Here is a 72,089-nt window from a genome sequence, read left to right on the forward strand (position 1 = left end):
AAAACAAGCAAACAAAATCCTCAGCAATGTTTAAAAGATTTTTTCCATTGAAAAATATAAATTGGTGAAAAGTTTATATGAAGGAGAGCCTTGTCTCCTCTGGTGCTTGCAGAAAATATTCCTTCCACTTTTACGCCACCACCTGGTTAAACACTGAACAGGAGCACAACTAAATTGCTTCTGTGCTACGATGATGCAGCGATAGAAACACTTAACAAGTTGTACACAACACACTCGGGAAGAACATGTAGTTGCGGTTTTTATCCAGAAAAAATGAAACTTGCAAGGAATACAAGAAAAACTTCCATCAAAAAACCACAAGCCTGAGGAAGCATTCTGGGCTTAGAAAGATATTTGAAGGCGATCCTTGAGATTAAGGACAACATGCACTCACAAAGGCAGCTGCAAGCTCAGCTGTTTATAAAAAATAAATTTCAGCATGAACAAAGATGAGACTGCTAAAAACCCTTGGAAACAAAAGCATGTAATTGAATAAACAAAACCAAGTAATTGAATAAATGAAACCAAACAATTGAATATGAAAGAGCAAAAATACTTGCAGGAATAAAGAAATATGCTAAAGCTTCTGTTGGAAACTTTAGAGTGTTTGACAAAACAAAAACTAATTTGAAAGTTTGCTTGCCAGGGGCTTTCTTTTCAGAAATCACAGAGGTTTGTTCTGCCTGCCTTTCAATGGACCTTCACTGTGAGATCTCTGCTTTCCTTTGACCCAAAATTTTTTGTTGAGTTAGCACATTTCTTAAATACATTCAACACAAGAAGGAGATGCTTTCCCATTCAGTAATTGAGAGTATCCATTTTTCCCCCTTTAACCTGGTACCAAGAGGCAAAAGAGGCAAGAAAGGGCAGATGCACATGGTCACTTCCAAAATCCAAGAATTTTGATCTTATTTATACCATACCTCCAGCCAGTGCTATAAATCACTAGACCACAGTTTCAGTGGGATGGATGTGACTCTACTTACGGTATATCGCTCCATCTTCAGTGAAAAAATATGCAATATCCTGTGGGAAGCTTTGTTTACATATTTTCTTATGAAAAAAATTGTACCAGTGGAAAGTTCCCAGCTGGCTGTATGTGAGGCTTCATACAATAAACCACTGGGAGGGTTTGCTGACACTGCCAGCACTCTGAGCAGTGAGTGCTCCCAGCCAGTGCCATCGCATCCCATGCCCTGACCCCCGCAGCAGGCAGGACTTCTGCATGTCTCCTCTCAGGTGCACCAGCCTCTCTCCAGCTCTCTGCCAAAATTCCTCCCTTTCACCTGCACCAATTTCATCTCCTACATCCAAATTAAATCCCTATCACTCAGCTAGCCCTCACATAAACTCATCTCTGAAGCCCACACAAGGCATAATGGTACAGAGGAAGCTGCTGCTTCAAATAAACATGTTCCTCCTTTGCTTTTAATGGAGAGTTCCCAGCAGCACCAACCTCTCAACACGCTTTGAAGGACCAGCACCTAATGGCAAATTTACATCTGGCCATTAAAGATGAGGAAAGATGGCACATGGCACTGCAGGCCGGAAGCAGCAGGAGGGGCACAGGAAGATTTCTGAACAGAGAAGTGAGGCTGAGGAGGCAGTGGCATCTCACTCTGACCGCCATTTTCAAACCAAGCAAGGAAAATTGATATATACGTAACATTGCAAGCGCTAAACCCAAAAGATTATCTAAGAAGCTGCATCTCCACACTCTCCTGTCCCGAACTTATAATTCCCAAAGCATCACGGCCCTCCACATTTTCAGGCATTAGTGATTGCCCATCCTCCACACTGCAAACTGCCCCCACTGGCCTCCCGACCCTGAGCAGGTCAGCCCACACCCCAGTACACACAGGGGCACAGCCTGGCCTGCCCTGGGGGCAGCCCTGGGGCCAGGCTGTTGTACTGAGCACTCGCCCCTGGACCTACCACTTGCATCCAGCCTCAGCCTTCTCTCTCTTGCTCCTATGTTAGAGACACATTCACTGCCTGCTACTGCACAGGGGACCCACGCATCTGGCCACTAAAAAAAGCTCTCATGCGTTGGGAGCTTCTACGGCACAACCTGTGTGTTTGCAGCATCACCTGCACCCCCGCGGACTCATCCAGCACCCACAGACACCCACACCACCCCACTGCGCTGACCAGGCAGAGCCTTGTGGGCCTCAAATAATCTTGCTAATATGATTACACTTCATTACCCAAAAAACCCAAAGAGGGGAAGAAAGGAAAGCCGTGCGATTCTTACCATGGGCTCCAGATGATCTGTGTAACATCTGCTTCAACAGAATTCCAGCAGGATCCACTTCTGCAGTGATTTCTCATGGAGGACAAGGTCACAGTAAAAGAGGCTTGTTTTTTTTTTTTTTTTCCCCTCATTGCTTTAAAAAGCAAGGATACAACCATGTACGTGGTTCAGAAGCACTGACAACATAGCATTGGAACAGAGCTCCTTCACACCATAGGATGGTTTGGAGCATGGATGGGGAATGACATATTTGGTAGCTGGGTTCCCACACACATCCAAACATTTGGCTTGTGGGAATTTTGAAGTGACTTAAGCCCACAGCTGTGCCACCTTGTTTGCCCAAGATGATGCCCAAAGAGAAGGCCGTGCATCAGCCTATAATCTGGGTTAATGCACAAACTCATCCCCATTCCATCAGCAGACAAACTTCAACATGCCTCTTGCACAAAACACACCTACCTGTTTTCACCACTGAAAACAAAACAAAAAACCAAATCATTGCAGACAGGTCAGGAGGGGGACAACCCAGACCAGGTTTAGAGTTAAGGTCACAGAAGCTTGTTTATATGACACCAGTCTCACACAAGTTGTTCTTGACTTCTGTGCTGTCAGGCCAACTGTTTTGGCAAAGCTCACCAGACACCCGGGCTCTCACCCATGGGTTACATGAGTGAAGGAATTGGTGCGTTGGGATCACCACGTCCCTCCAGCACCCACAGCCCTGTTCCAACCTTGCTGGACACAGCAAGTAGGCAAATCTCCCCTGCAACAGCCAGGGGCTGCTGGGCATCCCCTCTCCCCACCATGGCACCCCAAGACTCAAACCACACCAGACTTGTGTCAGCTGCCACTACGCCCCCAAACCTGGGGTTTCTGGAAATGATCCCAGATGGCATGTCCCTGCCACAGAGAACAACTGTTCTTCCCCCTTCTGGGTTTTGCCCTAACGGGGCTCTTCCCCTATACTCACAGACACCATCTCTGGACATACAGTAAGACTTCAATAGCAAGGTTTTACAGAAGCCACCATAAAGGCAAAGCTTCACCAAAACACAGGTTAAGAATAACTGCACTGCCAGTGCCCATTTTGAAAAACAAGAGCTCCTCAAGCACACCCCAATTCTAGGGTATCTTACAGATCAGTGAACCTCGTGCAAAAAAAGATCAACCAAAGCAAAGCTAAAAGCTGACAACAGGCTGCCATGCTGGGTCATTGTAAATAAGGAGAGAAGCACGTATTTAAATGTTTTTATTTCAACTAATGCTTTGCCACCATATTACATCACTTTGAATAGCTTGGAATAGCAATATGATCTCAAAATATAGCAAACAGCTTGCCAAAGCAAGATAATATTAAATCCTATGGATACAGCGTCTTCCTTCTTTGGCGACAACGCTTCCTTTTATCTGTAAAAATAGTTTTATGTTCCAGCACATTTGCTGTTCAGTTTATTGAACCCTGCTGCTTTTAACATTTGCCTCTTCCCTGCACAAAACCTCCCCACAATGTAGTATGGTTTTATATCCAACAGCATTTTAAATAAAAAAGTTATATTTTTCATGCAGATTTTTGTAAAAATTATTTTCTAGGTGCACAGAACTGAACCAAGATGCATACAAAAATGCATTCACTTCCATTCTCAGGTGTAAACCCGTGCCATCAGCAACATGATATCATGTTATTGCGAGAGGTCCAAGGATGGTGGTATTCTCATATATAGTATAACTTTAAAAAAAATAACCAAAACAAAATAACCAAAAAACCCCTTTTTATAAGCAGCAAGGGAAAAACCTGCCATGCTTTATCTGTAATCAAAATAGTTAGATGTATAAAAAAAGCACCATGTACAGAGAATACCAGAGGAAGATCCATCTTCCTAATTACACATTTCCCATTTAGCATTGCGAGCTGGCCTGCAGGTCCCAACTTGTACTGTAGCTTTATTTGCAAAGTAAAGGAAGTGGTCAAACCTAGAATATGCTTGGACCATATGACAGAAATTAAACTGGATTGCAGAGAGAAGTTAGATTTGTTTCCATTACAACTCATACCAACCATCTTGTAGCCCTCAGGAGTAAAAAAAACCACGCACCAAGTATCTGAGAAATAATGGAATGAAAACAGCTCCAGAGCAGTATTGCAAGATGCAGGTCTGTTATGAATGCATTTCTGTGAGCTCTTGGCAAGTTAAAACTTTCCTTTGGGAAAAGAGCATGTCTGTTGGTTAAAACTCCTCTCCCTGAGAATTTTGGTAAGAGTTTGTCTTGCAAAGCAAAACAAAGTCCTTTAAACTTCAACAGTTCCTAGGTCAACAGCATTTCAACGTGGTCACAGCTGTTCTGCTACTCATGCACCCAGGGTGGCAGGTTGGGTTTTTGTTGCATTTCGGGTTTTTTTCTTTACATGGATCAACCCTTTTATACTCGCTTCATTCCTCTGCCCATCAAGCAGGCAAACACGGTCATGACCATCTTCGGTTTCACCTCCACAAGATCTTCTGGAAGAGCATAAACTCTGGCACCAATTCTTCTTGCCATGGACACAGCATACCTGTTCACCACCAAAAGATGAGTGGGTCAGCACCGAGACTGCTACCAATAAGTGACAAGTCAGTTCCTGCCCTATACAGCACAATTTCAGCTATTATCCTCTTTATTAAGATTCAAGATGTGCAGAAGTATAATCACACCACATTTGTTTGATTTATAAATGCTTTTTTGAACTTTTGTTGTATTCCTTTTCCACAGTAAAGTGTCTTTAGTGTAAATTGACCTTTGAGTGTCAATTCCCCTTTAGCCAACAGTTAAAAAAAATTGTATTTGTTAGGGCTAATAGCCAGCATGTACAACCAAGGATTAATCAGCTAACAGTTACATTTCCTCTTCTGTTTGCTCTTTAAGAATAATCAAGCAAGACTATTATCTGCGAGAAACTTTGCTGTCATTCTGCCACTGCAGAACAGTCACAGAACACGCATTTCAAAGGCATGTTTTAATAGGCATACTTTAAACTTGACAACCTATTGCAATTCAGCGAGACATGAGACATACAAGGGTTCAATTTCAAAACCCTGAGCCACCAGCTGAGCACTTCATATGCCTGAACAAACATAAGAAACAGAATATCATTGCTAAGAAATGCTTGGGCTGTTCTGCATTTCTCTCAACAAGCAAGAGTCCAGCCAACTACTCCCTCCAGCGTTACGGGTAAGGACAGCAATTAGATTTCAAGAAGTGCTGCCTGTCTAAAAGGTATGGTGTCAAGAGATTGAAAACCACAGTAATAAACTGTGGTAAAAACACTTGTACCATGAGGCCCGTGCTTAGAAAGTGCACTCTTTCCATGCAAAACAGCTTCTGAGATAGCAAACTTACTTAGCATTATTTTGTTTGTCATCTTCCGATAGATGACCAGTCTTTACAAGGTCATAGTTGATACAACCAGGCTGTATAGCATCAATTAAATCCACAACTGCCAAACTCGTGCTGATAGTCTTGTCCTAGAGATACAAGAACAGACAAGTCAAGATGAATGTCTAATCCTTAAAGCATACTTCTCACCTCAATTCAGCTGCTCTGCAACATGCAACACAACAAGCTTTAAACAAGCTATTTCAAAGCAGCAGTGTTGGTGATTATTCCCAGCTGGACCACAGGGAAAACCAAACTGCCGCTTCTCCTCTGGTAATAGTACAAGATTATCACTCCAATTTACTGCAATTGCTCTGAAAATACTAAGCAGTAACCAATGTGGAGGCAGCAGGTCTGCCCTGCTGACCAGACCCCAAGGGACAACGCTCACCTACAAATGCTCGCCAGCTCCAGCCCCTATGCTTGCCAGCATCTCAGCCCCGACCTCTGCCCCAGAGCCCAACCACCCTCCCATTTTCTGTCACCCCATCAGCTCTCACGTCCCACCACTACACACCACCACAGGCAGTCCTAAGAAGTCTCCTCTCTGCTAGTTTGAAACAACTTTGTTCCCAGCACAGACTGAATCCTGTCCTGTTTAAACCCCTAAGATGCCTCTGCTGTTTCTCCAGCCAAGGAAATACTTTTTGGGCACCCATCTCCTTTGAGATGCAAGAGGGGAACCTGCACCTTGAAGTTCTGGATGGAGGTGGACTTGCCAGCTTCTTTCAGGGTCTGGTTCACCCAGCTGACTATAATGTCATCATTAGCTTTCTGACCATCACCCAGGTCCTCGAGGACATTCAGCGTGTACCTGAGAACCGGCAGAGAGAAGATGATTAGGCACGGAGTCTGGGCAAAGCCCTGGTGAGCGTGAAGTCAGGATGAAATGTGAGCCCACTGCAGCTTGGAAAGTCTTTACATAAGCAGAGCTCAGACTTTTTTTTTTTTTAAAAACTCCTTTAGCAAAAAGGAAGAATCATCTATCTTACCTGAAGTGTGATTTCTGTTAAAGCATTAAGTCTTTCTTGCCTTTCAAGTCCTTTAATATGAGCTCATAAAATTGCCTGGGCTCAGGACTCTTGTTAAACTATTTCACCACTGACTGTTTGCTCCACAGGGGTAACACATTACACACACAAAAGTGTGAATCAACTCACAAGTTAGCATTCTGAACTCTAATGCCAAAGAAGGAGCTACCATAGAGCTATTTTGCAGATATCTATTTGCATCATCTTAGAACTCTTCAGAAATAAGTAAGAAAAAGGACGGTCAACTTTATCTGTTACTGAGTTTCTTCTTTCCCCCATTCCAATGCAGAAGGGGGTTATAAAGCAGCCCTGGAATGTTACTCTCTCAATTTCCAATTAAAAATTAGAACATGAAAGTTGTGTAAATGTTCCTGACTAGGGTTTCTGCACGTAGACCTGACTTAAGCAGGCGAGAGGTGATCCTGGTCAGCAGGATGTTCACAGATCCACCAGCGCATTCTTTGGAGGTCTCTGCTCCAGCCTCCCACGTACAGCAGGAAGAGCTCTGACACAGTTTTGTCCAGCTGTGTCTCAGAAACCCCCAAGGACAGAGCATTTACAGTCTTTCTGGGTGACCTCTTCCAGCACTGCAGTGCTCTTGTAGCAAAAAACTTTCCAAACTCTGTACTCCATTCACAAGTTTTACACGTTTGAGACAGGTCCTACCTTCTCATCAACTGCCAGACTAAGGCTAGTGTCAGCGTTGGGTTTCCATCATTCAGATCCTGTCCTCCAATGCCAACCAGCGAGAATTTAGCTGGATGCTTTCCCAAGTCTACAGCATAGTTACAGTTTTCTAGCTGCACAGGAAAAAGAGTTTAAACAGAAAATCATTCACAAATACACTCACTTGACTGGAAGCCTCAAACAGGAATTTTTGGTGTCCATGGCTCCTTTTAAAGTCTTCTGAAATACTTACCTTTTTCATATTTGCTCCAAGCTTAGGGTATGGAGGCTTGTTAACCTTATTCCAGTCAACAGGAACTTTGATCTTTTCATATAATTGTAGTATTACCAGTGCATCTTGGAGATCGCTGAAATGGAAGACATTGATTAAACATTGTTTCAAGGTTTAAATGCACTCTGACTTTGTCACACCATGAATAATTACTACTCTTTACAGGTTGTTGCAATTTCAACAACCCTAAAAAGAAAAAAATTCAAAACATTTTGTAGTTTTCAAGGCAGGAGAAATGCTCCAAGCTTAATATCAGCTAGCTACTGAGCTAAAGCAGGTTTTAGCATGGTAATCAGCAACAGATCCATGGACAAATTTTGCTACATAAAATCCAAAGATAGACAAATCTCTCCACTGACTACCAGGACCCAGAGTATCTTGCTTCCTAACTACCATGTCTTGGTTAAGCCCTAAAATTAGGTGACAGGGAATTTAGATCCAGTTGCTCTAATGCAGTCGCTCAAGCAGATCTAAATGTATTGGGATCTCAGGGTACCAATTTACACAAGATAGGGGAAAATAAACAGTCTTCAGCCCTTAAAGCCAACTGCTGGTGTGCCAAGCGCTGGCTCAGAAATCCCTAAACTACAGAGTGCAGGAAGGGTACAGTAGCATCTCCCACTCCCTACCATCATCGTTTCTCGAGCTCTTTGCTCAGCACTGTGGGCAACAGGACACTGGTGTGGGCACATCTCTAGTCTGCTCTAGTCAGGTCTCTCCCAAGAGCCTAATGCTTACCCGTAGAGGTGATTTACATGGGGGTTCACGCCAAGGGAGTTCATCCAGTTGCGGAAGGTCCGTTCCTCACGTGTCTCTCCTAGATGAGAGAAAACAGGTTCATGCAAGCTCAAAGCTACACAGGGTTTTCCACCTTGCAAGGTAGGGAGCTTTGAGCAGCATAGCTCATTGATTAGGTTTTCTAGCAGAAAAAGGATATTTTTTCTACTATAATTTTTTCAAAGGAAGAGGGTTGCCTTGATATCTAGTTTTGGATATCAGTTTGATTTCTCCAGGTCTCAGAAGAGCATGCCTTTTGCACTTTCTGCAAGAAAAAGTAGCAGGAAGGTCTTTCACACAGGTGTTGGCTATCTGGAAACCAAGCAGCCAAAGCCCTAATCCCAGTTCTGCCAACAATTAGTGCTGCGATGAACATCTTGCTGCATTAATGAGGTGCTCCTGCCCATGGCAGGAAATAGCAAAACTGGCATGGGGACTGACAGGCTGCTGGCAGTGCTCTTACAGGTTCAGGCTCCACATTAGGGTCAGAGCAGCTGAACAGGCTGGCAAGTAGCCTTCTCATCTGCCCCAAACCACTGCAGCACTGAAGCCTCAAATCACAGGTGTTAATTCAATGGAGATACCTCCACTGGGCACAGCCTCTTTGACACAAGTGTTTACTTTAGATATTTCTCTCCTGCTCATTTTGTGACTGATACTGCCATCACCTTCCAGTAGGGTCCAGTCGATGTCCTGGTTTTCCGGCTTGGTAAGTGCTGGGTACTTGTTGAACAGGTTGGCAACGAAGGCCAGGTTCAGTTTGGGATTGCCACTGACCACATCGGCCGGCGTGACGAACTGCCGGCAGCCAAGCCGATCTGCCTGCTGAAGCATGTACTCCGCTCTCCGCAAGTCATCCTTTTCCTACCAGGAATGCAATGGACAAGGGCTGTCAGGGAAGAGACAGGGCTACAAAGCAGATAGGAAGCTCCTGACTGGGACCTGGGGCAATGTCACAACTCCACCCACCTTCATTAGGCATCAGTTGTTAATCAAACAAAGGGATGAAGCACGCAGGTTAATCCCTGCTGCTGTGGATAATTGTCCCGGTTTGTCTTGATATTTTTCCTAGCACGGTACTTTCCAAGTTTATATACTTTCCAACTTCTATGCTTTTTGAACTTAGTGGTTCAAAAGCAGAAGTCAGCATGCTCCCAAATGGACCAAAACCACAAAAGATTTCTCAATCATATGTGTTACTTGGTGGGTAGTGATCAGGCCTGCAACGGCCCCTTATTTAGCACATACCCAAGGTGCACACATGCCCACTGACACTTTACATGCTCTAGAAATAAAGATACCAGGTTACCTAGATGTCATGGGGCTATTATAGGGTACAGGTAGTTCGTGACTGTACAGCATGAGGACATGACAGCCTGAATACTTACATTGAAACCTGACATGTTAATATCGATTTGAGGCTCTCCTTCTTTCTGCCCTTTAGGTGCAATTTGATTGAGGAGGTGGAAATAAGCTCTGGAATCCTGAAATGGATGAAAAAGATAATTCAGGTCTCCCATAACAGTGGATACACCATAACAATTCATTTCAAGATCATCTTTAACAAGTCACTGTGCATAATTGGTTTATGTACCTTTACTGAATTACCAAAATCTGTAAGCTTAAAAGAGAGCATAATGGCAGAAATCCAGGCAGCAGAAAAGAAAACAGAAAGGAAAAAGGTTAGAAACATTTAAGATTAAAACTATGGGTTTTAACTGTTCGAAAGCTGCCTTTGCTGCAGGCTCTGGTGTCGCAGCCTTCTCTCCAATGGCTGGAGGAGGCAGTGACTCCATGCTGCTCACTCTTATAGCCCCCACACCCAGATGCCCCAAGACAGCTCTAATCCCTTAACAAGGCAGTCATTCCTACTACAGCAATGATGAAAATGGCTTAGCAGAGACAAAGTCCAGGCAAAAAGCTGATTACAAGAAGTCTGAACGTTTTCTCCTGTGCTTGCCCATTAGTTAGGACAGCTTAAAGAAGGGAGGCCAGGGATGGTCACAAACTAGGAGGAGCAAATAGCCACAGTAATTATTTATCAACTACAAGTCCTTTTAGTCCTCAGCACTAAGAAGGACCTCAGCATATGGGTTGCACCAGACAAGCCAACAGCTATCAGCAAAGCTGTAAGTAATTTTGAAGTTGGAAATAAGACTGACCATGTGTGTGTGTGCTGGGCTCCTCCATGCACCTCAAATATTATTTTTTTTTTCCACCTCAACAGTGCTTTAACCTGGAATCCACTTCAATCCCCTTTCTCCTCCTCAAAACTGCTGGCCATGTGAATAAGCTCCAGAAACCTGCTGAGACCAGTGCCCCAAAATCCCACATTGACCAGGAGTTACCACCCTCCATTTCTCACTAGTTCTGAGAGAAGAGAGCCACCCCCTCAGATCTGAAAAATAGCTGTAAGACTACCTGCTCCCATTTCTACTCAGCCAAGTGTAGAGAGTAAGAGGTCTTGTTTCCCTTCCTCTCTCCAACCCATGACGTTTTGGATGAAATACTATCACCTGCCAAGAGTGTGTGGAAGTATACACTCTTCCAGGGATGCAGTTAAGCATTTTACCCTGCCTGACCAAGCTGCATGCCCTTGAAAAATTATTTCCATCAAAAAAGATGGATTAAGAACATTTGAAAACACATGAGTAATACCAGTTTCCTACTTGATTGAAACATGCATTAGCTTTGCAGCAGGATCTCACTAGCACTGGAGGAAACAGACAGTTCAACACTGGGCTCAACCTCATGGCAAGAGAGAACAGCACTGCAGTACCTTAAATATACCGTCCATAAAGACCCTGTTAAGCCCACTCAGTGTTTTAAGGTTAAGTAAGGTCCTCTCTACAGATGAAGGGCCTCATTTACACATGCAAACACAGCCCTGGCCTGCTCCCAGCCTTTTCCCAGGCACGTGCAGGCCAGGAGAGCTCTCAGTACCTTGATATCTGAGCTGAAGTTATTGATTTTGTGCCAGCCTGCGTTTTCCAAATGGAAGTTGGCCCATCTTAGGAGCAGCTCTTCTGGGGATAGTTTCATAAGGTCCTCCAGATTTTCACCATCACGAAGTAAGGCAGCCAGTGCTAGAACAAAAATGCTTGTGAGGGGAAGGATGGAGTTTTCAAGAGGCAAACCTGCATGCCAGAACTAGAGCTGCAGCAACATTTCAGGGGGAGAAGGGAGGGGACAATACCAACTACTGATTAAATCAAAATACACTGGTTATTAGTGGAGTTTTTCGGAATTGGTTGTTACATAGAGAAGAGTATGAATGATGTAGAAAACTGTGTGTAAAAAATACTTTCAAATTTCTTGTATAACAAAATTCTCTGGATTTTACATGCAGTCTTTTAAGCTGATGACAGTAAGCTAAACGTAAACATACTTCTATCTCAGTGAAAAAGTGTTTCCAAGCATTTTCGTAGGCACTGTTATAAAAAGCCAGAGAAACCAAGATAAGCACCCTTTCAGCTGGTCAGTGCTTCCTTTGCCATGAATTTTCAATCTAAGCCAATCTTACCACTTCATGATTGGGAAGTTTAAAAACACTGAAGCCCCTCCATCCATCTGGGTGCTCTGACAGCCCATGCAGGAATAACAGAGCTCTTTGAATAATTTGAAAAGTTTAAATTTTGGAGGCTGTCGTGCAGGACCAAGCAAGCACAGAGGGAGACTTGCAGCACCACTCTCCCACTGCCAAAAATGAAGCAAGAGCTCAGCCGCATCACTGACAGTAGCGAGGAGGATTTCAGGAGAACCAAGTCATTGCAAACACATTCCTAAAGGGCTGAAGCCCTCTTTTTTTTTTTTTTTTTTTTTTTTTTTTTTTTTTTGAGGAAGATGTGCAGTTGTCTACAATCCTAAAAGGATGCAAGCAGCTTTTGCCCCCTCCCAGCACCGTTATGCACCTATGGCCAAAGCACACTGGGAAAGCCTGCCCAGCCCAAGGCATCTCAAAGCAACACGCTCATTCACACCGCAAGGCTTGAGCCAAGATACATCTCGACTTACAGACCTGTGCTCAGCCAGTTCTCCAAGGCTGACACATGTTACCAGGATGGCACAACCCACCTGCCTGAACCTGCTTCAGAGCTATACACAGGCTGGAGAGCACTCAGCTTGGCACATGCCCTGATGAACCCGAAGGCAAGCACCCCCCTTTCAGAGAGGAGGGGAGGCAAGAGGCAGCAATGGGGCTGGAGGTGACAGCGCAAGCAATACAGTGTTCATGCTTTAGAAGTACTCATTTATAGTTTCATTTACCTTCATTTCTGCTGAGCTCGATGTCAGCGAACAAGCCGATCTTAATGATCTGCCAGAGAAGCCCAAGGACCAGGTGGGGTTTCCCTTCCCTCAAGTCCTCTGCACCAATATTGACAACATGACACCCGATGGCAGATGCAGAATTCAACGCCAGGTTCAAGTTCTCCTGCAAACAGCACAGCCGAGTGAGACGCAGCCAGGGGAGATGTTGCTTTGCCTTTCATCCAGCACCAGCAAGGGTATTTCCCCGCCTCGTCCTTGCTCCAGCAGCAGCAGCTCAGAGGAAACACTCCTGGCTGCTCTCTGTCTGAAGTTTTTAACAGAGCTGTGGTGGCAGCAGGCTGAATCAATAAGAACTGAACTAGGCACCAGGGTTTAATTTCAGCCTCTGCTATCCAGTTTCAGCCTCTAAGTGAGTCACATCTAGTGGTGTCAACAAGAATAAGGCTAGAGAAGTGTTAAGTTATACACACAGGCATTCTTGCAAAAACAACCTGTCGTACTATGAAATGACGCATAGATAGCCAACGCCAATAACCATATTGTTTAAAAAAGACAGTGCTGTATATAATCACTGCATCAATATCAGGTGCGTGTAGCATTTCAGCCATTTTACCCATTTTGTTAGCATTTTTATCTTTTGAACTCTACCTACAGCACTGCCAATTATGCGCAGTACAAAACTGCCTTTAATAATTAAACGCAATTTATAAAACTTGCTCCTTTCCAGAGTTCCACAATAACCCTCAAGCCACCATGCCGTTTTCATTAATTCTATCTGAATTTCTGCAAAAATACAGAAATCTATCATACCTGAATTATGAACGGTGTGAGTTTCTTCTTGTTAATTGCTCTTTCATCAATTGTGTCCGGAACAGAAAGATTGATCATTTTGCTGGTAGGAAGAAAAACAATAATATTTGAACAACATTTAGTATTTAATCTCAACAAAACTCAATGCATTGTTACAATACTCACCACAGTACCTTTCCTTTCCTCTGTTTGGTTTTGTGTATTTTTTTTTTTAAATCAAGGTTGTATAAATCAGAAATTAATATTTATGTTATCAAGAATGTATTTGTAACTAATAGCTAAAACTGAAACCTTAAACATGTTACTGGCCACTACTGATCTCAGCTGCTGAAGCAAAAAGAGCACATGAATTATTCACAGCACAGTCACTGAACTAGTGAAGACTCATTGCTCTGTTGACATCCACTGCAGATTCTAGTAAGACAATGCGCTTCCTCCTATCGTAAAAGTGTACTACGGCTGGCAAGAAAAAACTGCCCCAAAAAAGCGCAAACACTTTGAGAGCTCAGTGGGGAGCATGTGAGCACAACGAATTTTTAGTCAACAGAAAACATGGCAAGTTTTTGCTTTATATTATGAACTACTTCCTACTCAGTTCAGACTTTGCCTGTTAAAGAAAACAAAAAAAGAAAAGAAATTAAAGACAATGGGCAGCCCACTAAATATCTTCTGTGTATTAATACAGAGTTACTGAAATTCCAGGCTGAACCAGTTCTCCACTATATTAATTCACTTACATTTAAAAAACAAACCAAAACCACAAAACCAAAAGAAACCCCATACTTAGAGGATGGCTGGCATTTAGAAGCCTGGGATGCTTTCAGTTTTCAGCATGCAGCAAAATAAGTTACTTTACTAACTCTGTGCAGCCATTATCAAAAGCAACAAGAGGATTCCTGGAAAATCCATTTTTGGGTTAATTCATAAGGTCACTAACATTCCCAGAGAAGTTATCATCTGTCTAAACATCCGAGAAAATGGGCTATTTAACACATCTGCCCTCCTCCAAGCTACCTAGCATCAGGCTGAGTTTGCACCAAGACAACTTCTGCTCCCGCAAGGCACCTTCTCCCCCTTCAGCAAATTCACGTCTCAAAAACACCAGCTTGTGAAGCTGGCATCAAAGCTGAAACAATATGCAACAACAATGAAAGCCTGGCTGACTGAGCCCCTTTTTATACATGCAAAACATTATGCACACACACTAGTCACAAAAACAGTCTAGAATAGAATAAAAATTCCCCAAGTACAGTTTTGGGAAGTGATTTTGGTGATTTTTTTTTTTTTTATTTCAGGAGCCATCATGACTTACCATAGCACAATCCCATCTCCCACAGCTTTGAACAGGTCATCTGTATTTGGGTTCATTGGAATAACGTGCCTACAGTCGGGATCATTTTCCAGGGCTTTGTTTATCCAGTTTACAAAGGCATATTTTTCTTCCTCTAAGATAACCAATTGTAAATTTAATACAGGCTTTTTCATAACATAGCAAAGATTTTCCCAAAAGAATCAGTGTACAATAGCCCAGGGAAATAAAAGCCCCACTATCATTGCCACACTTTTTTATTAGTCACACAAAGTTTAAAGAGATATCACATTCACTTCCAACTACCAGAATAATCCTGTTATTTACTCATTTCTCAACAACTTTATCATATTTAAGTGTAACACAAGGACTTCTTCAGCAAGCAGTTAACAAAACAAATAAGCATACATTTAATTTACACACTGCTAATCTTGCATTACCCTCTAATTCTGTCCTGCTCACACAGCACACGGCAGGGCAGTAGAAGTCTACTACGTTTGGCACATGGCCTCCACTCACCCAAGAGAGGAGCTGAAAGGCAGAGCAATACCTGAGTAGGAGTGCTGCGTCCCCTCGCTGGAGAGCTCCGAGGTCCCCCCGATCGCACAGATTCCTTCCTTCCTGTTAATTGCTTTTCTGAATGTTTTAGCGATATCACTGCTTTTCACCTCTTGGAAAATCTACAATTGAAAGTGCTCTGTTAGACAAGAAAAACTTGTCTTCATAAAATGAAAGGACCACAGAAGAAGCTATTTCTTCTTGGCTTTAAAGCAAACTTTGTAGTAAAATCACCAAACATAAAGGGCCCAGCAAGGATGTAGTGGTATTAAATCTAACATGGATAGTGGGTAGAGAGTCATTCCACTCTCAAACACATATTGCAAATGCCTCTTGAAACAGAAGCAGTAGGCATGAAGTACCTCACATACATTTACCTTTTGAAGTAGATTTCAAGAGATCACAAGAAAAAAACCGTGAAATCTTCACAGCCTGTGAGCAGGTACACATGCAGCAGTTTCCACAGGACCAAAGTTGAGAAAGCCATTGTGCAATTTTAACCTTTCTGCATAAGCCAGATGCTCAGGTGACTGTGACTTCAGTTCACACAAAAGACTGTCCACAACCCAAGAAACAATTCTCTTTAAGTGTATAACATTGAAATCTGCAATAATATGTAACAACGAGCGCTCCAGGTAAGGATTCCTCCTCCCCCAACAGCAGGCTCGGGCTGACAAAATGCCCTCACGTTTGAGGGCGGAAGAGATGCTTTAGCACAGAAAGATGACACATGTCATTTGTGCAGGCTGTATGTTACTATTAGTGGCCCCGAGGTCCTACAGAACTGAGCAACTATTAGAAAAAAAAAAATATATTCAACAGCTTGAAAGCCTACTGTAACTCCCTCAAAACTTAACCAGATTAGTTTCAACCACACTGAAAACACAAATGAAACGTATGCAGGTTCTCTAAACATTACCCAGAAAAAAGCAATGAAACGGCCCTGTAAAGCAGAACAACAAAGTGCTTCTGTTAAAAAGAGGGGGGGGGGACTTGTCCACTTGGCTGCAGAGGTGTCACCACAGGGCCAGCCTGCTGGCTGTCACACCTTACCTTCCCCATCACTTAAATACAGGGAAGGTGGCAAGTCAAGATGATGATGCAGTGCGGTTAAACCATCTCCTGATGGCATGCAGAGGTTTTGCTCACCCCAGTGATCAGGTAGAGCTGAGTGAAGACTCAAGAGCCCAAAAGTTTTGGGTTTTCTGGTTGGTGGTTTTAAACAAAGATTTTGATACAGATTTATTTATTTTAAAATTTGCTGGACTAATTACTTCTTTGAAAACATGTGCTTTAAGGCTGAGGTACCACTAAGTCACTTGGCCCCAACCTCAAGTGAGTTCATGTCATCCTTTGTACCATAAACCCCAGCACAAGTGCTCAGAGTTAGAGAACAGCAACGGTTCTGTTTGTAAAAGTCCTAAAACTAACCATTGCTTCTACTGTATAGCTTAGTTGCCTGTAAGACGTTTCATGTTTACTTGATCATTGGTACCATTCAAATGTGACAGAAGAGATTTATTTCTTTCCTCCTAGTGCAAAGTTAGAGTTATGGACCAGCTCAAACCAACAGCTGAAACATGCACCCAGCATGCAAGTGTTCACAAACTGCAAACAAACTCCAACTTACTAGCTGACTCCGAACTCAAAAAGTTCAGAGGGTCTGAAAACAATTAAGGAACAGAAGGGGAAGATAAGGTGAAACATCAAGAAAAATAGTTGACATGAAAACAGCTCCCTCAATGTACTGTACTTACTTTTATTACTCTTTCAGCATTCCATCCGAGTATAAAAAGGATGAAGGAATGGATACTGAATCAGTACCTCAGAAGTGTGCTTTTGTAAAAATAAAAAAACCCACCTTCAAATTCTGACCTATTTCTACCAAAAAAAGGCTGAAGGTTAGACCCATCCTCTAGCTTCTCCTATCTCCTTACTCCTGTTCTTCCCTTTTAAGGCAACAAACAGATCTGAGTTTTCCTAGATCAGCATCTAGGACTAATCTCCAAGTGTGTCTTGAAATGCTCTCTCAGGTCTTTAGCAAATACTTGTAGTCCCATTAAATTGAGAAAGGAAATTATACTGCTTCACTGGGAAAACAAGCATTCGTCTATGTGCCTGGAAAAAGTGAGTAGCTTCCAGTCAATACTGTAAGCTTGGAGAACTGGAAGTCTTTTTTTCCAGTTGTCACCTCATGTGGAAATGGTCTTTTGGCCTCTAACAATGTTTTCAAATAGGAAAAGCATGTGGCTTCTTTTTGGTTTCTGTTTAAAAAACCAACATATTTCCCCTCTGTCTAAATCTAAAGGCTGGCAGTGACAGCACAAAAGACTGATCATATGCAGAGATCTGTACAAAGAACTGATTTTTACGTGGCAAGTCCTCAGCAGTGATCAGTTTGTAGAAAGAAAACTAGGATGAGGGTAAGCAGCTGAGAAGCCAGGTTCAACCTCTTCTACCCGCTTCCTTGGCTTCATCTAAAGGGGGTCCCCCCAGGCTGCTGGAAATTCAGAAATATCACTTACATAGACAAACTCTTCAAAACTAATCTTCCCATCTTTATTCTTGTCGCTGTCGATCATGAGCTTCTGGATGATCTCTCTCACTTTGTACCCAGGGAGAGGCAAGTTGGCTTCCTTGAAGAGCTCATGCAACTCGTAGTCACAGATAAACCCATTGCTGTTGAGGTCTGAGGAAGAGAAGGAGCAGGAGAAAATTTTAGAAACATGCCAGTACCTTGCCAGGACCAGCCCCAGACAACAGCAGAAACACAGCCCCCATACTCAGAAGTGCTTTATGGAGAGCAACCTACGCACTAGGGACATCCACAAGACACGGAGGTAAGGAGAAATCTCCTAGCATGGCCCATCACTGCATACTTGTTCTGGGGCCACAATGCACAGCAGGACACACAGCAGGACACCCACACCAAAAATACCAAGCCCAAGTAGTACACAATTCAATAGACACCACCGAGAATACGCCAGGAATCAAAAGCATGTGCTAAATAGGCACAGTGCATCCTCAGAGAGGGTCCCAGCACAAGCCATGAGATCTCCCCAGCTTTGGGCAACGGCAGCTTTGAAGCAGAGCTGACCAGGATGGCTCTCAGCACACAGGACAGTCTGGTGTAAGAGCTTCACAACAGACCATCTGTGTTTTCATAAGTGATCTCCAGAACATTTCTTTTTACATCTAAATGCAGCTGGCTTTTGCATGCTAAAAATAGACAGTAATGAAACACAGCACTTCTTACTTTCTGAACTGAAAACACTAAGCCAGCTCTGCATTTACATTTTTTTTATCATGTTGATAACGATGTTATCCGTTTATTGCTGACAGAAAATTGCAGTCAGATATTTTAATGCTGGCCAAGAATGCTCTGTGAGGACATTTGCTTTGACAGTCAACCACCAAGCCACAGCAGCACTGCAGCTTAGTGAGACATTATCGCCTACTAGATTTGGGAAGAAAGAAAACCAGAATCTAGTGTGAATCTGGAGCTTTTCACATCAACAGATCCCAACCCCTTTGGGGACATCATCATATCTATTAACTGCACAGGAGGAATCCATCAGCCCCAGTCTTTCTTTAGGCATGTGAGGTTCTGCTGCCACCATGGACAGGCACAGGCTGGGTGCTTCCTTCCTCAGGCTAACCAGGATGAGCAGACAGTTCACAGCACAGCTGGTACCTGGCTTTCAGCACAGCTGGGTCCATGAGCACCCAGAGCATTTAAAGCAGTCGGATAGCCCAGATTCACATCCCAAGACATAAGCATGACCCTCCAGCATGTTCGGAGAGACAGGGATTCAGGGCACGTTGTGCTGTTACAGGCTCAGTAGTGATGTTAATCCCTTTGCTGCAGGCAAGTGGTACAGACAGCCCAGGGAAGTTATTTCAGTGCCTGAGCTGCCATCTCCTCCCCAGGGCTGGGGCTGTGGGGAGATACCAACCATGGATTGCTGCTGGTGAGGAATACACCTGGATGGGCTGAGGAATTGGGGGTTTGGCAGTCTCCTACAATCATCCTTCAACCACAGGCTCAGCAAAGTCAACACGCTGTCTGTACTGAAGACATCAGCCGAGCCCTTTAAGGCTAAACGAGAGCAGTCTCCACATTTAAGCAGCTGCATTACCTTCTCCCCTGCCTCCAGAGCTCCTGGCACTGTGACAGTGCACTGCCAAGTGCAGCTCGCCACCACCAGTTGCCAAAAGCAGACCGTGCTGCAAGGCACCCAGCCCTGCTTGGCTTCACCCAGCCACCATTCTTCCCGTATACCACACAGGAGGATTTTTCTGCTATTTATAAGGCAGCAGCTTCTCCCTAAGGCCACAGAGTTAAATTCCACTCAAGCAACAGCTTGTGCTGTCCAAACACCCTTGCAGACTGCAGGCTGCTGCCGGCTCCCCAGGCTGCGCCAGCCCCAGTATTTGGTTTTGTTCAAGAGGAAATCCCACACCACAGCCACTGGGATCAGTATTAATGCTTAGAGGGAGATACTTTCAAGAATAAAAGAAAACAATCAGGATAGCTCTAAAGTCCATTTTTTTTAGCAAAATTTTGAAAGTCAATTTACTTTTAATGAGGTGTCGGTTGTGGTCTTTAGGTTTTATTTCACACCAATGTTCCAGCAAGCAGTATGTCCACACCACCACTCCAATCTTCCTCATTTTCTAGATCCGTATGGGATTTTAAAATTGTTTTTATAAGTTAGCAAGAAAGTGAAATTCAAATGCTTAGTGGCAAACATCCAGAGTAACACAGAGCAAATCTGTACTCCCTTCCTACACCCCAGTCCCTAGATCTCAAACTAAAGAAGAGCATCAATTCCAGTGGATCAATAAATACATTAAACTACTTTACGAAATGTCAGTGTTTACAATAATGCTGATGAAATAAAGTGGTTTGGGCCAATGATTAATGATAGCAACATACTACTGTCTGGCCTTCAATTTTAGAATTTTATTCCAAAAAATTCTAAGCTTACAAAGGCAAGCTTTATTAAACAGTCCAGCCTGAGATGTCATCAGCAAACTATTTCCCCTCTAGATAAATCACAGTTTCTTCTGTTACAGTTTTCTTCTTATTAAATCTAACTCCACAATAAGCATCTTTTCCCAGCCTCACAGCCACTGAAGAAAATCAGACAAGAAGGGATTTGGTAATGTCCAAGGCCTATGGACCCGAAACCAAACTTTGCTTCACCCTCAGCATGCCCACAGCCAACACCCATTGCCTTACCCTGTGCTTGACTGAACCGACCACAATCCTTTGCCAGCCTGCCAAATTAAGCAGGTAAATCCAGAAACACCTGTTTATCACTTCTTCCAATCAATCCACCACCTAAAAAACTAAGTTTTACATCTACCCAAATGTTAGTAGGCAAAGGACAGAGAAAAATAAGACTTCAAAATACATATCGTATCCTTGATACAATCATGGGTGTGACTTTGATTCGCATTTGATAAAGGTTTTCCTCTTGATATGTCTAGCTTAAGCATTCAGAAGTGTTTCTGAACCAGGCTTGCATGTGCCATGTCTGCACCTATTCAGAAGTGAAAGGGAAAAACACAGTATGTGGTATTTCATGAGGCAAAAGCCTGCTGGGTGAGACAGCAGGGAACCAAGCTCCAAAGTCCCTGTTTCTAATACACTGGAAGGATGCACAGGTAAAATGATGCTTAAACCTGTTTAGAGCTCAGTTCTACATATGAAGCCCTCCATGTCTTTTAAGGGTACAATCTAGTTCAAGGAATTAATCCCCAGCCTTGCATTTATATTGGTTTGCTTGCAGAACAGAAACCATAACTTAAAAACACTGAATGAAATGCAACTGAGGAGTTAAGCCGAGGCCATTGTCCGGTCTATCCACACTTGCTCAGCAGACCTCAATCTCAGCCTGAAAGCACCAAACCTGGCTGCAGGGCAGATATCAGAAATTTACTGCAGTCTGGGTCAACATTGTTCACCCCTGCAAAGCAGCATCTTCCCAGTTCTCCAGGTGTGCCTAGTTCAAAGAAGATTTACCCTCTGCTCACCGAAAAAAAAAAAAAATAGCAGCTCTGCCACATGCTCACACGTTGAGCACATGCGACTCGGGAGCATGGCACCCCGAAAGGTGCTGCCCCTCAGGAGGGGCTGCACACCAGTGGTTTTCAGCAGCTGCACTGGGCTCAGACAAACAGCACCTAATTAAATGTGAAGGACACACACTGTTGAGTAACACACCATAACTCACTCAAAACCCTTGGGTCTCAGGACCTAAGTTCTTTCAACTCTTAACAACATCCCAAACACCCACCTGTAAGAGTTACTTTTCCATAGTATCCTGGGAAAAAAATTAATCACTGATTTATTTCATATATTAAAAGGGCATCTACGTCCCAGATACTTGGGGAGTAGGATTTACAAGCAAGAGAGGTCTGTTGGTTCAACCGCAAGGCCCCACACCAAGTTACTGGTTTTGCAGTAAAGATGCTCTAATTTCAAGTTTTAGCTTGTTGGCCACAGAAGGGCAGATTTAACCGTTAAAGCTTGGTGGATGTGCCAGTCCCCGTGGTTTTGTCTTGGTTGAGTAACCTTAACAAGTGATTGATAGTGTAGTGGAATATGGACCCATTCTTCTCTTAACATGTCAAAAAGCCTTTAGCCCTGTAAACATGCCAAATAGGCCTGAGACCCCTATCCCACAGGGCAGCTGCTTCCCCTCCTGCTGTCTCTGTTCCTCCTCTGGCATCACAGTCAAATGTACAAAGTAGCAGCATTCAGTGAAAAAGGTAGTCACCTTTGCAGCACCAGCAAGTTACATAATTATTTCCATCATTACTGCAGGTCCACCATATGGTGCCTTGCTGGATGTCCTGCTACAGGGCCAGACTTCAGTCAGAAGGTGGTCTAAAAGCCCTCTCTAACAAAATCTGAAATGGTATTCAACAGCTGAAGAGACTGTCAAAATAGAAGCTATCCCAAATTAAATCCTTCTGCATACAGCCCGGAATTACTAATGGAAGAAAGCGAAATTGTTTTAACAGACAAGCTACAGCCTGGATTCATTATAATCTGCCTGATGGAAAGGAAACTACAGCACATCTGAAGTTTCCTATTTCTACTGAAAGATGCATGCATGCCAGCATACTAAACCTGGGAAAGGTCACTGCAGTGATGTACGGCACCATCTTCTGCCCATATGCAGGTGGCGCAGCAAAGCCGCAATAAACAAAACCCAAAAGCTGCTTCAAGCTCTGGCTCAGCTTCCTCCCGACAAGTACTTAAAATAGCTTAAATAACAGGATGCAAGAGGGGAAAGTAACCCACACGTTTCCTTTTAAGGATATATGCTCAGCAGGACACACTCTAGCAGGATCACAGATCCCTATTTGCCTTAAGCTAACATTTCAGAGCATTGTTTTACCACCTTGCAGCAGCAAACAAAGTGTTCGGCTGGGTTACGATTTTCAAGTACTTCATGTTTCCAGAAAAGATGCTTATCTCTGCTATTAGAACCGGGCAGAAAAATAAACAGAGCACCTTTGCAGACTGTGTTCTGCCATGCCTCCCCTAACGAAGGGCCACAGTTTGGCCAAGTACATACATACACACACGTGTTCTACAGAACAAATTCAGAAATCAGCTGAGATTTGGAGCAGCCTGCTCTTCTCTCACTAACCTGTGGGTCATTCAAAGTCTAGACAGTTCTTATGCCCCACTTAATTACTTTTTTCAGATGTTAAAATGCTTTTTTCCCCCACTACTGTTTACCACTTGGATTGCTTCCAATACAAATACCTGGTTGTATGATGCTGGGAGCTGCTTGTCTGAGCTGTGGCTGACTTTAGTGCTAACCTTAAACCATGATTTCTCACCCGTGGACTGCTTCTAGTAAGCAGTAGGTAGTCTATGGGCCTCTTGCCTTTTGGTGGCTGTCAGAGAACAGCACACCAGCTGCACAGGAGAGAGGGGATATGATACCTTCAAGTAGCATTGAAGGCAACTGGTGATAGAGTACATAGTAACACACCTCACTGCCTTCCAGCATCACCAGATGTCTTAATCCAGTCCAGCTGCATATAGAAAAGCTGGTCAAACACACACCTTTAAAGTCCCATCAACCTACAGATTCAGAGCAACAACTTGCCCCATGCCAGAGTTAAAGCTGGTCTCCAGGAAGCCCATGCAGCTGCGCATTGGAGAGGGACACATCTTGGTGAGCAGAAACAATCCCGTGAGACACTTCTCCCCACATCTCCTTTACGACATCCTACAAGCCAACAAGCTGAGCTTTGCTATAGCCATGCTTCTCAGCTGCATGCCAAGTCTTCCAGGTAGCTTGGAGATGAAAGAAAAGCTTTATTTTAGACAGCAGCCTTAGTCCAACTTTTCCTCATATTCCTAGAGATTGCATTAGAAGTTCCCAGTGAAAGTCACCCAGGTAGTGACTAGTTCTATATCCCAGGGCAAATATAGCTCCTTTAGGCAAGAATAAAAGGAATGAGAGCATTAAAGACACTCCTGACAGGTATGTCCCACAGCAATGCTTGGGGGCTGTACCATGCCTAAAGCACGCAAAACAGAGAGCAGCTGAAAAGAACTAGCATATCCCATCTCACTTGTGGGTATGTCCACCTAATTATCACATTTCTGAATAATACTTCAGTTTTGACACTGCTTTTATAATTTAAAACCAAACAGGGACCCACCTCCTGAGCAGGGTGAGCTGGTTTCCTAAAACAAATCAGGATTTGACTTGTGTTTCTCCGTGTTTCCAGTGCAAAGGTAGCCAGACAACATAATCTCAATAATTTCCCCCCACACTAATGACAAAAAGCCACCACATTCCAGCCAGGTTAATCATTTTAAATTTATCCAAGGACAGAATGGGCTGCCTGCATCCCAGCCTTATTAAGGTTTGTACTCAGAGGCACATTAGGCCATGAGAAACACAATGGTCACTCGTCTCCCTCTGCAGCTGCTGGAAAAGTCTCAGGAAGAGCGAGACAGGAGAGGGAACTGACTAAAATGCAACTTGCTTCAAGTCCGAACAGGGAATACTACTCCATGAGAACCAGTTGTCTTTGAAATTCATATTTTTCTCTGCAGATTGCAGATTTAGAGCAAGTGAGAGCTTTAAGAGTCACCCTGCTCTAGAGGGCAGTTTACCCAATACAAATGCAAGGCAAATACCAATTTATATTTATAACCAGTGCTCAAGCGATGCTGATGTCTGGCTCTGATCACTTGTGCAACTCATTCCCGGACGGTGCCAGTCCCGGGTGTGGTTCCCCAGCTGCATACACTGACCTCAGTCCACACTGCTGTGGTTCAGTTCCCATCTCACCCCTCCCTGGCCCTTCTCTGATCCTCCAGTAAGCCATATCAGGAAACTAAACCAGCATAAAACAATTTCCTCCGTGATGTCAGTTTTCTGCCCATTTCAGCTTCCCGAAGCAGCCTGCCAGAGGCTTCTGCAATGCCAGCGCAGGAGGAAAGCTGGAAGGCAGGCAGGGGAGCTTGGGCTGTTAGGGAGGTGAGAACCAGAGAAGAAACAGAGCCACCAGAGGGCAATGCACATGCACCACAGCCGCAAAGCATTTTATTATCACCACAAGTTGCTCCGTAAAGGCCAGGTAAACAGACACTAATTAGATTTTGCCTACAAGTTCACCAAATGTGCCTCAAATGCACCCGCACAAACCAGAAACGTAGAACCTACACTGACCATCCGCACAGCGCTGCCAATCTGCCAAAACCGACATCATCAGAACCAAGTGCTCTGCAAGCCCTGAAGTGCTGCCTGGGCCAAAGTAATGCAATACGTGTTTGGATATTTCTTCTGCCATCAGGAACCAACAAAGACGACCCTGGCAAGGCTCTCTGTCAGTGCTCACTGACAGCCAGGAAGCCCATGTCCCTTCCTCTGTGCTCCCTGGCTAGAAGTGTCAAGCCAGAAGCAACAAGGCTGCCAAGGGACACCTTGGCATGGAGAAGGTCACCACAGCCCACATCCTGCTGGCACTGCTGCTCGCAGGGGTGGGATGAAACCATTTCAAATGTACAGCAGACAGGACCAAGGTGCCCTCCTCACTGTGACTTACCAACTTTGGCAAAGGCCTCTTTGAGTTCCTCCAGCTCATCTTTGGAGATTTGCGTGGTGTTGGCCATCTCATGAATTTAAGGAGTACCTAAAGAGAGAAAAAGGACACTGTGTGAAACCAGGCTGCTTTCAAATGCATGCAGTTTTCATCAGCAGTATAGCAACAACCAGTACCAAAGTCACTATAGTTCTCGAAGCCACGTTTATCTTTCCACTAAGAAACCAGATGTGTGAAATTCAGAAGATGGGAAATGCATCCCTTAACGAGTCAAAAATCCCATTAGCTTTGTTAATATTTAGCTCTGTGTATTTATTTTATGGGCTATGCTGTTCTGCACACATTAAGGTAGCTGCTACCAGTGTGTTTTGTAGGTCAAAAAAGCTCACATCTCCAGGGATTTTCCACAACTTTGAACAAAGTCAGAACCCAGAGTTAAAATACTAATGCAAAAGATACTGAATGCTCTGCCTGCCTGTCTGTCACCCAAGAGTACACAGCTATCGAGCCCAAATAATAAAGATTCTGAACAGTACCTGAAAAAGGTCTTTTTGCACAAAGTAGTATACCTGATACTGTTTGCAAAAAGGAAATACTCTACTTTTCTACAAGAAAACTGTTTGAATAAACACCTGCTTACTTCCCCAGAGTCAGTCTCTCAATAAGTCATGTAAGCAAGAGGCTGTTTGCACTGCCACTGACCCCCTCCACCCTCCTGAGCAAGACACGGCAGGAACACCGCCAGCAATTGCAGAACAGCAGGCATCAGCCACGCTCAAACACCAAGTACAAAGAAACTCCACGTTGATCAGATCTGCTTGGTGTTTAAGAAACAGAGAGGATGAAGCATACAGTTCCTACACCCATCTGTTATAATCCTCCTTTCCAAGCACTGATTAGGTGCCACCCAGCCAGCCTGGACAGGAGGTATCACCATAAGGATGGGAAAGGACAGTGACCTGTCCATGTCCCCATCCCAGGACAACTGTGACAGCAGCATCAGATGCCCTGCTGGCATTTTGGCAAATATGACCAAGAGAGATCAGCTATTGATGGAACAATGCAAACAGGGCAATCAATCTCTGTGCATGAACAAAAAGGTAGGCACTGATTAGCACATTCTAGCACATGTATACGCTAGTTCTAGCTTAGAGTCTTTAAAAATGGGGATCTGGGCAGGATCAGCACAACTTCAAATGAGATTTGCATCCCATGATTTTCCAGCTCCCACTGTTAGCTACAATTGCTGTAAGTTCAGAAATAAAAGGTTCCTCCTCTGCCTATGGGAACAGACACAGCTGCCTCCTCCTCTGTAAGCAAAAGGATGAGGGGTGAATTCAGGTTTACAGACTGTCAGAAAGCAGGATCCTGAACAGGCTGGCTCGCCACTGAAGCGACAAGAGGCTCAGTTTCACAAATGCCTGTGTTCTGATTAGCAAGCCTCTTTTGTCTGAGGCTCCAGCTGCCTTCACAAGCACTTGTTAGCTTAAGAACAGAAGTTTGCCTGTAGCTGTAAATACTCATTTTCTGTAACACTTCACTCAGTCTGGAAAGAACAAAGTCTTAAAGATGAGAGCGATGAGCAGGTGTGGCAGCCTGGGAAAGCAGCTCAGACAGGTGCCAGCAGCAGAGAAAGTCAACAAGAAGTTGCATCACTGCAGAGACATGAAGGAAAGCACATCAGACCCCACCTCCCAGCATCTGCAGAGCTGCCAGTGGACACGACAAGACGTTCAGCAGTCAGTAAAAGCCACCAACACCAAGACGGCCAACTTCATCACTGGGGTCATACTGCATTGGGGCAGGGGGAGGAAGTGCAGCAAAGCTGCATCAGGGAAAAAAAAAATTCACCACAGTAAATTTTTCATATTGTTTCACAGATTACAAGTTAGGCATTACCAAGGAAATGCTATCATGCAGGTCCTTGCAAGGTGCAGGAATGCTGTGTGCAGCACTGCCCATCTTGCTGGATGCCCAGTCTGCCAGTCTGGGACCTACCCCCACTCCTGAAGCAGCCCCTTCCCTGCAATGCTCCCACAGGTGCTCCAGCAGCCCAGCCTCAGTGCCACCAGAACCCGGCTGTTATTTCCAGGGGATAAAGGAGTTGCTCAGCAAGAAAATCAGCTCTGAGCAAGCTTGGTGCATGCTAGAAGAGGTGGATTTCACCACTGGCAGAAACTCTTGGGAACACTATCGGGAACAGAGACAGTTTTGGCTATGCAGGCAGGCTGGTGGCATGAGCTACTGGTCAGGAGAGGCCAAGCTACAAGACTAAAAATTCAGCCAACCCTCCTTCACAAGTTCTGCCTTCTTCCTAATCCTCATGTGCACCAATTCATTTTGAAACCATGAGGATTTCCCTTAAAAAGGGATTTCCAAAAGCATCATTAGCTAACCACTTCATGGGAATTTAATTTGCTGCTGACTGTCTCTTAACATGTTTAACACCAAAACAAGCAGCTAACACCACGATAAGCCAAGAGTTTCTAAAAAAGCTGCTGTTTGACTTTATCAGGGAAATATCAGGCTCTGGATATGCCCTGCAGTTGTTTGTGCGGGACTTCACTTAAAAAAAAATTTCCCTTCCAGCCCCTATGCTGTTCAGCTCAGTAAGTCTATAAAACAGGTTTTCTTATTGCTTCTTCCTTCTGCTTCTCTGTTTGAGAAGAGAGAGAGAATTTGAATCAACAGAGAAAAAGCAGACACCTGACCTTATTACGGCTGTCTGGGAAGTGGAAAGTATGTTATGATGTAACAAAACAGTATACGAAAAGGTTAGTGGGCCGCAAAATTACAAGTTGACAGGGTCTGCCAAGCTCCCAAAGCAATTTCAGAGGTTTTTTTGCAATGGAGAGGTATTACACCAACATTGGCACACTGGGCCAGGGGGGCAGGGGAGCTTTACAGTTTTTTGTTGTGTGGGGGTTTTTTGTTTGTTTGTTTTTAATAGCTGAGCCTATGGCATTCAGAATCATGTTTTTCATTCAGTTGCATTTTTAAACAAGAGGCTTTGTCTTCATGGACATAAAAAGCCCTTTTATCACACTGGCATTGGGATCACACATCAGCTGCCTCACTCGAAGCCCTGTGGGGACGCAGCACCACGCTGCTCACGCCTCACCACATCACATTCACTTCTACCACGAGCAAAGTCTCTGCCAGGACATGCAATGACAGCCAAAGACAAACTCACATTTAAAGTCCCTTTTTAGAGAGAATGAGGAGAAAAGAGGAGACAGAAGTGAGCTAGTGATCCCACACCCATTTTATACCCTGGTGTCAGATGGTCCATCGGTCAATGCACACATCAAGTGTGTAAGGAAGCAATTCCTGCTCCACATCCCTTTTGCTTGTGTCTTCATCCCTCACCCTACAGAAGAAAATAAAGGCAGCTGCGTAACACACAGATGCCTGACAGAAGCTTCACAGAAGAGTGGCTGGCAGACAGTGCAGCCCATTTCTGCCCTCTGAAGACTTCATTTTATGCTGCAGATCAGAGCTGCTTTAAGCGCATCTCAGGTTTTTGAGTATCAGCTTCCTTCCTAGAGAGGGACTATATAAAGTTTCTGTGCAAACAAGTTTTATAGCTTCTAAACACACTGCAGTCACTGAATCGGGGTTAGTTTATTTGCTCTCCAGACAACTGCAATATGGGCAGGTCAAATAAAGCTGCCCCAGCCTGTGTGTTTTAACATCTGTAAGCCACCTGGAGACACGCCGCTGCAGCAGGGACTGTCACCAGAGAGATGCCTCCACTGTGGCACCCAGCACTTCCAGCATAAGTGCCAGAAGCTAACCAGGACATTTGGGTAGATTAACTGCTCAGTCAGCAACTTAAAAACACTCAAGCCCTGAGAAAAACTCCCCAAGACTCTTCCCCAAGAGTGGAAGCCCTGGGAGCTGCATCCTGCACAGAGATCAGTGGAAAATGGTGAGGGGAAGGAGCATTCAGGCATTTGCACAGCTCCTTGAAAGCTGGAGGATTAATTCAATTCTGAAAGTACATGGCAACCAAATATTTCCTGACAGCCACTTGAACACTTCCAACAGAAACAGAGCTGGAATTTGCTGCTGATCCAAATGGAAGAATTTGCTTTCTTAGCAGCCCCACATTAGTTTGAAAACCGAGCTGCTTCGTCCCTCCCAGACCCGCCCTGCTTTAATATCTCTACAACTGACTGATTAACAGCATCAATTTGTTTACTCAAACAGGGAAACAGAGACACATTAAAGTGTCAACAAAAAGGTATTAATATGTCCTTTTTCTATCTGATTAAAAAAAAAAGAGCAAGCTAGGCCTAGTCTGGAGCACTGACTCACCCCGTATGTATTCCCCTTTTCAGAGGAACCTGTGGTTTTGCTGCCTTTTCATGACAAAGGCTCCAGACATGAGAAGGCAAGTCAGTTGGCATTAGCCAATTAAAAATACTTCAAAACCCACGTATCTCTGACCACTAACCCAGCACATATCAGTCTTGCTTTAGGAATAACAAGCTGGACAGCCAGGCACTCAGTACCCCACAACCCACAGCAAGTGCCAGAGCCCCCAGGCTTGCAGGACAGGGCACTGACGCAGCCACCTCACTAATTTGGAACTAATTTGGAGGGAATCCTGGTGATTCAGCTGACGTAGGATCAGGCTTCCTGTGGCTCACCCCATCCTCCTTTTCCTCCGTGTTTCGAAGGTAAGGCTGGGAGCTGTCAAGAGCCACATCAGAGAACGGGGTGGCTGTCCACACTGCCCTGCCTCCCCTGCCCCACTGACACCCCCCACCTGGCTCCTTTTGCAAGATGTGTGAATCTTGGTCACCACAAAGTCCTTTCTAGCCCTCTGCTGCAAGGGCCTCTCCCCCACTGCCACGCAGACTGCCTCCACAGAGCCAGTAGCATCGTGCCCATCCCAGCATGGCTGTGCAAGCTCCAGAGCTGCTGGGCCAGCCCAGGGCAGGCACTCTGCTCAGGGAAAAGCAGTGAGGGAAGTGAGTCACTGGTGAGGGCTGAAAGCCTAGGTTTTCTTTGCACCCCTTCCCAGGTGATTGGGATGCTGCAGAGGATGCTGCAGGGATCTCCTGACTGCAGGAACCCTCCTCCTCTGGCACCGGCCAGCCCTAGGCTCACGCTGCATTTGGAAATTCTTGCAGGCAGGAGGGCACACATACTCCCCCCTGCACTCCATCATCGGGCGCACCCAGCAGCTCTGCTGGCTCCTTTTTCAGGTCCAGTCCAAGCAAAGCCATCTTCAAACGTGACAGCAACAGGAGGAAGTGAAAGCTTGCGATGCACAGACTTGGTCTGATGAGACCTCCAAGATAAATACTTACTGCCGCTTCGGGGGAAGACAGGGAAATTCAGAGATTGATGGCCTGTGAATGAAAACCTATCATGCAATCCATCCTCTCCTGCTCATAATCACTTTGTGTGTTTCAAACAACATTTTGTTCATCAAATTCCTCCAAGACAGCACCCACTCATTACATGTGGTTATTAGCAAATACCAGGCTGCTAGAAGCACATGACCTTTTATTTGGCAATTACCTTCCAGACAGTCACCGGCCACAGGCACAGTCTGAAACCAGACCTTTGCCATGCTTTTGTCTTTCCACATGGCAATAGGTGTCTTCCTGATAAGACCAGTGATTAGGAGATGCTACCCCATCCACAGAGACTGCACCACTGCAGTGTCTAACAATTTACCAACATTGTGACGCTGCTACAAACCACTGTCCCCCAGAAATTACTTTGCTGTTGCTCTTTGCACAAACGTGGCGCTCACGAATACAAGACACAGAGATGTTCCTATCAACTCAGCTGTTTCCCCTCCCTCAGGAGGAAAGGGGCACATGAAGATTTGAGCAGGTATTTCTTTGCTGTGCCAGACTTGGCCAAGTAGCTGCATCTCTCATCTGTGGTTCTTCCCTTCAACCAAGCTTTCCCAGCCCCATGCACATTGGGCTCAACACCGATGAAACTACAGCTTTGCTCTCAAGGTCTTCAATGCTTTAACTATTGACAGCACTGGGCTGTAACACCTGCAAAGCAATCACTCAAATCCAGCTTTATTTCATTACTTTTTTATTTCATAATCCAGCTTTCCTTGTCCATACACAGCACCAAACAACTCACGTCAACAGGGCAAGGACCAACTACACACAAATTCAGCTTTAATACTGAATTTCTTTAAACTTGTCTTGCTGTTTGAATTGACTGCTTCCCACCTCCCAGTTCTCCAGCTTCCTCAAGCTACTACCTTTACACACAGTACATCCAGTACAGAGTACACACTTTGAGTTGTCCATACTGGTTGTGTAGCCCACCAGCTAATATACAGCCACTTGCTGCATCACAGGGAAAGGACACAGGACCGCAGATAGCGATTCCCACTGCACAGGCACCTTACGGCTCACTTCTTCCCAATCCCATACAGAGATTACCTCCAGCTGCTGTTTCTGAAGCATCTCTAAATCAGCAAAAGTCCCATTAAAGGGTTTTGCTTTATATTCTTTCAAGCCCCTGAAACTGTCATGCTGGGAGAGACAGGCTCCCTGCTATGCTTATTTTCACCTGGGAGCAGACTGTGAGACTTTGCTCCCGTTGTTACACAACTCACTGCTGCTGCGGGGGAAAAATCTGTCAAATCCAACATGAGCGGAGACACACGCTGAAGTTAGTCACTGCACTTGGCTTGCCAGTGGCTCTCCCTGCATTTGGAGGCATGTCTCTATGGGGTATCCATCTCTGGACACACACCTTCCTCCAACAGGTCCAGGTTACAAACCCAATGTCTCCTAGCTAAACCAAACAATGCCAGGGATTTTTCTGAGCAGCACTTGGATAGATGCCTAGCAGGGATCTGGGCTGCACAGACGCAGGATCACTCCAACAGTATGGGAACAACTGCAGCAAACCAGTTTTCCTATACCTTCTGCTTAGACTTTAACCACTGCCACAACATCCATGGACAGCCTGGACATCCTGATCCTTCACTTTCTGCATGCTGTCAAAGTGTTTTCTCTCCCTTCAAGACAGAACCAGATTCACTAGCTTTGATCATCTTAAAACCTCATTAAAAGCAACTGCCGACCCATCAGCCAATTCACATGCCTCTGACTCCTCTGCACAGTCAAGGAGGTTTTTTGGGGTGCAGCTAGGCCCAGGTAACAGTCAACATATTCAGCACCCTGATGCAGAACAGAGCTGTAGCAGGTACCCACAGAAAACCCAAAACCAGCATCAAACCTGCTCACAGCATCAAATAGGAATCAGCCCCTTGCTAAGAGCCCAGGAAAGCCATGTCCTTCAGGGCAGCATCCAGAATACTGAAAGCTGGGGATAGGACACAGAAATTTGTAGGGATTAGAGCACACAAATCCCTCTATCTCACAGATACAGAAAACAGAAGGACAGCAAGCAGCTGAGGACACTTGGCCACGTGATATCCAGTTGCCCAAAGGCTGGAGGGGAGCACAAGTCAGAGTAACACAAATGCCTCCACTCCAGCTGCACATGAGAAGTGGAATAAAAGGTTTCCCAGTCCTCAGTGCAGTCAAGCCCAACACATTCCCATCCAGCCCTAAAGGACTATGAGCCAGAGCTGCCTCTGATGCACATTAAGGGGCTGACAGGCAATCCTGGAATAGAGTAGATGGATATTTGCTTACTCTCATGACCCAGCGTTTACTACGAGGAGGCTGAACCAACAGAAACATAAAACTGGTTTGGAACTCAAATGGAAGGGAGAAGCATAGAAAGCTTTCTGCAGACCTACACTCTTCTCTGAAGGCTCCTGACGTGGAGGACCAACTAGATCGGATGGATGGTCAAAGCAGGGGCAGTGCTGATTTTCAAGGAGGAGAGCAGTTGCCTGCTAGATCTTGCAGCTGCAATCACACACCCCCATCATGCTGCAGGCTCACAGATACAGCATACCAACCACCTCACTGCTCCAATTCTATTAAATCTATCTACAGAGTACTTATAATCTGCAGGGCACAGTAGAAACCAGATAAAACACTGCTCAAGGCACCAATGAATAAGTCCTTAAAAGCCTCTTTGCTAAATACTTCTCCTAAATGTTGCATTTTGGCACACCTCTGGTTTTAGCAGAGCAACTACTCCAGGCTTAGAGCACATTTGAGATCATAACCTGCTAGATTGGTTTAACTCACTTTTGAATTTCTATAGTTCACATCAGTGGAAACAGAACAGCAATATTCTCCATTAACTAATTAGTACATGAAACAGGTGATCCTTTCAAGACCTCTCAGGAAAGGAAGAGCTGAACGCTCATCCTGCCTGGAACTTGCAAAAGCAAGTAACATTCAGAGATAATTTAAACCTAAATGTAAGAAGGTAAATGAGAGGGGGGCAGGGGTCAGATATCAGCTAATGGACTGAGACTCAAAACGCTTTATTTAAATTCCTGGCTCAGGTACAGAAAAATCATGCTAACCTCTCAGGAGATTCTTATATTGATAATAATTCTTATTTCTTGTATAGTCCCCCAAATAAAGAGCAGCATTAAACTCTTCCTTCTGCTTATTCTGTATCTTAAACATAAATAACTCCAAGAAAGGACCCACCTCTTACCACTCATCCCAAAACTCATCATAAAATGAGTGATGCCTTGTGTCCAGACTCTCATGGCAATGGTGGGAAAGCCAACATTCCCCGCCAGCATAAGCGAGGAGGGATGAGGATCACAAGGCTGAATTACTGCAAACTTCCTTCCCCAGAAGTGACTGGGACCTGCTTGCTAAGACCTGCAGGTTGCCCTCAACATGCTTTAAGCATGTGTCTCTCCATTTCCCAATATTCAGCCCACCCTAGTTCCTTACTAGGGTGAGCTGCAGACCTCTCAGCCTGTGCCCGGGCAGCTGTATAAAGCCCTTCAAAGGCTGAAGGGAGTTGAGACCACGCAGCTCAGACCCATCTCTATCCCCCCCCGCCCCGCACCTCCAGCCTCCGCTCTCAAGTAGCACCTTTGCTTGGCAGGTAAAGCAACTGATATTCAATATGCCATGATAAAGCAAGAAGCATTACTCAGTCTGTTAAACTTCCCTCCCACCCAGGCAGAGGAATCACTCGATCCCTAAATTAAATCACAGTACAGTCACTGCTTTTTCAATGCCAGCAAACAAGCTCCTGCAAGCCAAACACCCAGCGTGACGGTGCTGATCCCTGGCGAGCTGGACAATAGGGAGTTTCAGCAATTAATTTTGGGAGGGTGGGTTTTGTGCAATCTTTTAGAAGGTACAGCTGCAGTCAAGCGATTTTGCAGACTGTTTTTATCAGTTTGAAGGTAAACAGAGCTGTCCTGAAATGGCACAGCCAGGGCTGAAATCCCGGCAGTCCGGCGACTGCTGCCCAGATGATAAACAGTCAGAGAAGAGTGTCAATGAATGTTTTCTTAAATAAGAAACAAAATACTAGAAACTATAAACCATACTCTAAGCACTGGAATGATGTTTCAAAAGTCTCTTAAAAATCAGGAATTTCAGTAACTGATCTCTTACTAGTAAGAGCTACTGATAAAAGGAGAAAAACCTTTTTCCATCCTTCCCCTGCTGCCTGTAATCTTGTCCAGAAAGCACTTGGGAAAAGGGAAAGAAGTCAAAATAATTTGATTCAGAGCAAGAAAGCAACACTAGACTGCAATAAATCAGTGCCACTGCATAGCTGTCCTAGCAGCTTCTGGAAGTAGAAAAAAGCCCTTAAATTCAACACTTATTTTCTCTAGAGAAGACGGTACAGATCCTATCTACCCTTAACAAAAGCAGAAAGATTAATCTCAAAGATTAATGTGAAACAGCTACAAGAGCAGGAAAGCTGCTGTCTTCGCCTCCCAGGAGGCTGCCATGACAGTGAAGTCACGTTTACTCTGACAGCAGGGTGTTCCCCACACTTCTCTATAATTTAACTTAATATGGGGAGTAGCAATGGGGAGCAAAAGGTAGCAGTCACCAGTCCAGGATCAGGCAAGCTCTACTTCATGACACTTGGATTTTTGACAAGCATTAATAATCTCTGCAAAATGCACCCTAATTAGCAGGTTTCAAGGCCTGGCAGGATCTCCAAGACACATCCAGCACACTCCTGCAGCCAAGTACTAACTTCTCGTTGGGTCCCTTCAAGCTGCTTTGCCTCCTCCCTTGATTTAGCAGCTCAGCCAGTGCCCGATACCCCTAGGACAAATGTAGTGGTTAAAGAGATGTGTGCACTGTAAACAGCACACAACCTCATCATTAGTCCAAATTTCAGGAGGGTGTGAGAGTCCTCCAGCTGTGGAAATAATTTTTTACAGCCAGATGTTTTGCAGAATAAATGCAGGAAGAGCAAAATATAACTAAGCAAAACCTCAGAGCAACACATTCAGTATAAGCAAAATCAGGACATGAAGAAGCTACCCTAGATGTGTTTTACAGGTTTCCAGTCACATTAAGTCTAAGATTTTCAGCACAAAAAAACTCAGCATTTCAGTCTCCTACTTAAAAGGACTTGGTATGTAAGTGTTTTAGCCAGTAACAACTGCTAAAGCATCTGGAGAGGGTCTACACTGGCTCCCAGCACCAAGTAGAGCCAGTCTTCACCAGAAAATATACCAAGCGAGATAAACTTAGTTGGGAAACAAACTGCTGCCAGGCTGTGATGACACACACCATTCCCACCAGCATGGCAAAGCCCAGCCTCTCCAGGCAAAAGACCCCACAAAGTGAGGTAGTCGCCAGAGCCAGCAGCCTACAGCCATTTCCCAAAAGCACTCAGTGCTCCTCACACTTTCCGCAAGGCAACGGTTTAAATATTTAACACTTCTAACATGCAGGTTTAAGCAGTTCTGCTTTTTAAAAGCCTGCTGCAGATTGAGATGGGGTAAGATATGCCCCAGACTGAGATTTCTGGGGAGGCACACCCTCAGTCGTCACTTGAAAAATTAACTTACTCGCCGATGCAAAGCCAGTCGCAGCCCTCGACGCTGCTCAGCCAGAGGCGCAGATAAATTCCGGATTTAAAACGCATTAAAACCCGAAACGAATCTTTCCGTTCCGCCTACGGCTATTCTCCTTCCCCTCCTACAGCATTAGGCATCGCCAGACGTTTTGCGGAGAAAATAAAAGCAAAAGGAACCGCTGCGGGGCCCTGGCGCCCGCCGTCGCCCTCACCTGTCCGCCGCGCGCCGGGAAGGCGAATCCCGCCCGCGCTCGCGCCCGGCCCGAGCGCTGAAGAGTCGGCCACGCCCACCGCGCGGCTGCGAGAGGGCGGCGCCACGCCCACAGCCCCGCCCACAGCCCGTCGCCCCGCCCACCGCCCGGACACGGGACGTTCGGAAGGGCCAGGGCCAGGGCCAGGCGGGTCATGGGGAGGGGGGGTCCTCCCCCACCAACCAGCTTCTGTTCTACTGCTGGGCCCTTGGAACAGGAGGTAGTAAGAGATAACGCTTTCAGGTAAGCAAACTAATTTTTTAACTTTAAAAAAAGAAAATCCAACGTTTACCTTTAATGTTTTAAATTAAATGCATTTCGCTTTGCTAGCTCTCGGCTTGTCCAGCCAACCAGCAACGTGGAGTTTGTATTTTATGTACTTATTTTATGGATGTCTCTGAAACCACTAGGAGCTCACAAACAGAACAATCAGGATCCAGACCTATTTGGCCTCAGTCCGCACTGAAGGAGGAGGATGCCTGCTATTTCACTGCAGTTCCTCAAAAAAAAAAAAAAAAGTGGTCTGAATGGGTAGTAAATACAGAGTTCAGAGCTGGTCCATACTGTAATATATTGCATTACCTCAACAATTAATCCTTGTCTGCTCCAGACAGAACACAGACAGACATCTGCTACCAACCAGGAAGACACAAGCAACAGAAACATCATGTACTACGTGGTTGCTGATGCAATGCACAGGAGCAGAATCAGTCACCAAAAACATGAAGTGAGATTTCCAAACTATAATCACATATTTCAGAAACTTCTATTCCTGTTGAGTCTATAATGTTTGAGCCCTCCTATAGCTAAAAGGAAATGATGTCACTTACTAATAAACACAATACTTGAATTAGTGAAGAATTTGAAAAACCCATGACCGTTCTAAAAATTAAAAATACTTGACCAATAGGGTCATTGGTTTTTTTGTTTCTTTTTTAAAATTACATCAGCCAGGAAAGCAAGTCATTGCTTAGTTCCATTTCTTGGGTGTCACCTGAAAATTTAGCTTCCAGCTGTAAAGCTTCAAAAGAGGTATAAAAAACCAAACCAAAACAAAAAAAACCCAACCCAAAACCCACAACTTGCCAGCTTCCTCAGGATGGTAAATATAATGGAAATAAAAATAGAGGGTTTTATGCCCAGAACTGCAGCTGCAACTTAAAAGGAAAGATGTTGGCTTGAAAAATACTTCTGCACTCCACCATGCATCAGGCAGGGTTTAGGGGAGAGCAACTTTTGAGTCTGCTCCGACTTGCATCAGCAACTGGCTTCAGCATCACATCAGTCCCTGGGTGCAAGGAGCCCATCTGAGTATTCTAATCCAAACCAGTGACTGCATCCAGTCTGCGAAATCTTGGGGCAAACATCCAACAAAACTGAAGCAAAACTTATTTCAGGAAGTTCAGTCCCTCCACTTTCACTCTATGTGTGAGCACATTTCACAGTATAAATTCATGCTATAAGGCTTAGGAAGTGCTGAGGATTTGGGGCTTGACAGGTCCTGGGGAGAGCGTGCCAAAACCCAGCTCCCAAACTAGGTTGTGACTTCTATCATTGCAGGAGCAACGTTTGCTTTTGGGATGGGAAAGAAAAACCTCTTCTTGTCTCTGGCACCCGTGTTGCTGGGATAGAAAAGCAGCACCTGCAGGTGTGCAGGTGGCAGATTCACACTGCAGAAGCAGACACCTAAAAGCTACCAGCCCATGGGTCTTCAACCTCTACTTACTCACTTTTTTCAGGCAAGTGTAATGCATCCTACAGGGCTAACAGCTATTACCATTCCCTCTGCCGGGAAGAAAAAGGGCATTGCTACCCACTGTAGTCAGTCAGCACAGATCCTCAGTGGCTCCACCACGAGGAGAAGTTTAACTGATGCGCACACAGTGCATGTGAAACACCTATCTTTCACATTTGCAAAAGATCAGCGATAGCCAGTTTTTCCACAGCTTTAAGGGCACTCTGCTCTCCGAATACTCCAAATCCAGTCCTGTTGGATCCAACCTGCAATTACACTCAAAACTAAAATAGCCCTTCGGCAGTGCCAGCACCACTCATCTCCGCGTCATGCCCCAAGACCCACTGTGCCGCGGTGCGGTGACAGCAGGCAGCGGATACGCAGCTCCCCAGCACTCCCAGCCCACTTCCTCGAGCACAGCTGGTCACACATCTCTTCCAAAATAGAAAGTTTTATGGTTAAGCCAGCATACCAGTGTATTTTCCTCTTCCTTCCTCTTTAAGAAAGCCTTTTAGGGAAGTACAAGATGCCCAAGGTGCTCAGAAGTTACTCTACTCAGGTGACATGTCTGCTCCCCTGCACAGAGCATTAGGATGGAGGTTTACACACAGGGAGGACTTCCAGCACCGACAGGATCCCTCCAGCACATCATTGCGCAAGGACGCATCTCCTCCCCAGCTCCAGCTGCCAAGTTTCACTGGGAGGCCACTAATACCTATTTGCCCTCCAGAGGTTACTCAACTATGGTTGTGGGAGAGGCAGCTGCTGCCTTCCAGGTGAGAAGGGAGCAGAGAGGGTAAATCCAGGAGTCACCTTGTCCCTCTGCTCTCACCACTAACCCTCAAGAATAGACACTGTGGCAAAGCTTTGGGGGAGGGAGAACATCCAATGCACTGACCTATAGCTACAGTGGGCTACAGCCCCACTGCTCTCCCCAGTGAGTCCCACCGCACAGAAGAAGACAACCACCAGCTCTTGGACACCGGGCTTTCCTGCTCACTCCAGAAGTAGTCTTTTTCACTCCTAGTTAGCAACGCCAAGAGATGCCATGCTAATATTGGAAGCTGTACAAGACAATGAATGAAACCCATGGCAATGCACAAGTCTCTGAGCATGCTACACCAGCCCTAGTGATTTCTGCGAAGGGTTTTGCCTGCAGGCACCTACAGCTCCTGCCTGTAAAAGCTGTTTGCTGGGATATAGCCAGCTCCACTGTCATCCAGCCAAGGCGGTGTAGGGCATGCTGGCCCCCTCCATCATCCCCATGCTAGAGAAATCCCCACGGCCAGAGGGCTGGGCCACACCAGCCCCAGGAGATCCCAGAGCCAGCAGAGCATCAGTGGACCTGAGTAGGCCTCTAGGAGCAGCAAAGGTGGCTCAACCTCCTGCCTGCGCCCAGCCCTGCCTGCTCTGGTGCTGCATATCAAGCATTTTCAGGAGCATCCCAGCATCCCTCTCCTTAAGAAAAAAAAAAAAAAAAGGGACAGGGCCAAACGAGTAATTAGCTGGAAGAGAAACGAAGTAACCTGAATAGTCTACTCCATCAGAAAGAAAACACCACACTTGATGAGCCAGGGCTTTAGAAAGCAAGGCTGAGTGGCCAGCCACCATCCCATTTTGTACTGGGATCAGTGACCATTTACCATGTGCCAGACACTCCCCTCCTCCAGTTCTGCCCGCACTCTCTTTTAAAGATAAGAATTTTAATGAAATTATGCACAGATGGATAGAAGCACTCTCCCCTGTGCATTTTAATACAGATTGAGGTTTTAGGCTCTTCTTGCCTTTACCTTCAGTTGCGACCAACTGCAGAATACATTCCATCAGTGTAAACAGCTATGGAAGGATTTGACAACTGAGGAGCAAGCATTTGACCTTAACTCCTCAATTTATCAGTCTTTTTAAAGAAAAAAGGATCAGACTTTGCTAGATTTCCCCTCTAAAAGCTTCCTGAGCTGCTCTTTCAGCGAGCCTGTCATCAGGAAGAAAGCAAGACATTAGTCAGGCTCATGCTTATTTAATAAAAAACTTGCATATGCAGTAGGGACTGAAAGTTAGTCTTTATTTAAAAAATACTTGCAAGCTACAGTATGATTTTGCAGTGCAAAACAGATCTGAGGACTCACCCGATTTACCCTGTGCTCCAACAGCGCTCAGCTTAGTAATTGTTATTCACAGCTTAGAGCAGGGAGCCATGCAGTCACCAAAGAAGTCAGCAAGTATGCCCAGAACACCGTGCAAAGGATATCTCATGTCTCGCTATTTCATAAGGAAATCAGAGGCTCCACTGATGTCAGCTCCAGGAAATGAGCCACAGGCAGATGATGCCGGAAGCAGGCTTTATATTTAGTACTGAGTCACCCACTATATTGAATTCGAAAGACACAAAAGGTGGGTGTGGAGAGGGGATACGTGGACAAAAAAATGAACAAGTTCTTCCCTTGAGATCATGGGCAATGAGCAGTCTAGGGTTGGGTGGGGTTTTTTGTAAAGGGAGAAAGAAACTAAAGATGACCTGGGAACTCTTTTCTGCACTTTCACTGGAAAAGCAGTTGCCAGATCTGCTGCACTTCCCAGAGCAGGAGCCAGCGCCAAAAATGCTGCAGGAGTTTGCGGTACCATTGGGGTTTGCTCCAGTCAGTCCCTCTGGCAGGTCTCAGGCCTGAGTAGGGCACCACCAGTTCTGAGGCACTTTCCCATCCTTTCTGCTACATCTTCTTTGAGCCAAAACAGAGGCTGCTGGAAGGAACTTGAAGCAGAGAATACTTTTAAGCCAGTTTTGCAGCTCCACCTAACCCACTATGAAGTGCATCTTACACCCATCACGCCCCAAAGAAAACACTTTTCTTTGGGTGATTACAATGGCCTAAGGAGAAGGCTGATGAAGACCGAAGCATGCAAAGAGGAGCTGACCTGGAAGGCTGCATCCAAGTAGGGCAGACATCACTGCAGTCTGCCATCCAAAGGTGACCCTGTCCTTCTCCTCCTCCTCAGCATTTCAGTTCCCCCCCCCAGCTCACTATGTGGTGAAATGGACATAAGCATAGAGAAGGAGAGGCAGACAGAGAGGGACCACCCTTGCACAGCACTCCAGTTAGACCACCTCAGCTACACCACAGACCAGGCCACTGGAGAAAGGGTCTAGTTGGAGGGTCTGGCAGGCTCAAATATATTTTTCTATCTTTCACCTCAGCTGCCAGGTCTGTCCATCACCCAAGCTAGTCCTTGACATGGCTTAGACAATCCTCTGCAAGAAGATACTCTAGACAACTATCCACCTTAAGTCACTACTCAAGGAAATAGTGTTTTATACTAGAATTGCACTATTGTGGAACAGAAATGACTGCCCAAGATTTCTAAACAGGGAAGCTGTTCTGATCCATTTTCTGGCAACATCCAGTTTAGACACATTTACAGCTGAGAAGTATAAAGCAGTCACATGGACTGCATCCTCATGGAATAAACTTCACATTAATTTGCAAATGCTGCTATTTAATAGGAATGTAGTTCTTTGTACTAAGGTCTTTTTGACATGCAGAAAAAAAAAAGTTTTAAGAGACACCAAAAAACAAACTGCAGATTGTACCACAATACAAATGTCAGGAGTAGATTTGTTCACAAGAGTTTCATATTTTCATGCAAGTCCGTCATAAGCCTTTCCACTTTCTGTCAATGATAAATACTCTGCAGCCTGAGCAGCAGCAATAGCTTTGCAAAGTTTTCAGCTACTTGAGCCAGACTTTTCCCCTGAGAAGACTCACTTCCCAAATACTGAAACATTAACACTCTTACCAAAGCCAAGCACTGTACCTCATTTTGATTTAAAAAGTCAATAGCAAACAAGAGCTACCTCTAATGCCAAAGCACCACCAGCAACTTGCCTACAGAAGCAGCCTATTAGATTACTAATAAAATTGGTGTAATCTTCAAAATAAGATTACAACAGCAAAAAGGATGTGGCTTAAAAATAAATCCGTGGACTGTAGCAAGACTAGCAATTATGCAGAACCAGCAGTCTGGGACTGCTTAATATCTTCCACCTATACACAAGAAGAGGTTATATCACAGCAGTCACAGTCTGCTCCAAGGAGCAAATAGACAATTAGCCAACGGTTGACCACTGTCCAGACCAGTCTGCTGCAAACCACTGCTGGCCTGTGGGGAGGCTGTGGGAGACTGCCACTGGGTGGCTCTTCAGTCCCACACAACTCATCTGCAGGTGACCTGCCACTATCAGAAAGGTTTCGGTGCTGGGGAGTCAAGGCAAAACTGGTACAGTCACAGACCAACCTAGGCAGCACCCCACATGCCCAGCCCAGCCTAAGAGGATCTTTAAGGAGTCACTGGTATCTCATCTGAACATCCTGCCAGATGCTGGAGGTAGAAGATTTTGGCACATGGCTCATCATGTTGTGCAAGTGGGCCTACAAATTCAGCTGTGTTGAACTAGTCCAGACTCTCATCTCAAGGGACCTTGAAGCTTTCCTGGTATTTGTCTCATGCCTGCATTTGTTGGCTTCCCCCATAACTGCTCTTTTTGTCTTGGACCCCAATAGAAAATCTTCTGTAGGAGGGACCTGCAGAGGTTAACTTCAGGGGCTCCCACAACTACTACACTCTTTTCAGATGTATAGAAAGGTGAGGTAGAGGCAGGTTACCACTCACACATACACTGCAAGTTGTCACCCATCAGGTCCCTAGCATGCAATCTTCACCATACAGCTCATTACACTGTTAATTAGTAAGCTGTCTCACATTTTCCAGCCCATAAAAAACAGCCACTAGTAGCAGACTGATCTCTATGCCGCAAAGCCAGTCTTTACTTTGCAGATTTCTTATACTCTCAAGTCTGTTGCTGCTGCTGAGTTTAATGCTTTATGAATTAGTATTAAAAAGAACCCCTCATCCTCCCAAATTAAAAAAAAAAAAAAGGTATCTACAGGTCCTACATAAAGCCAAGACTAAACAAGGCATATCATTTGATAGAAGGCATGAAGCAACTTTGCAGCTCAGGTAGGAGGGCAAGATCTATAGCTGGGAGCAGTAACCCCACAAGGTGCTACATGGATTGCGCCAAAGAGGTCCAAATGCTGATCAAGAATACAGCTACGAGTGTTACACATGAAAGGGCAATGCACTAAAAGAAAGTGCAGTACCTTGCTATGTGCCAAGTTGATATCAAACCAATGCACAAAGCCGTAATTGCTAAAGTGAATTATTGACCAGTACTGGTTGTAAAGGCTCTTGCATAACAGGGGTTTCAAGGCCATTAGCACAGGGCAGAATCTTACTCCATTTCATGGCTTTCCAAGACCCCTTTATATAGACCTTCAAAGGCAGGGAGCAAAGGGACCGACTAAAACAACCCTTTATAACCCAGAAAAAGGGTCTATACCCCTTAGAAAGGGGGAGGGAGGCATAAAAGGTCTTGCCATCTAACTAAAGTAGGCTGGGCGCTGCCATAACCATCCATCCAGGAGCATCTTTCTGAGCAAAAGCAATGTAAGTTTTTCAAGTTTTCAACAAGAAGTCTGACTACGCTGCCTTTGCTTGAGCATTTGGTTTATATAAAACAGTGGCAAGAGCCCAGCTGGAAATTAGATCAACAAGAACGTTACAAAAGGGTGGGCAACAGAAGGGCAGGGGCAGGATTGCACTGGAACCTCCCATCCGTGTCCCCAAGGAAAGCTTAGTCCCAATCTTGGACAAACAGTGCAGAAAGGAACAGGCTAAAGTTTAAGTCAGACATTATGGCCACTTACTCAAAATATTTTCAGAAGGCCCAGTTTCCCCTCTCTCCTTATGGAAAGGTGAATTCTACCAAAGTGAGGATTCAGAAACATACACCCTATGTATTCCCCAAGTGATCTTCCTCACAATCATTTCTTGGAGGCAAAACATTTTGTGCAGAATTCAGCAAGAAAAAGCTTAATTGCAATATTGTTTTGGAACTCACTTCCTTTATTTCCGTGACCAGCTGGACACAAGCACTTTGTTCTATGCTGGGTCAAGGAAACATTTAACTACAGGATTTACAGTGGAATATATATATATATGCATATACCACTGCAGCTCTGCAGCTGCTCAGCAGTTATAGAAGACAAACACTGTTTTAACCCAAGGAAAACAGCAACAGGCTGGAGCATCAGCCTGCTCATTAGCGTCCTGCTGCAGAGGCTCCAAGACAGGAGAGCATCCAAGCCTGTCCCTAGGATAAGACTCAGCATCCTGGAATCTCAAAACCACAGCACTGCTCCAAACCCAAACAACGCTCCCCAGACCCTTCCCGGCTGATTAGCAGGAAGAAGCACAAGATTGCGATGGCAGTGTAAACAAGGACCCAGGATTTATGATCTTTCAGATGTTTTTTAGCAAACGACACAGATGAAGCACTGCTTCACAAAATATGAATGCCAGTTACAGGGATGGTAGCTTAAATTCAAGTTTCCACTTGGTTAGCACTGTTCTGGACACACTAAGAATTTTGGTGTTCACAGAGCAGTTTTGCTTGCCAGGAGGGGCTGTGCTGAGCTCTCCCAGAAAAACAGGGGCAGCAACTGTGAAAATGCATGGGACCTCATCCACAACTCCCGTCTTCCCAGCAGGGCAGAGTCAAAGCCAGAAAGTTCAGTCCTACTGTTTGTGAAAGTAGAGCAAGACACTCTTCTACCTTGTGGCACTGGAGAGACAGTGGGAAAAGCAGATCAGCAATCCTCCTCCTCTCTTATTTTGAGCACAGCCCATCAAGCAGAAGTCCTGGCACCATGGGCTTCTGTAGCCAGGGCTGGGACAGTACCACATACACTAGCAACATCACTGGGGCAGAGACCAATATAAACATAAAAAAACCCAAAACCTGATCAAATTTAGGAAGAGAGAAACACGATGGTTTGGATAGGGTAACCCAAAGCACTCCAGTCTTCAGCTTCTCTTAAAAGCTAATGGGTACATCAGAGGTGGGATGCTCTCGTGAAACAAAAACACTCATCTCACTACTCTATGTTGGCACAAACTGCATCACTCATAGCCACTGTTTCTGGCACTAACAATGCAGAGCGTTACATGGTACTTCCAGCATGCAGAAGCAGGATCACACCTTGCTCGCCCAGTCAGCTCCTGCGATGCCAAGCTGCAAAGATATTTTGAGAGAAAGAGCGTAACAGGTGACCATGCAACCTTGTTTCAGTAACAACCCACTATGCATCACCTTCCATCTAATCCAGACAGCGTACAAGCTTCTGTTATCCAAAGTCTTCTACCTGCATTTTAAATATCTTGTGCATTCAGCTCTGGAGAGCCCTAATTTAATCCCTAGCATATTGGCAAAACATCCGTCCCATATATATAAATTGAGTGCAGGATCACATGCGTTCCTATTTTCCTTCTAGTATCAAAATACTTTTCATATGTTGATCTTCAGAAAAAAAATGATGGAGAACAAAGGGGATTTTTCTTAAGCTTCATTTCCACCACCTCAATGAGACATAACAATTTCAGTAGGAATCCAAGAGGATGTCCCTAGAGCTCTGCAAGTAATTCAGCTTTTTTCCCCTAGCAAGACAGTCTCCCCATCATCTGGAGTCAAGGCAACAGAAGCAGTTCTAGCAAACAAAACTCTGGCAGGAGCTGCACTAACAGGACACAGGTCAGGGGCTGCATGCCAAGCCCTCTCCGGCTACTGCACTAGCAGTCACTGACACCTCCTGCAAAACACAGCATCTCCCCAAAGCACAACCTCATTCAGCACCTGATATTGGAAACACCGATACAGGACAGCAGCACTTCTGATGTTATTCAGCCTGTCACATCTCCCAGAGATTCTGATTTTCTTCTTTATGCTTTTTCACAAATTGGTGTTTTGCAGGTTCTTCCTTGTCTTGACCTGACCCTGCAGTGGGCAACAGGTCACATTGCCTTGTTTAAGTTCCTGTATTTATACAATTTTTAAAAACAGCCTAGCTAGCATTTTTTTCAAGAAAAATTCAGTTTCCTCTAGCAAAAAAATGTCTGTAGTAAAGGCATAGCTGCAGGAGTCAGTTTTTCCACTTTAAAAATTTGAGATATGAACAAATAGCCCCTTGACTCACAGCTAAAGTGAAAACATGCAACTGAGACAAAGGCTGAAGGCTCTGTCCCTAGGCTTTGGGAAAAACAAAATCCTTCTAGTGTCCTTCTACAGCCAGTTTCATGACTGTTTACAAAGGTTTTATGAGAGACGCAATATTTCACATTTTTAAGTTTTTTTTACAGTCTAGTCTAGAATAGAAGAAGCAGAAACAGAACAGGCCAAGGCGGAGTCTAACAAAAACTGAAGAGAAGAAAGCATTTCAGAGACACATTTGTTCAACAAGGTCACGTAAACCATTCCAGGCCCACAGAGCACACTAGTCATAAACAGTCATAGAACAGGCAACGGGCAGAGTCTCCCTGCCCTCCTCCCATCGCACTGCCCTGCTCATTTATTCCCACCCCAGCCCTAAACAATCGCAGAGGCTTATGGCGAAGCTGGAGGCTTCAACTGCTAGGCAGCACCGCCTGCTTCCACATCCCGGATGAGCCACATGCTGCCTTCCCCCGCAGAGCGGGCAGGATCCTGCAAGTAGCTGGCATCTGCTACCACCCTGTAAAACAACTTACTGCCTCACAGAAGCATGGCCAGGACAGTGGAAAACAAATTAAACAACGCAAGAAGTCAACAGCTGAAGTTCACGAGGCAGAGAACAGATGCCCAGAGCAAGGAGACATTCGACTCTTCCCTCCTGCTATCCCATGGCCAACCACTCAGACTTGCCTGAGAAGTCTTGGTTTCAAGGCCTGTCTTTTCCAACAGGCAGTGGGGAATGAGATCACCATACCAGATACTGGTCAACCTCTTGCCCTTAATTTTTTTTTTTCTGTTTTATAAGAAGAGGGAGGAGTGTGCAGCTGAGGTCTGGACAGACAGGACTGAGCTGGAGACTGTAGGGCAGGAGCAATCTTCTGGCCCTCATACTTCCCCACAGCACTTGAGCTAGGACATACTTAAACTGGCAGCCTAATGCCTAGTGCAGCCCCAAAATGTTGCTGCTGTTCTTGTCGGGCATCAAAACACCGGTCAACATGAAGGCAAAATGATAAAAGGCTGTGGTTATAGGTCAGGATTGCTATCTCCTCTTGAATGCATGACCTCCAGCCATCAGAGTCCTTTCTCACCCAACTTCCTGCCAAGCTCATATAATCAGGTAGGAAGCACTTGCCTTCATTTTCAGCTGGCCAGAGCTCTGTCCTTCCTTCCTAGAGCTAGTGACCTGTGAGTCTGCTGGACCTTCCTCCATGAAAGCACATCTCCATCCAGGAACCTCTTCCACCCCTAAACACTCCCTCAAGAGCAGAGCCGCAGGGTCCTCCTGCCACCTATGAGACACCTTGCTATCACACCAAGATGTTACCATCACAGGTAATGAAGCATAAGAGCTTCTGCTAGTGTTTTCTTGACAACTGCCTAAGCCAAGGTAGGTATTTAAGGAATCAAATGGCTTCCTGCCCCTGAGGCTCAGAGATACAGCATCCATTCACCTCTATCCCATGCAGTCAACTCTCTCCACTAAAAGGATGGACCAGGGTTTCTTTCCAGGCTGCTGGACTACAGAGCCTGTGGTCTACAGTTTTCAACTCTTTCAGGTCCTGCAAGAAACACAACTAAGACTTTACTAAATATCTACAATAACTACATATCTGGCAGTTAGACACTTGGCTGTACACCACTCCGACACAGTCACCTTAGCACTTTTGGATGAATTAGCAGCAAACATATTTTCTGGGGTATTTTATAGCTGAAGGGCTTCCCATGGCAGCCAGTGCCCCAGAAACCAAGACGTGAACATGTTGTGCACAGTTTTCAGCCTGCTGAAAAGAAAGGCTATTTTTAATCCAAGCCTATGTAGGGTGGGGCTCAGTCTCCAACCAGGCCAAAAAGCCACTATAATCCACAAGACCAATGTCTGGCAACCTTTGCTTGCAGGCTGATGTCTGTTCTATTTTAGGCATGGGAGGAATTTAGAATAAAAAGATATATAAATTAAAAACAAAGGAGTCTATGAAAAGTGAATAGAGGGAAGGGCCAAACTTATCCTGTGTATTTTGGTCTAAAGAACAGGGCTCTAAAAGAACACAAATCAGAATTACTTTATTTTCCATTTCCTACAGCAGTTTATGAAGTATCATTTATAACATGGGCTGAGAAGACTACAGCCCCAGTATATTTTGTACAGGAAGAAGAGCCAGCCTGTGGCTCCCTGCACAACAGTGAGACCCTTGGGAAGATGAGGCAGGAAAATGGTCACCAGCCACGGACATACCAGCAGGATCCTGTACAAGAAAGTTTCCTATCTCAGACACCAATACAACAGCTATTGGGACACCTTGTTGTTTTGTGATGTTGGGACTGCAAAACAAGGCAAAGCAGAGCCACCAAAGTGACCCGAGGATTGGAAGATAAGAGAAGTTTTGCTTGTTTAGGGTTTACGGCCAACAAGCAACCAACCCACTCAGAGCAGAGGTGTTCTGTATGCTCTCAGCATCTAAAACTCAAGATCACACAGACTTCCTACATAAGAATAACAGTAGGTTTTATTTGTCACAGGCACCATCTCCACTTGGCATTCAAGCCAACTCAACACAGCCATTTACTTCGCCATATTAACCCCACCTTCCTTACACTACATGGGTCATTTGTCTAAAAGAGGGTACATATAGATTCTCTCACTGTCTTCAGATGCCCCTTTAACATCCATCCATCCATAAACTGTAAGACACTCACATAGGCATCAGCATCTCTAGGACTCCTTCATCTGACCAGAGCTGGACTATTAACCCCACTACAGAAGTCTGCAATTACTTGTCCGAATGCAAAAAGGGCAGAACAGAAGAGACAGTGCACTGTGCTAAGTGGAGGACCAGCAATGATGAACCTCGAATCTCATGCACTGCTATCATTTCAGTCATGGACTTCTTAAGAAAAAAGCCAACACCTAAGCAACACTTTGGGTTGAACCCAAATTTTACAAGCGTAGCAGCAAGACTGAATGCTGAATGCCTCTTAACACTGGATAATATGTTCATGGCAAACATTACTTTTTCCTTCCTTGTTCCACCCATAAGTGACAGCACCTGCTCTCTCACTTCCATCACTAAGGGCAGTATGTGATGGGAAAACAATAAATGAGACAGCAAACTCTCCTTGCTTTAAAAAGAAAAAACGAAGAAGCTTACTTCAAAACCTTATCTTCTCTTGAAGATCACAGCAATAGTTTCTCTTCCCCGCTATGCAGTAGGGACTCCCAGCATCTGTGAGCTGTCACTCTTTTTACGGGAACAAAAAACCTACTGAAGAGGCAGGAAAAACAGCTGTAAGCATTTCAGAGAAGGAAATGAGACAAGGAGACTGGTTAGAAGCATATGGCCCATATGGATTGACATGGGCAATCGGCAGCAGTCCTAACCAGAGCTTCCCATTTCAGACAGTTGTCCTGCTCCCCACATCCTCAGATGCATGTCAAACCTATAATAATTTTATTTCTTCCATACTGATTCCCAAATGTCAGTTCTGCACAGGCCACCACACCCTGTGGGGACAGTCTGGATGTTACAGGAGGGGCTAATTCACCCCCTGGGACGTGCACATCTCCCCACAGCACAGGGTGTTGGAGAGCACGGACCAGCCGGCGCAGGGGGACACAAAGAAGGGGACCCAAGGCAAGCAGCCCACCTGCCAGGAATGCTGTATTTCCATGGGCAGCAGTCGCCCTCATGGCTCACAGCTGCTGAAAGATGGAGATAAACTAGCAGGAATCAACGGGCAAAGTAAGCAAAAGGGAAAGAATGGCTCTCGATAGCTCTGTCTCTGCTGATAGCAACTCTCCTGGGGACATAGAGGCTACCTCTTCATCATCACACCACTCACAGGCCCAGTGACAAAACTAGCTTTAAGTAGCCCAAGCATTAACCCACAAAACCCAGACGTGAAACACTAGCTGTTAGAGGAACACAGATGATATAATTCTTCCAAGTGGGCCAGACAGGACTTGCTTGTCATTCCTGGCGTTTTTAATCTATTACCAAAAAAGCCAACAGATTCCAGATTCCCAGGAGACCAGCGGATGCCACAGCAACCGAGTGCACTGGCCACCACAGCTCAGCACCCTGTGCAGGGAGGTCCACACCCCTCTGATGGGAACAGACCTGCCAGAAGAGGGTAGACCGGGCCAAGCAGGCAGTGCTGCTGTCAGGGCTGCTGTCAGCACTGACGTCAGACATGCCCACCACCAGGAAGAGCTTGATTACCTCCAATGCCACCACCTCTGGATCAAACAGTGTGGTATTCGCAGAGGGCAGATAGGCATGTCCTCTCCTCCCACCCCACTCTCCAGCCCGTTTAAGTGGAGACTTCGGTCTTCCATCTCCATCAACTCATGTTTTCTTGCTCAGCTGGTACAAGAAGACAGGTTGCTCTTCATGTAGCTGGCAAATAACATAGGGTCACACCAAATACCTGGAATTTCAAAACACAGCGGCTGCTGCCCAGGGTTGGGCTCTGCAGCCACAAACATTCACAAGTCCCACCTTTTGGCTGCAATCAAATCATCTCTTTGATCATCAGTTAAAAGGGTGGGCATCCATCACCCTCCACAGGCAGCACGTACTCAGTGCTGCAGCACACCTACCCCAGGAGGTATACTGGTGTGATGTGCCAAAGGAGACTGGGTAGGCTGGAGGCTGCAGCACAGCGAGATGGGGCAGGAAGATTTCTGACAGCTGGGATTCCCTGTCCCCAAGCTGATGGCACAGTGCTGCAATGCCACCCAGACAGGCTCATGCTGCTTGCTGGTAAAGCAGATGAAATCTACACCCGACCTCACCCTTCACTTGGGAAAGGGATCTGCACAAACCAGGAGACTTCTCACAGGCGACACTGCAGCACTCCAAATGAATCTCACAGCACAAAACATGATGGAGAGGCATTATCGAAGTCTCCACTTCCTGAAAACCTGACCTAGAGGCAGGAAGAGCATCCAGGGCAAGAAACACTCGGACAGGACAAGCCTGACCCATCACCTACAACTTCAGCATTGAAGAGTATGAAGTAGGCAGCTTCTAAGACTGAAGCTGTACTAAATGCTGCTGTGCCTAAGCACCATCCACCCCATACCTGCTCCCAGCACAGACCATGCCGGGGATACCTCCTTTAATTCCCTGCCATCCAATAAATCCAAGAGAGACCCATATGAACACTCAAACTCAAGTGTGTGGAGCAGAGGATACAAGAGTAGCACATTCATGGGCAGCAGTCACATGGCTGAGAGCAATTACAGCCACTGTCAGCTGAGCAGCCACTGCTCAGAGGACCTCCAGAATGGCCAGTTAGCATCATTTCTCCCAGCCACACCATCCAGAGCCCCAATGTTAGACCATCACCCAACTGCCTTCAATCATGAAATCACACCTCCCACAGCAGGTACCTCCAGGCTGGAAAAGGGCTTTAATGGTGCAACCAGGGAAAGCTGATTCTATGTTAGAGTCAGAGCAATTCTCTGGGATGGTCAGAGGGGAAACAGTCCTTCCACGCACGCCCCCACCAGCAGCGCTGCAGGCAGAGCTCAGCCGAGACCTACTCACCACAAACACAGTCACTGCTGCTTGTGCAATAATCCAATTCCCAAATTGCCAACAGGAATGTATGTGCAAAGATCTCAACAGATGTCTATCGAAGGGTTTGAGGACCCAGGATAGGAAAGAGAAAGGTGGTGTTGTGACATTCATCAGAGTAACCCAACAAATACTGATTTAATACAACCTTGCATCACCCTCATTAAAAGAGTTGGTCTCAGTTTTGCAATGTACTTGAAAAGATATTCAGGAATGTTTTACTCTGCATACACATTAAGGTGACTTGGTAAACTTTTTAAACTCAGTATTTAACTTTACCTTTCACACAGATCTGTTGGTAGAAGTTTCTGGATTCATGTTTGGCTTTTTTGTTGCAATTAGCAACTTTAATTACTCCATGAGCTCAATGTCCAAAAAGATACACAAAATATTTAATACACAATAATACTTAGTTCAATAAGTGCTGAGTATGCGAAGGTCAGTTAATAAATATTAACACATCGTATTGTGGCTATTCCCAATATGACAAGGAATTTCTCAGTAGTAAGTAAGTTAAAAATTAATATTTGTGATTGCACCATGCTGGTTGATAGCTTGTTAGTCACGTGTTTAAACAGCTGGCCCCAAGAGATGAGAATCTGCTTTTCTATGCTGAATTACTGCTCTAACACACATGGAGGCAAAGGTAATACTCAAAGCCTGAACAAAACACCAACTTAAACCATGCTTCTTTTGCTGTTTATTGCTACTCTGTGGCACACAGACAAAAATCAAGTTGTAGCCACATAAATTTCACCTGTCCAGCTCTCTGCAAACTGCAAAGCAACACCGTAGCAGGTGATATCTCTCTCCTTCCTTCTCCACATTTGCTTTCTGACTCTCTTCTTGATCAGAAGCATCACTGCGTCCCTGCACAGGGTTAACCTACCTCCCAACATGGCAGGTGGAGAGCAACCCTTAAATACCATTGTGGAACACCAGTAGTGAGCTGGGACTGCTTTGCAGGGCACCACTGGATCTATACAAAACCCCAGAATAATGCCAACAGGCCAGACGCTGCTTTACCATCACCTCCTCTGGCACAGGCAGTTCACATGCAAGAAAATCAAGCTAACAGACCTGTATATAAAGAGGGACAAATGTCCCCAGAGGATTCTGGTCCACAGCATTCAGCATTTTAAGAAGGAAAGAGATGCAAAACATTGTAACTTAAAAAAAAAAAAAAAAAAAAACAAAACAAACAAACAAAAAACAAACCACACCTGAAAAGTTTGCTATAAAGCAGAACTCACTCCACCTTTGGTTTTGCTGAAAACACAGCCTCTTTGTGTTTCACCACCTATCATTTAATGCTATGTAAAATAGGTTACCAAGAACACAGATAGGGTGTACTTGGGCAACATCACCAAATAAACTATTGTGACCTGAAATATCACCACCAAGACAATCTCAAGAGCTAAATGAAGATCTCTTAAGTGATCAAGTGTACTTACTACTGACCACTACCATCTACTTTGATAAGGAAGTGGATTAAAATGTCTATATAGAAAGATGATGGGCACGTCCTTCCTAAACTCACTGCCAATCATGTAAAGAGAAAAGCATTTCTCTTCTCCCAATCCATTACACAATACACATTAGCAAAAACACAACCCCTGCCCTGATGCTCCAAGAAGTGGAGCACTTGCAGTTTTACTACACAAAAGACAAAACAGTATTTCCAACGTGAAGTTTACCTGTAAAGCTATCCACAAGACACTTGGATCACTTAGATCCCTGGCAGCTGCTTAAGCAAAATTAGTGAATTACTGTCCCCAGCATCCTTTTCAATCAATCATTGAGTAGCATTCTCATCTGCTTCCTTCAAGTCAAAACTGTTGTATTTCCACCTCTCCAAAGCCAATTAAGTGCTGAACTAGAGAGCCCAGTAAACACAGGAAAGAGTTACTAGAAGATCCCGCATGAGTGGATTCAGCAGCAAACCCATTCAACAAGGCTGCAATTCCTTCTCTCACCATCTTAATCTCACAACAATTGAAACCCGGAGTAGAGAAGTCAGTGAGGGAGCCCCAGGGGAAGGAGTTCCTCTGCATTTATCCCAAATCCGAGCATCCATCAGCCGAATACCTAATGAAGGCAACAGTCCCCAGAGCCCTTGCCACTGTGAAGCTAATCTAGCCAAAACCAGTAAATAGATTTCTGGAGTTTTGGGCATTCTTTAATCTGGGGAGATGTTTGCCTACTTCATAGGAGGGGAAACTTGGTCAGATTAGTTTTGATAAGAGAACAAAGTCCCTGGTTAAGCATAATTCTTTATATCTAGCACTAAATAACGGAGTTTAATAATCACATTATGATCTCTTAACCCAGACAAAGAATGAGTAATTCATCTTTCACAAGCTGAGAATTCCTTCGAGGGAGCTTGGTTACAACCAAGCAACATCCTCAAATTGTTAAACTTTTGGCAAGATTAAAGGGCTGTGATAACAGCAGTGTTTCGAAAAGATTTTTCTTAACAAATTATTTGATAACATACTTTTTTTTAAAAAAAAAAAAAAAAAAAGTCTTTCAGATCAAACCAGCAGATCTGGTATTTAAGTTCTCTGCATGCAACACCCCACAGAAGGCCATCAAACACCCCCAGGGCAGAAATCAGCTGCAGAATATTGCACCCAGGGGACTCGCCCTGTGTCCACTAATCCCCCAAAACACTGCTCTCCACTGACAAACTACCAGCAGCTCCTCTTTGCACAAGATTTCTTTTCAAAACAGATTGAATTTCTATACATCATTATGCACAGCACTAACATATGTTGATCTCTGTAACTATTCCCTCTTTATATCCAGGTTCCAGCTGTTGTCTTTAAAGTTACTCTGAGCAAGTCTCCCAGCATTAAGGAGTTTTTCTTCTCAGATTACCAGGCTCACTGGAGAAGTCACAAGTGTTACCGGTTGAACAATGGCTCCAAGTTCTCATGCAAAAGCAATTTATCTGAGATATCTATTATCTTTTATAGTCTCTTCTACAGACTGACCAAAAACAGGAAGCCCAGCTCTCGTGTGCACACGCATTCCACTGGGATTGTGTAACAGCAATAACAACCTCGGAGGCTGATTCAATGGCATTTGCTCAGAGCTATACCAACAGCTCTCCTGAAAAGAAATAAATGAGCTCAAGTGATGCCCTGCTTGAAAATATGGATGCTATTACAAAGTAGACACATGTAGCCCATCACGAGGAAGCACTAACTGGAGGTTAGACTCCCATCCACGTGTCTCACTGCTATTTCCACGTAGATAAAAACTTACCACTGGAGAACAGTCACGTCCGCAGAGCTTGTTACCTCTGCGAGCAGCGCGATGTGATGCTATCCATTAGAATACTTACACCCAGTGCCAGGGTGCCCCAACCTTTCCCATGCAAAGGAAAAGTCTAAAGCTTCACCTCCTGAAAAATTCCCTGCTCTTCCCCTTCGCAGACTCCCAACAAGAAGCCATTGTTCGGGGGAGCAGGGTGACACTTCCTCTCCCAGTCCAAATTAGAGATGTATAAAAATAAACCCATACAGCTGTCTCGCTAATTCATTTTATTTCACCCCACTTCAATTAGACGAGAAGCCGGCTCCAATTTTCTCACTTTTTCTGCTTTTGGGAACACTACCTCGCACAAAAGATAAAAGGGAAATGCAAACCGAATCCCCTTTTCAGGGCTGCTCTGCGGGAACCCGCAGCGGGGAGATCAGCACCTCCCCTCGCTGCAGCCGGGCTCCGCTCCCACCAACTCGCACAAAGCCCGAAGTTTCGCCCAACTCGGGGCTCTCGCTGCGCGCCCCGCTCCATCCCAGCGGCGGAGCCCCGGGCCCGGCCCGGCCGTACCAAACCCGCCAACCCGGCGCCGGGGCCCGCTCCGGCTCCGCCCGGGGCTGAAGTTTTCCAGGGGAAGGGATCAGACAAGTGCCTTTTCATCGCCGCCGGGAGGCTGGAAGGGGCGGCAGGAGCGCTCCCCGCGGATACTCACTCCGCGTCCCGGCGCGCACCGATGCGCGCTGGGCTCCGCGCCCGCCGCTCCGGGACACCCCCCTCAAGCCTCGGGAGGGCGGCGCGGGCGGGCGGGAGCGGAGCCGGGCGGCAGCGAGGGCCGGGCCGGGCCCCGCGGAGCCGCTGGGGCCGGTCGGCGCTTCCCCTCCCGCCGCCGGGATGCTCCGCCCGGGCGGACGCCGGCAACTTCCCCCAAGTTGGAGCCGCGCTGGAAGAGCTCCGGGAGCACTCACCGCCCGAGCCGCGCCGTACCGAGCCGCGCTCTCCTGCCGCGCCGTGCCGTGCCGTGCCGTGCCCCAGCCCCGCTGCCCGCGCTCGGCGCGCCCCGGCCCCACCGCCCCGCCCGGATTGGGCCGCACTCCTGCACATCACGGCGTCCCGGCGCGGCGATTAGGCGGGCGCGGAGTCACTCAGGGCGGGGGAGGAGCTGCGGCCCCAGCCGGGCGCGCCCCCCTCCCCGCCGGGCTGCTCTGCCCTGCCTTCCCCTGCCTGCATCCCTCGTGTCCTGCATCCCTCGTGTCCCGCACGTATCCCACCTCCCGCCTGCCTGCATCCCACCTCCCGTGCACGCATTCCTCCTGTCCTGCGAGCATCCCTCACTCTGCCCCTGTTCGCAACTCTCCTCCAGGCACACATCCCTTCTTCCCTACAAGCATCCCTGTCTCCTCCTGCGCTTGTGTCCCTCCTCCCACGCAAGACCGCATCCTTCTCCCATGCATGGGCAGCTCTGGCTCCCTCAGTCCAGCCACACAGACAGAGGAGCTCTGGGCTCCCCTTCCAATCTCCCTTTGTCTCCCCAGGAGCAACCCCGCTGGGTGGTGCAGAGGTTGCCCAGGGGAGGCTGGTGCTGGTGGGCACACCGGGCAAGGAGCTCCCCACACAGAGGAGCCAGGGGCTGGCCTGACGCATGGCTCCCACGAGGAGCATGTGGGGTGCAGGTTCCTGGGCCCTTGCACCCCACACTCTGTGATCCTGGGCAGGGAGTGTTGCCACAGCCTCCCCACCTGGGCTCTGGCTGTCCGATTTGGGATAGGTGGCCTCATAACTGTCCTAATTTCTACATTTGCCACACTGACATTCACATCGAAAATTGCTAGAAGGGCTCAGGAAATCAAGGGCCTTAGGGATGCTTTTGCGTAGAAGTGGTGGAGAAGAGAAGTTAATTCAAAAGAGGTCTTGAACTGAGAAAGAAAAAAGCAAAAACCTGCTGTGGGTAGAGGAGGTGAATGGAGAGAAGGAGTCAGGGGGCCAGAGCTGCACTGCAAAGCTGGGCCAGAAAAGGGGGAAGCCATTTCCCCAAACGAGAAACCCCACACTCCCCAGTGGCCTGACCACCTCCACCAGGACCAGGAAAAAGTGTGGGTTCAGGCATTAATACCTTCTTCTGGTTTTAGGAGAACAGCAAATACACATTCAGGCACACAAGACCCTTTTCAGGTCAGAAAGATGAGCCATTCCCATGCCTGGAGGTGAGAGCAGCACAAAGTAATAAATTCAGACATAATACAAGAACATTAATGCAAGGTGCTAGCTCTTGTATAAAGTAATATCCATAAAGTAATGTCCCATTTTTTTATGTTTATTTACCACCCCATCAGGAAAATTAAACTTGCAGAAAGGCGGCAATTACCTAACAAACTATTAATAAGGCATGCACCAACATTAATCATTCTTTCTCTTTGTGTTAAAAATTAAATAAATGTAGGGCATATTTAACTAGAACTGCCCAGTGAAATCCATTGTAATGAGCATATAATTCTCTATATTGCCAATGTTACAGGTGCACATTTCTGGATCTGAATTGCATAGTCACACATTATGGGTTTTTGTATGAATTATTTACAGAAAGACTGTCAGTCTGATCATTACAGAATAAAGCAAAACACATTCCATTGTCAAAACCGTCAGGAAAAATCATTTTGCAGTTAATTTTCCAAAGCTACAAAATGACAAGGTCTCACAGAGTGGTCCCACATGATGGAAGTGTCACGGTTCACAGTGGGAGTTTCCTCATCACATTAGCAGGAGCAGCTTCCTGAGAAGAATTAGACTCTCTTCCCTTCATCCTTTTATTCTTTTTATAGAGTCGGATTTCTCATTGGATGTCTCTTACATATTCAAACTCTTGCATATTCATCAGGTTATTAGACTAGCTCTCAGGAGATAGGAGTAGTAATTTTATACTGATTTAAAAGATTAGTTCAATTTTACGCTTTATGGTGGTAGTCCTGTGTTCAGATTAGGCCAACACATTGCATTACAAACACAACAGAACTGTGAGTATTTTTCATTCTGGTTACAAATTTTAACAAAAAAAATATACTTTACATTATTTTTTGTCAGATTTTGCTAGCATGCCAACATAAAAGAGCTAGAGACATGAAATCATCTTTGTAGATCTTGACTATTCAGAAAATGCAGATTACACGTTTCTGTGCCCTGCTTTTGTCCAAACCAGTAGTATGAAACAGGCAACTCTTTGTTCTTCGAATGAGGGAGCAAAGTATTAAACATATTGAACATTTACCAGTTGCCTCTTTATTAGGATTTCCCCATGTCTTCATGCACAAAGAAAGTTAAGCTATAGTAGACAAATCCATTAATTCAGCTACAACCACTGCTTAGTACCCTGATATAGTCATCAAGCTCAGTTTAAGATTTTTATTGAATACTTAGTGTAATTACTATATTCTGAGATGTCAAAATGTGGAGATTCATTTACACAAAACTAACGAACACCTTCTTTGCAAAACCACACAATTGCACTTTCTTAGGTGATTATTTATTGTTAAAACCATTAACACAGATATTAGTTTGCCTTTCTCATGAAAAATAAACATAAGGCTCAGCAACTACTGCTTTGTGAAACAATGAACAAATTTTTTCAAGAACATCTGACAGCATGCTGTTGGATTCTTACTTCACTGCATCCACAGGTGATGGAGCTGGGGGAGGAAAGGTGACATTTTGGCAAAGATCACAGGGGAAAACCAGTGCCCTTATAAAAAGTCCCATGGAGATCTTAAACAGAGACCAAAGCACAATGTGGATCAGAAATATCACTGTTGGCCAATGACCAAAATTGTGTTTGGGACATTTTTAAAGCCCTTTCAAAAAGATTCCTATTTAGAAAATGACAACTGTTTACATAGAGGGACTTTCTGCATAATGGCGTGCATGAACAGGTATTTCCAACCTGAGTTACAACATGAGCAGTTTTATTTAATATGACTTTTAAATAAAGTTGTAGTGAAATATTTTTGTAGAAAATATGCACTTAGAAGATGCTGACTTCACAAACTAATAGCTTCGTTTTTCCATAGAGACCTGGTGGGATGGATCCTATGAGTGGAGTGTTGGAATGGAAGGAGACAGGCCCCTTAGGAAGGACAGGCAGGGGAGACAAGGAGGGGTGTCACCCTCCATGTCAGTGACCAGCTGCAGTGCCTGGAGCTCTGCCTGGGGATGGATGAGGAACCAACTGAGATCTTACGGGTCAGGATTAAAGGGAAGGCAGGGACAGGAGATATTATAGTGGGGGTCTGCTACAGGCCACCCAACCAGGAAGAGTGGGTGGATGAGGTCCTCTATAGATAGATAGGAGCAGCCTCACGTTCACAAGCCCTGGTCCTCATGGGGGACTTCAACCACCCTGATATCTGTTGGAGGGACACACAGCAGGGCATAAGCAATCCAGGAGGTTCCTGGAATGTGTTGATGATAACTTCCTTGTCTAAGTGATAGAGGAGCCAACAAAGAGAGGTGCTATGCTGGACCTTGTCCTCACCAACAAGGAGGGGCTGGTGGGGAGTGTGAAGCTCAAGGGCAGCCTTGGCTGCAGTGACCATGAAATGGTGAGTCCAAGATCCTTAGGTCAGCGAGGAGGGTGCACAGCAAGCTCGCTATCCTGGCCTTCAGGAGAGCAGACTTTGGCCTCTTCAGGAATTTTGGGGTTGTTCATCCTGGAGAAGGGAAGGCTCCGGGAACATCTTATAGCAGCCTTCCAGTACCTAAAGGGGGCTTCAGGAAAGATGGGGAGGGACTCTTTATCAGGAGGTGTAGTGATAGGATGAGTGGTAACTATTTTAAACTGAAAGAGGATAGATTTAGATTAGATGTAAGGAAGAAATTCTTTACTGTGAGGGTGGTGGGACACTGGCACAAGTTGCCCAGAGAAGCTGTGGCTGCCCCCTCCCTGGCAGTGTTCAAGGCCAGGTTGGACGGGGCTTTGGGCAACCTGGGCTAGTGGAAGGTCTCCCTGCCCATGGCAGGGGGGTTGGAACTAGTTGATCTTTAAGGTCCTTTCCAACCCAAACCATTCTATGATTCTGTGATTCTGTATAGGAATTTTGGAGGAAGGAAATAGGCCATACTTTTTGAACTTGAGTTTAAACAGTGCTTCATTAATTCTCTTCTTCAGCAGAGTATGGTCAATTTAACAGGTATCAAAAAATGCCCTGGCTATAGAGCCACCATGGAAGGACTGCTTGCTGGATTTTTGTATTGAACATTTTTAACTCTAAGGATTTGAATGTCCATAAACGCAGTCTATTGTAATAATAATCACCAGACAGATGAAGGGCTGACCCTGACTCCAGTATGATTTTGGCACTGAGTCTGGCTGGACTGGCCCTTAACAGACTTTGCCACTGCTAGATTGATGTTAGTGAGAATCTGTGCCTACAGAAGTAAAATGTATTTTAATTATGTCTGTTTAAATCTAAAGTTCTTATCTGGCAGCTTAACGTTACATCTCCTACACTGCTTTTCCATTGTATAAAAGTTACATCTTTGCTCTTGGCTGGATTATTGAATAATATGTGCGTTTAGCATAGAATTATGGTCATTTACCTGTGAGAGTGTCTTACTTAGGCAATGAAATAAAGTTAGATGAATTAAAATTAGAAAGGATGAAATAAAGTTAGAGAGGGATTAGGAGGATAAAGGGACTATGAGGACTATGAGGATACATAATCCTTGTCTTCTCAGTGCAAATCTAACTCATTTCTGATTGAGAGCTCCTGCCAACATCACTAACAAGAAAAAAGACCATTATCTGTTAAAGAGGGGACAGTGCCTTTTGGAAAGGGTATGCAAGAAACAATAGGGTCCTAAGAGATGCTGTGAAACTCATATGGTGTGTATCTGTGCAAGGTATGCCTGATATCCCCTGTATAAGCTAGCTGCTTTAAGATCAAGATCATCATAGACCATAAGTAAGGGGTGGTGACAATCAGGAAGAAGGGAAGAAAGCCTGACAGGGTAATTAAAAACGTGTGTCTCTGATGCACAGTATGCCAGATGTGCAGTATGCCAAAGAGACAGAGAAACTGCAAAACATACTGGGGGAGTGGTAAGCATAAGGGTTCAGAAGTGGTCTTTAGAGAAATGGGCTTTAAAGGAGTTGGTGTGAAGTTCTTCCATTAGAATTAGGGCATCTGTTCTCAACTAGATTTTTGTTTTGTTTTCTGCAAATACTTACCCACAACATTAACAGAATCTAAGAACCAGGATATTAACGTCAAAAACACTTGTCATCAATCAAGGAGAACAACTGAGTGGCTCTATGAATAGATTAATAAGATGGAACAATTTTTTTTTCCATTGCAAGAAAGCAGATGTAAATCTACGTAGTATTTTGAACTACAGCAAATTTAATTTACCTCCTGCTAGAAACATTTACTCAAATAATTCTGTGCACTTCTTTACCTAAAAACAACTTTTGGGAAATAAATATCAGTAAGTTTATCCAGCAAGCTTGCCCCATGCAAGGAATCCATATTCAAAGTCTAAAGAAGTGTCTGAGAGTCCTCACGTGAATGTAGATTACCCACCAAAGTTATCAGCCTGCCAGGCTGTAGGCAAGCTACCCGTCAGCTGCCCTCCCTCTCACTGTCCTGACTGCCAGATAACAGATCACGTCCTGGGACTCTGGACTTTGTTTTGAAACCACCACTACCTCCTGTTTATTCTGCTGTAAGGCAAGCTCATGCTTTGGCAAAGGGGTTGCCCATGTTTTCGAGCTGCCTTTATTCTGCAGTATAGGTTTTATTTGTTTAAAACTGATCTCTTTCCTGTCAAGAGATTTTCAACGATTGCTCATGCAGCATAAGGAGAGGTCTGCACTTCCAACCCAGCAGTGGCAAGCCAGAGTTATTCACGTTATGTCTTTGTACAACCCTTAACTACCATTTTTTTATGGACCGAGGTTCCAGAGGACTCATTGACCTTTGAAGTATGCAGGAGAGTGGGTGACTTGAGACTTTATTTATAGCTCATATCAACATGGTGAACTTCCCTCCTTCATCCCTGTGGACCAAAAAATAAAAAAGCAGCATGGCAATGAGAAGGTGCTTTTGTCTCCTTTTTACTTGATTTATCAACCTTATCAAGACCAGCCTCTCAAAAGCTACTGAGTCCACACTCCCTTTCTCCTAGGTAAGTTACAAACAACCGTCTCCAAAGAAAATCATGTTTCCAGAGAGCAGGACATGCAGAAGGTCAGACATAGGTAGTTTCAGGCAAAAGAACCAAGCAGAGTTGCCAACTGTGGAATATAGAGTCACTGCCCATGCAGCTGACAGTTGGCCATTTTGACCATTTTGGTCATTTTGGTCATTTATCTATGTTGACAAGTTGGCGTGCAGTAACCTGGTTATTACTGTGGCTTGATGTTTTGCATGCAGCTTCTTCTTATTAAATCCTGGCAATCTGCTCAAAGCTGAACAACGTTACCCTGGAATGAGTTTTTAGGAAGGGTTTGAAGGGGGAAAAGCCTGCTGGTTTGGCAAGCTAGGACCAGATCGATATTTCGTGCAATTGGTTCTGCGCTGGGACAAGACTGGAGGCAGGAAACAAAAAAGCTGCTGACGCAGACAATTCTGCACAGTATAGAGAGCTTGGGATGGGATGAACTGAAAAGTGTACAGGGCCTCCAAGGAGGACTCTTGTCTGCACAGCGCTGGCCTTCATGTGGGTCAGGCTTGCCAGCAATGGCCTTGCTTTCCTCTTTCTCTCCATTCTGCCTTCCTTTGGCTCATCTCAAGTTAAAATGAGGTATACAGAGACTGTATGGCAGCTGAAGAATATTATTCATCTGCTACAGGATGAGAGCGGGAGGCTGGGCTCGATAACTGAGGAAGTGTTCTTGCTGCTCAAGGACAGTATTTCTAGTGTTCCTAATATTTCCCCATTTGCTAGTAACTAATTTGGACTTTTTTGTTTTTCTAGTCCATAATACATTTGTGAATATTTTGTTCTCCTTTTCTCTGAACTTTCTTCTCACTTTTCATATTTTTTTGCCCCTCTACCTTTTGACTCCTCCTCTATTTTACTCATTCTGGCACAAAGCTCCCCCAGCTCCTACAAAACTCAGCCATCCCACAGCCTCCAAAATCCACGGTGAGCGGAAGCAGAGCAGGGCTGTCTACATTCCTGCAAGCCCAGGGCTTGGGAGATGGCGTGGATGTGTGCCAGTGCTAATAAATAGGGAACTATTAGTGACTGTGTAAAGCAGGAAAATTGCAGAACAAGATAAGACTCACAGAATTCTCATAAGCTGATTTTGGATAAGGATATTTACGAAGGAGAAAAATAGCTTACCCTTAAATGCATATCTCTAGCCAGCCAGATGCGTGTTTGCGCAGGCGCCATACCGTGTATAAAAGGCAGCAGGATTACGTGTTGAAGTATAACTGTGACACACGTTTGGTTCCTTTGCACCCTGCCCAGTACAGAAGCTGCTTTGCAGTTTTGCAGCCAGGCTATGGTCAGGGGTGACTGTTCCCAGCTCTGAGGCCAGACCATACCTTGCCAAACTAAACACCTTGTGTAGCTCCAGTTGGGCCCAGCATGCACGAAATCCAGTGCAGTGGCTGGGACAAACTGAGTGGAGCAATTTCTCTTACAGGTCTAGTAACCACAAGGCTTTATTACCTCCTCCTTCATCCTGCAGAGCAGAGGTCAGGCCAGGCACCCTGATCTTACAGGTTTGCATTGCAGCAAGACAGATCTGCAGATCCGAGGAAGCTGCTTTGACCTTCTGGGCTGAATTGCATCTCCAGGTAGCTGAGTGCTGCTGGGCAGGGCTGACCCTGCTGAATAAAAAACATGAGGCTCTGGTGGGTTCCAGCCTCCCCACCGCAGGTGGGGTACATTGAATGGTGCTGGCACATCAACCAACATTTACATATCAGTGGTTTGCATAGCATAAGCTTTATTGCTACGGTCACAGCAGGAAAGAGAGAACAGGCTGAAAATAATGTGACTTTTGTGGTAACCGGTGTGTAGGGTGGGTCAGAGAGCAGAGGAACTGCTTATGGTGGACAAGAAGAACATGAGGAACTGCAGAGACAGGGCAAACAAAAAACAGTCTAGGATGGTTCAGGTTCAGGTCATCCTGCTGTGGAAGATGGGACAGACTAGCTACCCTATCCAAGGACCTTCCAGCCTTATCTCCTGCTGTTGCAGTTCCTGTTTGTTGCAGGAAAGCACCTCTTAGTGTCAGTCACGCTGGGATTTCTCTCCTTTCTCCTCTGTGCAGGACCCCAGACAGCACACAAGGTGCAGCTACAGTGCATGGAGCAGCTGCAGGATGTACGTGCAATGGAGTTAACCTCATCCCCAGCCCCATAAGAGGTGCTCAGCTCCATCCCCCCTGGCACAGGAACATGGATGAGTCCTCGGGGCAGCAGTGTGCAGAGTGGCTGGATCCAGCTGGCAGCAATGTTTTCTCCTTCCTGACCCCACCACTGTACTACTCCCTGTGTTTAGCTCTTGCTGTTCTAGTTTTTGCTGATCTAGACGTGTTAAAATTAATTTTTCTCTTGGTGCCTGACTCTAGGCAAGGTTACTAGGTAGCTGGGTCATTGCAGTATGTGACTGTCAGCTGCTGAAATAATTTGCATTGGGCTGTGGGTTGGTAACCCACTAAAGACCTCGTTTGGAATGATGACTAATCAGCATCAAAACTCCTTCAAGTTTCATTTTAAAAACAAAGAATATTTTTTTCAAAAAGAACAAGAAAACTGCATTTCTGTGTTGTAAAATGATTTGCCTTCACATGGCAAGAGTCCAGCTCATTTCCCCTCTGGTCTGCATTCTGGAATCATTACCACACTTATTTCCAGTAGTGCAGAAAGTCTTTTCCATATGCCTTCTCTTCAGTAGTCTGCAGCTGATGTTTAATGTTTCCTAGGCAGGAGGAGATGAGGACAAACCAACAGCTCTACTGTGATGACAACCACCTTAGAAAACGTAAAACCCTTCTCCAGAAGCAGTCACTAGCTCTGAGAGTAAGCCCAGTTCTGCAGACAGTACTTCAACAACACCTCTGAGGATTGTGCAGTCTTGGGACAGTCTGTGCAAGGAGTCCACAGAAAGCTCCTATGTCCCAAAAAAACCTCTTTGTCCAGAGCAAGATTGTACCTTGTCCTGTCTGAGGGGAAAGTGCTTAGTAATGAAGAAGCTGCATAAGGTTAAAAATTCATTTGGACAAGCAATTATTTATGAATTCATAACAAAACGTGTTTTGCATCGATATTAATTTTCACTGACATTGAAGAGCGTTTGTGCCAATTAAGATGGATAAGCAGAAACTTCATCTTCTGCATTCACATAACTTCCATCACAGCATTTCTTAACTGGACGCTATCTTGGCATTTTACATTCCAGCCTGACAACAGTCTGCAGGTTTTGACCAACATACTCTATAAAAAAAGTCATTTACTGGAAAAGGACAGTAAACAGCTCATAAAAAGTGTTTCTCAGCATCAGCTCCAGAAAGGAATTCCTCCCAGAAGCCCATCTCACTGTCTTTGTTAGAGCTGATAGGGACGTGTGGGATGGAAGGGTATTCATAGCTGCAACGTGGCTTAAAAACAGAAGAAAATAATACTCTTGTGGAAAAAAAAAATGGCTCTCTAGTGGGCTGGGCACAGGCAGAATTAGGAAACAGGCTGTGTTGTCCTTAGGCAAGGGCACTCCACGTCCCCCTGCTTCTGCAACAGGCACTGAAGGTCTTTGAAGGATGGCAGATCATACCAGTGAGAGGTCCTCAGCTCCCACATGTGGAGGATACCTGAGATAATCAGGCCCTGGCCATACTGACCTATACAGAAAGGGCAAACTGGTTCTCAGAAGGGCACTGTGGGCCCCTATTCCCAGCCTCACCAAGCCAAGGGTATTGCTCAAAGCATCTGTCCCAGGCTTTTTATCATTTCAAGATTTAAGGGCTGGGTCTCTGCACCTCTTTTTTGTCCCTGCCCCAGCAGCTACTCCAATGGAAGAGCCCAGAGCCGCATTTCTTTAGAGATCCAGTTTTTTTGACAAGGGGTGGATGGTCCAAGATATTTCCAAGGGCCACACTTGCAGGAGAGGTGACCATGTGCTCACCAGTGTGCAGCCCAGCTGCCTGCCCTCAGGCACCAGAGCTGCCTTCGGTCGGTGGTGTCTGTGGTTACAGCTCTCCCAACTTCAGCATCTCCTGTGCTCCAGATGGAGACAAAACACAGTGTTAAGAGCTACCAGCACCAAATGCCCCAGATGGAGTAAGAAGCTCCTCTAAAGGACAAAGTAACACATATCTGTCCCACAGAGATCTCATCTCATGTTTCAACTTGGCAGTGTGAAGAGTTTTGATCTCTTCCTACGCTTTTTCTTGCTGTTTTAGCATTATCTGCCCTCACTTTCCATATTTTTGGTGTTCCTATCCAGACCAACTTCAACTGGTGTTAAAGCCATGAATAAAAAGCACTTCTTCTAGAAGTAGGGCAAATAATATTTGGCCTTAGATTTGATTTTTCCCAAAATGTTTTTACAATTCACTTAGTTTTGTGTTCACACATGTATCTCATAAGAAATCTGAGAAAGAAGCACTGCCAAAGGTATTAACATATAAAAACATGTTTCAGCCACTAAATATCGCCCCCTGATCTGTGAAAAGAAGCTTTTCCAATCATTGTATGCTTATGGTCCATCAAATTGCTCCATCACCAATTACTGTCACAGACAAAACAGACTCAACTTGGGGAAAATTAATTTAATTTATTACCAATGAAATCAGAGTAGGGTAATGAGAAATAAAAACTAAATCTTAAAACACCTTCTCCCCACCCCTCCCTTCTTTCTGGGCTTAACTTTACTCCAAATTTTCTCTACCTCCTCCCCACCAGAGGCACAGGGGGAAGGGGAATGGGGGTTGTGGTCGGTTCGTCACATGTTGTTTCTACCACTTCTTCCTCCTCAGGGGAGGACTCCTCACACTCTTCCCCTGCCCCAGAGTAGGGTCCCTCCCATGTAAGACAGTCGTCCACAAACTTCTCCAACATGGGTCTTTCCCATGGGCTGCAGTTCTTCACAAACTGCTCCAGTGTGGGTCCCTCCCACAGGGTGCAGTCCCTCAGGCACAGACTGCTCCAGTGTGGGTCCCCCATGGGGTCACAAGTGCTGCCCAGCAAACCTGTTCCAGCATGGGCTCCTCTCTCCACAGGGTCACAGGTCCTGCCAGGAGCCTGCTCCAGCACAGGCTTCCGATGGGGTCATGCTCCTTTGGGCATCCCCCTGCTCTGGTGTGGTGTCCCCCACAGGCTGCAGGTGGGAATCTGCTCCCCTGTGGACCTCCCTGTGTGCAGGGCACAGCTGCCTCACCATGGGCTGCACCATGGGCTGCGGGGGAACCTCTGCTCTGGCGCCTGGAGCACCTCCTCCCCCTCCTTCTTCACTGACCTTGGTGTCCGCAGAGTTGTTGCTCTCACATATTCTCACTCTTCTCTCTCCACTGCTATTGTTCTGCAGCAGGTTTTTTTCCTCTTTTTTAAATACGTTATCCCAGAGGCACTACCACCATCACTGATGGGCTCGGCCTTGGCCAGCGGTGGGTCCATCTTGCAGCTGGCTGACGTTGGCTCTGTCGGACATGGAGGAAGCTTCTAGCAGCTTCTCACAGAAGCCACCCCTGTAGCCCCACCACTACCAAAACCTGGCCACACAAACCCAAGAGGTATAGAGTTGTGATTCTGTTTCACAGCTCCAGGGGTCCTGGTTCACCCTTCTGCACTGCCCTGCTATTGCCTCTGGGCTCCTACTCAACCTCTAACAGCATCAGACTGGCCCTTCTCATAAAAGCTGGGTGTAAGCTGTACGGTAGATAGTAAACTTCCCCAAAAAGGTCACCTCTGGTGGGCAACAGAAAGTGTGAGGAGTGGGGTCAAACTCAGCAAAGCACCCCCAGACCCTGGGAAACACAAATTCTAACAACAGTTTCAAGTACAGCATTTTAAAGGAACATCACTTGACACTTCATTTTGAATGTGAGGTTAAACATTTAAAGGAGGCTGCAAGTGTTGAAAGTGTTCAAGTCAACGCAAAATAAAGCCTTTATTTTCACTCCAGCTATAACTGACCCTTCTCCTGTTCTATTTCACCAGACAAACACTTATGTTCCCACCATATAACTGGGAAAAAAAATCTAACTTCCCCACTGGGGACCAGCCTCAAAGACCTGGGAGTTGGAAGATGCACTGTATGTAACACATACTAAATAAACCCTTTGCCCTGCAATGCAAATAAGCCTGCAATGGTTTTACATCCCCAGCTGGGAGGAACGTTTTTCCACATACATCCATCTTTCTAGTGAATGCACAGCTCCTCAGGTTTAAATCTCAGCTTGACACCCTGGCATCTTCTTCTCTGAGTGAGCAAAACAAGATCCTTAAAGCTTCCCCTATCAAGTCCCACCCTCGTTAATGTCACCTAGCTGCTGAATCCTTCAGGCCTGTGAGCTGGATATTCCCCTTGGCAGAGCCCAACTTTTTTTGTTAAGGCTGGCAACATTTTGCATGATTTTTAAAATTTTCAACCCTCCTCCACAGTGCCACCTCCTTGATTACACAGCTTTGTGTGTCTATCTGCTGCGTTTCACTCTTTATTCGGAGTGTTTAGATGCTTTGGGATAAAAATGATCAAGTCCAGTGCCCATGTGCCATCTAGCACAGTGGGGTGCTGGTCCACACACAAGATTTCTCAGAGCCATGATTATGGAGGGAGTAGTGATATCACCAAGGGATACAGGAAGGTGACAGGCTGGGAAAGGCCATGGCAATTCAAACCCATGTTTTCTACAGACAAGCCCTTGGTGACACATATGCTGTGATCCGAACGACCTTTAATAACAGCTTTACCTTCTGGACACCGATTCAACAGGGGCTAACAGTCCTGTCCCAGACTGCCCTTTGCAATTTGCCCTCAGCGTCACGTGCAGCCCTGCCTTATCGGTGTGGCAGCTGCCTTCACCCCGGGACAGATCACTTGGTTCCCAGTTGAGCCCTCTCCCCAGACAGAAACTGCCATGAAACCGTGGAGAGAAAAAACTTTGATCTTTATCAGCATGAAAATAAAGAATTCTTGGAGGCCACCCTTCCCCACACTCCCAGCTGCTCCAGTCAAGCAGAGCTGCAGACATCTCTGGAAGTGCCGAGCATGCCAAGCGAGCACTAACACATGGCAGGAGGGATTAGGAAGACACAACTGCTAAAACAACAGCCTGGTCAGGTCAAGCCCTGGGTGCAGGCAGCTGCCTGCAGTGTGGGCAGCCAGGGCGGCTTATGGAATCACCTGTTGCATGGGGGCACAGCTCCTGTTGGCACCCTCACTTGTGTGCAAATGTGATTTTCAGCCTCATTACTATTATTAAAAGCATAATTTATTCAGTGGCACACATGCAAGAGCATAGTATTTCCTCGCTTGCTGTATGAACAACATGATACAGCAGGGGATGGTCCACGCTCCTGATTGCACCTGTGTCTGCTTTCTCTTCCCTTTTTCTTGTAAAATGCTTACTCTGGAAGAAAACAGGCAGAGGAAGAAGTCATACATGGTCGGTCCGTGTCCTGTTTTAGCAGGAATGTTGGGACCAGAGAGCTGCAATTGTCTCTAAGGGATCACAAACGCAGATCTACCCAACAAGGTCCTGGCTGTCAGCAGATCATTCTACTTTACTGCTTCTCTGGCCTTGACCATGAATACGAGCCACTCCTTGCTTCCTCCAGCAGCCAGCTGCAAGCCCACAAGCTGCTGGGCAAACACTCATTGTTTGCATTTTATTGTCTGTGCTATCTCTCACCTAGCAGTGCAGTTATCTGCAGCACGTATAATACACCAGCTTTCCCGTAAAGCTGCCCATGTTTATGGTTTTGTCAATGAGGACTCTCTCCTATGATATTTCTGTACCCTAAGTAGGTATGGGCAGGAAGATCAGGGGTGGCAATATTCCATGCTGGGGGATCAGAAAGAAGAATTAGACAAGCCACGGATGCAGACCTTGAAACTTCCACACATCAAACTGCTGGTCTGGATAAAGTGGCTGTCCCTGGTGAGTTGGAGACAGGCTTTAAGTGTGTGATAAATACCCATCCTAAAGTGAATAGTGTTGGGAATCAGTGTGAAGTGAAGTGCAGAAAGTGAAGGAACCCCAAACCAAGGAATCTTACTGTGCCGTGATGCATCTCTGAAATGCTTTGCCAAGCTCAAAAATCCTCTGAATCCCCATGTCTTGCAAAGTAAGGATGCCTTCAGCAGTGACAGTTGACCTGCAACGTGGCAAGGGACAGCCACCCGTGCAGCTGGGCACTGTCGGTGTGGCAAGGCAGCCACCCCCCTGGCTGGGGATGAGAGCTGGAGCAGCTCCCATGCCGCCCCTGCCGCCTCCATGTGGGAGGATGGGGATGGAGATAGGGATGGGGATGGGGCTGCTTCTCAGGCTGACAGCGGAGGTTGCTCTGACATGCCAGATGAATAGAAGATATAAAACTCATGATGAAAGAGGACTGTCCCCCTGTCTGCTGTTGGAGTACTCCCAAGAAAGGTATGAAGGGTAACGCAGGCCCATGGCCTTGGCTCTACCCAAAGCAAGATGTGCAAGAGGACCTGTTGAGGTCAGATGGCTCTTTCACAAATAAAAAAGTCCACCAAGGGAAAGTGTAGGCATCCTTCCTTTCTCATAAGAGAAACCTTGATGCTGGCAGTCAGGGGCACAGCAGGTTTCTGCAGCTCTGTGAGCTTGCTCTGCTGCAGCCCTCGCCCGCAGGGCTCAGCATGGCTGCCTCCACCGTTGCAGTGCTGAGCATGCCTTCTCTCAGCTGGCAGAGGAGAAAATGTGCTGGAAAGAAGAGATGAAGGGTTCAAATTGAAATAGCTCAAGGCAAAGGAGAATGCTGCAGGGAGAAACATGAAACGTACTACAAGGTGCACCTACTGCACTGGTGTTACAGCTACCCTCGAGCAGGCACAGGAGCAGGAGTGTTTGTCAGCTCTGGGGTAAAAACAAACCAAAAAGAGAACAGGTCTGGGTTAGCAAGATGGGGAGGAGAAAAATATTTAATCTTGAGCAATCGAAAGCACTTAGTTCAACCTGAACATTGCTGTGTTTCCTAACCCTGTATTTAACTCCCCTTATACTTAAGGTCACTTGTAATGGAAAAAATGTATTTTAAAAACTTCCATTGGAAATTAAAATAGTTATAGAGATCCTAAGGTGAAACAAAGGGGAAAATAGAAGATGTTGAAACAAACATTTTTCATCTATATCTGTTGTCGAAATCATGAGTAATTTCAGTTCTCCCAAAATTCCTTTGTGCATTCATTTTGTTACCGGAGATGTGTGAACTACTCGTGGGCAGCAGAAGAGAAAATGGTTAAAGAGTTTAAGAAGGAGGCAGCTCAAGCCTGTACCTGTGCCCGGTGTGCACGTGATGAAACAGGTTCCTGACCGCACTGAGCTGATTGCATATTTGTTATGAACGTATAATCACCCAACTGCAAACAGCAGTGGGTGCCACAGTTCATCAGCCCATGAGCCTGGCATCTGGCTCATACCCGACAAGCCCCCTCTGGATTATTTTTTGGACTATCCAGCACTGAAGGCAGTGATGTCCTTGCCGTGGAGCAAGACAGGCTCAGCAGCTCAGAGGCTGTTGGTACCAGGGGGAGCCTTGGCGCTGCCAAGCAGGGGAG

General features: G+C 45.5%; 1 protein-coding gene and 1 long non-coding RNA gene across 6 annotated transcripts; one reads left to right on the forward strand and one right to left on the reverse strand.

Annotated features, from left to right (window-relative positions):
• Positions 1-3,487: 3,487 nt before the first annotated feature.
• PLS3 (plastin 3) lies at positions 3,488-56,367 on the reverse strand. Of its 5 annotated transcripts, none has more exons than XM_074882595.1 (17): positions 56,315-56,367; positions 25,473-25,559; positions 17,903-18,066; positions 15,370-15,499; positions 14,823-14,955; positions 13,511-13,592; positions 12,698-12,863; positions 11,375-11,517; positions 10,026-10,052; positions 9,820-9,915; positions 9,100-9,295; positions 8,393-8,471; positions 7,616-7,730; positions 7,363-7,496; positions 6,356-6,479; positions 5,630-5,754; positions 3,488-4,805 (listed from the first exon to the last, which is right to left on the reverse strand). In XM_074882595.1, exons 2-17 carry the CDS (start codon positions 25,537-25,539, stop codon positions 4,673-4,675), a joined length of 1,914 nt encoding a protein of 637 aa, XP_074738696.1. In that variant the 5' UTR covers positions 25,540-25,559; positions 56,315-56,367; the 3' UTR covers positions 3,488-4,672. The 5 variants fall into 5 exon arrangements, with proteins under 5 accessions (XP_074738696.1, XP_074738697.1, XP_074738698.1 ...); XM_074882596.1 differs by lacking the exon at positions 56,315-56,367 and adding an exon at positions 49,650-49,763; XM_074882597.1 differs by lacking the exon at positions 56,315-56,367 and adding an exon at positions 36,626-36,677.
• Positions 36,789-37,573, forward strand: LOC141949237 (uncharacterized). Its single transcript, XR_012630698.1, has 2 exons — positions 36,789-36,907; positions 37,275-37,573. It is a non-coding gene; the product is annotated as an uncharacterized LOC141949237 (long non-coding RNA).
• Positions 56,368-72,089: the final 15,722 nt, after the last annotated feature.

This window comes from Strix uralensis, chromosome 13 (assembly GCF_047716275.1).
Source record: "Strix uralensis isolate ZFMK-TIS-50842 chromosome 13, bStrUra1, whole genome shotgun sequence".
Taxonomy (NCBI): Eukaryota; Metazoa; Chordata; class Aves; order Strigiformes; family Strigidae; genus Strix; species Strix uralensis.

What these genes read in the sequence shown, in the direction of transcription:
- PLS3 (XM_074882595.1), bottom strand. Translation starts at nt 25,539, where the DNA reads ATGGCCAACACCACGCAAATCTCCAAAGATGAGCTGGAGGAACTCAAA. An exon ending in GACGCAGCACTCCTACTCAG is followed by an intron (nt 14,956 to 15,369) that starts GTATTGCTCTGC and finishes TGGTTATCTTAG; the next exon opens with AGGAAGAAAAATATGCCTTT. An exon ending in CGACTGGACCCTACTGGAAG is followed by an intron (nt 8,472 to 9,099) that starts GTGATGGCAGTA and finishes TCTCTCATCTAG; the next exon opens with GAGAGACACGTGAGGAACGG.